Below are 71,239 nucleotides of genomic sequence, written 5' to 3'. Positions count from 1 at the left end.
TTATTATTGTATTGTACTCAATTGTATCAAAGTATATTTAATATATTATTTTCTTGAATATGGGATAGCTTTAACAGAAAAAATAAATAAATATGCCAATAAAAATATTTCTTTATTGTGACCATAACTTCAATCAATGTTCATTCTTGGCAAACCAAAACACGTCTCACTTAAACATGCAGATCCCTAATATACAGTAAAAATAGACAACCAACGAGATATTAAAGTATGTATATGTATTTAGGTATAATTAAAAACGCAATGCAGGGTAGTAAGGTTAGTTCATTTTCACATTAAGAGTACATTATGTTGGCCCTTTGTTTTACAGTTTGTAAAATCAGTAAAAAAAAAAATTAATTTAAATGCTGTACTCTTGTAATAATTGTATATTTCTCTTCAGTGGCAACAATGGCTATATTTGTTAAGATCATATGAAGAAATGGGTAAGTGGCTTCTGGTTTAGTACCAGGCACTTTGAAATATTAGTTACATAGTTATAGTTTTTTATGGTAATCTTTTTTAAGGGGGATTTCTATTTCAACCGTTAGCTAAAAATATAACTTGCTCACTGAGGCCAAAGTTTCATGGCTTAGTTCTGGTATAGCTCATGGAAATGGGGTATAAGTCAAGTAGACACATGTTTTGTCTACTGCCTTCTTCAGTGTAAAGATTAAACTGTATGGGTTGGTATTGTTACCATACAGTATATCATCACTACAGTCTTATTACATTCAGCCAAAAGCAATACAAAACAAACATGTTAGAAGTAAGAGATGGGTTTTTATTTGTTTTTTCTTCTTTGAAAATTGCATAAATACATTACTTGGATGAGGATAGAATTTGTGTTCCTACCTGAACAGATCACGCCAACATCCACATAGTGACACCAAAATCGGTATGTATCCCATCCATTCGATTCACAGTCCCACAGGGCAGACTCTGAGCCATTGCAGGAAACAGAATCCAGCCAGATGCGCCCGGAGCCTTGTCCAAAGTGATCAGTCTGTGGTGCTGACTGAGCGTATCCACAGCCTAGCTGTCTACACACAACATCAGCATCTTCTAGATCCCAGTTATCATCACACACTGTTCCCCACTCTCCAGCGTGATAAACCTCCACTCTCCCTTCACAGCGATTACTTCCACCCACCAGCCTCAAGGCATTGTCACCTTCAAAAGTCAAATTAAAGAAGGAAGTTATAAGGGCACTTTATAAGTCATTGTTCTCAAACCCCCAAAATTAAGGGAATTATTGCCGGTAATATGAAAAGCCTGCATGATGCAGAGCTTTCTGGACAGGACAATCCAGGGAAATGCATGTATGACAAATGGCACCACATTGCACACCTTGAGGGAATGTTATTAAGGCTAACGTCTAAAGTCTTTATATATCAAGTCCCACATATTTCATCATGGCTGTTAACAAAGAGCACACACCTCCTGGCTACGTGATGACGCACTTCCTTTGCAGCCAGTTTGGCTCTGTAAGGTTGTGTGATCGGGCGGCTGGTGTTTGGAGCAGAAAGGCGTCAGGAGACAAGGTTAAAGTACAAACCTGAGAAGTTTATTAAAGTGCTGAGTGCCACACAAACGTTGCTTTTTGTCCAGAACAGCTTTCAAATAAATAAATTAATACAACAGTGCAGAGGAAAAACTAAAAACATTAAACCAAACAAACACCAGATTTAAAATAAAGGACCAGGATACTCAACTATCCTATACTTTCATTCCTAAAGCATTTGCAGGAACACTGCTAGCTGCTGTTGCCTTCTAGCGAGCCACCCTCTTTTGTACATAGAGGCTGGCTATATCACCATAACCTTGGACTGGTCCATTATAAAATTGCTTTCTTAATGCTCAAGGGCAGCAGTGAGGAGTAGTGGTTAGGGCTCTGGACTCTTGACCAGAGGGTAGTGGGTTCAATCCCAGGTGGGGGACACTGCTGCTGTATCCTTGAGCAAGGTACTTTACCTAGATTGCTCCAGTAAAAACTCAACTGTATGAATGGGTAATTGTATGTAAAAATAATGTGTAAAAAATAATGTAATTGTATGTAAAAATAACGTGATATCTTGTAACAATTGTAAGTCGCCCTGGATAAGGGCATCTGCTAAGAAATAAATAATAATGCTTAAACTTCCTACAGTTATCTAGCAGCATTAATATTACAATAGTTAACATTTTTCCCCAATTACATAACCCTCTCTACACAATTAGTTATTCGTTTAGAGCTATATTCATCTCCCCCCATTCACTAACATTGGGCGCGTGCCCGTGTATTTGAGTGCGGCCGTCAGTCATGCCCACGCGCACCCCCGCTCTGGATTCGAACCAAATGTTAAGTATTTTAAAATTAAATTAATTATGTTAAAACAGCATTTCAATGCAAGCAGTACTGGGCATTATTTTACACAATATGTCCACCTGTTATGCAAAATAGTTTCCAGCATGTCATGCCAGTTATGTTGGGGCAGAAGACTACTTCTATTGGTCTTCAGCAGCAGGGCTAACCCTTGCATGCTGAGCATACTTTTTCTAAATAAGTTTTAATGATATGATGAAAAACAGAACTAAGACACGAATTGGAAACCAGAGGATAATATTGTTTTGAAACCCTTCTACAGTACCTTTTATGTAATCTACAGTATTTTGTATAACTACAGTATTCTTTACAGTACAACTTCTGTAACTCAATCTGTCATAGCTTAAAGTGTTACTCAACAGGCTGTAGGGCTTTAAACACAATGCATTACTTTCCCTAACTTCCTGTTTTATTGTATGTATTTCTGCAATATCTTTTTCAACATAATCGTGATTGGTTTGATATTTTTATTTTATTTTATTGTCTTTGCTGATAAATCAGTTTTGACTAGTTATTTTCGTTATGCATCGGCACTTCCCATCAAAATGTCTTCTGAATTCACAACATCGCCTAGTTGAATTCAACCTGTTCAATCAGAACATTTCAGTGCTGGTGTGAGCAGGTAGGATCCTGGCAAACATAATGAACAGATGAATTAATCAAAATGCTGAACTGGGAGGAGTCAGAAACCAATGAAATGTTCTGATTGAACAGGTTTAATTCAACCAGGCGATGTTGTGAATTCAGAAGACATTTTAATGGGAAGACCCAATGCCTAACCGATGTGAAATGAAAATAGCAAGGATATATTAATAAAAATATCAAAACAGTCACAATTATGTTGGAGGATATTGCAGGGATACCTACAGAAAAGCAGAAATGTAGGGGAAGTAATGAGTTGTGTTTTAAATTTCTTGTTATGTCAAAGTCCCTTCACAATTCCCTATGTATTACTGCCGCCATAAGAGATTGTAAGCATGTGGTAATGCCCCTGAGCTCCCATACCTCACTGTAAACAAAACAGTTAAACAGATAGGTCTTACTAAACACAAACAACTTCATTGAAAAAAGAAAGAAAACTAGTTCTTTGAGTAGCTTAAATACAACACTTGGATGTGGAAGGAATGTGCGTCTCCTACCTGAACAGATGACTCCAGCTTCCTCGAGATGACCGCACCTGCTCACACCCCATCCCCTTGATGTGCAGTTCCACAGGGCAGCCTCAGAGCCATTGCAGTGAACATCATCCAGCCATACACGTCCAGATCCTTCTCCAAAGTGAGCACTGCGCGGTGCTGACTGAGCAGACCCACAGCTTAGCTGTCGACATACAACTTCAGCATCTGCTAGATTCCAGCCATAATCACAAACTTTCCCCCACTCTCCATTATGATAAACTTCTACTCTCCCAGCACAGCGACTGCCTCCATGCGCCAGCCTCACAGCATCATTGCCTTCCAGAGAGGAAAGGGAGTCAGAGTAGTAAAGAAGCATGTTATAAAGGGAACGTTATCTAATCAAAATGTGAAACGCATTGTTTTCAAACATTCTTGGGGTGATTAATGAGTTTTGTTGGTGTGAATATTCACATAGGCAGTATAAAGTCAGTATGTATGTCAGGAAAAGATACATCAAGTTCCTTTCCAACCAATTCTGAGGCCATGTTGGGCAGTGTGGCAGGTCTAAGGCCCTGCGCATAGAACTTGTAAATAATGTATTTTGTATGTTTTTCTTTTCTTTAAAGAGTGTGTTTAATATGGCAGGGCTGGGGTTAGAATCCCCTCCCTGCTAAAACATGTGTGAAATGTGGTCATGATGATCAATTACACCTGGCCACAAGCTATGAAACAGGTTCATTTAGGGAGTAGTAGGTTGTGTTCCCTGTCTCTGCACCAAGATAGCCTTTTCAGGAGTGCTGGTTTGGATATTGATTGATTTATTGATTTATTGAGTTATTGATTTATTGATTTATTTGAACTGCAATCTCCTGTCTCCTGCCTCTGCTATTACAGTTGCTTGCCTTGAACACAACGCTACTCTACCACAGGCAGAAAGGTGGGATTTGACCTGCAGCTGACCATGTCTTTGAAGTATTTAATATATAGATCAGTCATCAACTGAGCTTGTAGGTCACTCGCTCTTCTTGCAGAAGTGATACCAATCAGACAATTGGACAATTGGAGCCATTGGAACCATTGACAATGGTTCCAATGGCACTTCTGATAACTTTCTGAGGACCAATTGGTCAGCTAAGGGGCCTCGGATAAAGACCTTGATGCAGTAGATTTTTTTTTTTTAAATAAACCAAAATACAGAAAAACGGTCAGGGGATCTCTCTATCTGACCTTCCCTATGTAAAGTGTGGGTGACGGGCATGGTCCAGGTGTACCAGTGACCAAGATCTCCTGAGCTACCGAGGAATCCAGAAGAATCATGCGTGTACATTATGGACTGGTAACCCTTACAGAACGAAAATATATTTTAATATATTGTGAAATATAATGTAATATATTGATTAATATATTTCAATATATTGAAAATTACAAAATGTATTATATAATATATGCCACAATATATAAATTATACTCTAATTATAGTTTTTTTGACATGTGAATACTTTTAAAGTAGTTAGTAGTTATACAAATGCAAAAAAAAATACATAAACATTCAAGAATATTAATCTTAAGACTAAAATGACAATATATTGTATGTCAATATATTTACAAAATATATTTTCCTTCCATAAGGGAAGAGCCAGCAGTTGCAAATACACTTGCAAATAACTGCTATATTAGCTGATACCACAAGAGGGAGCAGAGACCTTGCAAAAAAAAAGATGATTGTTATGAATTATGTTTAAATGAAAGAGACGGAAGTGCAAAAACAAGAATATGTAGAAAAATATGTAGAAATGGATTGTTAAATTGCGGATACTAATACGTGGAAAAAAACTTTTTTTTTCCAGGAAATGTAGAATGCATAACTTTTATAAATATACAAATTATACTAATAATTGCAGAGCTCAAAGTTACACCCACCTCCCTGGTAAATGTCTATCAGTTTGATCTTGGCCACGAATATTTCTGCAGTATGATTATTTCCCTGCTGCATCAATTGCTAGTATACTACATTCAAATGAGTGGCAGACTTTTACTTACCAGATGCAGTGCCAGTCCATATGGATGCTTCTGTGATCACTGCAACAAAAGGAAAATAATAAAGTTAAGTCTGTTTAACACCTTTGAGTGGTGGCATCGTCATTTTACTATTTAATGTGTCAATGACAAGAAGTCTCCTCAAATGAATATAGTAGCAGAGTGCAGCCTTTGAAAACACAAGATGTTACAGGAACTCCAGAGGGAACGCAGCCCCTGATCCGATAATGAAAACTGTTGACAGTAAGTGTAACACATATACATTTATTTTAAAAACTATGTAGAAATTATATTCCTTTAAATTTGTTAAAGTGCTCGGTACCGAATACTGTAGGTGTGAACTGTTTTTCTTTACAAATCTGTCAAGCATTTGTGAAAAAATCCTCTGAAGAACGCCTTCCCTTTAGAACTTCAATAAATACCCTGAATGGACATAAGATAGTTGTCCAGTAGCACAACACCACTATTCAATATTTTATTAGGCTTGCATTAACATGAGCACTGTTTTTTTTTTAAACTAATAACCAAGACAAAGATTTTCAGAGAATTTCAGAGACATCTGTTTGGATTAACCAGTCTTATTGGGAAGTAACTATAATGCATGTAATAGATAACTTTTAAAGTTCAACTTTTCATACTACTGTGTTTCTTTTATCTTCTTATTTCTGGGCAGCTATTCAAGTGATTATTAGCAGGTTTGTTTTCTAAATGTGACACCCCTATTTTGTGACTTCATTAACTCATGAAATACTCAGAAATGTTACATCTTTACAACGTCTTCTTAGATCAATAGCCAGTGAAGCGGATTTAGAGTTTATAGTTTTCACCCTTCCTTTTAAATTGTATTTATATGAGAAAAAGAAAAGTGAATGTATTAGGTTCATATCGTGGGTTATTCTCATAGTTAGTGTCATGCTGAAAATGAAGACATTTCATTCAGATTTATAAATGCAACAAGCGAATATCGGCGGTATAGGGCTAAAACCCCCAGAATGCGTAAATTAGCAGCTGTAAAATCTGATTTTAGCAGCCGCTAAAAATGCGGCGTATGTAAAGAATGGTGTTCACCTGCCGTTCTGCACAATCATGAATCCATTCAAATGATATTAAAATGCAGTCACATGAAGAAAAGAGCATGGAATTGGCGGGATCTGGATACTTTGAAAAATGTATTAAACTTGTTCTAATTCTGGATATATATATATATATATATATATATATATATATATATATATATATATATATATATATATATATATATATAGATATATATATATAGATATATATATATATATATATATATATATATTTATATAGATATATATATAGATATATAGATAGATATATACACACACACAAGTACAAGCAGATTATAACAAGTTTAACACATTTTTCAATCTGAAAAAAAGCAAATTATATAGAAAAATAAAAATGAGGTATAGTAAAACAATTAGGGGTGTACATTAAATATCTTATAACATCTTAGTGTAATCAGACTTTTTCGGGGGGGGGAGTTGTTTTAAAGAATCAAAATAAAATATAATTCTTCTAAGAAGACTTTGAACTTAGGAATGGAATTTGAAGATTTTGATTTGTGCAAATGGAATTTGGCAAGCAATGAAAAAAGATTTACAATGAATTCAAAATCCTTGTTAGACTTATCTTCATAATAGCAAATTATATCTTTAGCTGTTAAAGTCATGTGAAAACCTGTTTTATCATAGATATGTTTACAAATATCATTCCAGAAAGAAGTATAGAAGGCACATGAATAAAATACATGTAAGAGTGCTTCCGAGTCATGATTGCAAACATGGGCGTCCACAGAATTATGCTGGGGGGGCAAACTAGTCGGGGTAACTTGGTTTTGTATCTCATAATAATTATTACACTTCTAAGCCTCATTTACTACTTAAGCCAGCATAGGCCTGCATGGCAGCAGAGATCCTCATCATTTTCAGGTTGCGTTTTCACTTGTCTATCTTTATTTAATTCAAGAACACAGACAGTATACTGCAGCACAGTAAGGGAATTTAAGAATACATGGAACAAATCTGTCATAAAGTAGTGTGCTTTATCAACATACTTGAAAGAATTATAAATATTCTTTGCAATGAAAAACAACCACAACCAAGTAGAGCAGGAGGTGTAAACTACAATACAAAACATGCCACCTGCTGACATATTGCAGTAATGAAGTGCATGTTAAACACACTGCTCCAACCTAACTGAAATATTTAAAACAAACAAAAACTTTAACAGCATGATACTCTGATAGTCATCACGCATAGGTTTGTGTGGCTCCAGAGCCGGAGCACTGACTGACACACCTAACTAGAGGTAAAGTATTGCAATCTTGAATTTATTCTTTGAACAAGAACTGGAGTCTGCGAGATACTTGGCCAAAACAGTTGACTACTCGCTTTATAAATGTATCCTTGGGGTTGACCTTCTCTCGATGGACACTTATTAGACACAAGCCAGACAAGCGATCGTCACTCATTGTGGAGCGTAACCATGTCTTTACCCTGCGCAGGGTGCTGAAGGACCACTTGTCGTAACTCTTATTAATGCATGATGTCATAATAGTTTTTGTAAATGCACTTTAGCTGGAGCAATCTGATTTTCAAGAAAAAACACCAGCAATATTCATAAAAATCCTAGTTTCTTGTATAACTTTTTTTTTAAATCATGTACTATCTGCTGTCAAATTTAAAAGATTAATTTAATTATTTCACATCAAGAATAAAATCTGTGCTTTATAAACTAGGAAATGTAAGATGTTTCTACACCAAACTTCCTAAAAAGCTGTGTGCTGTGAACTCTTGAGAGCGTGCAATGTTTAAGACCTCCAAGAACTACAGATCTGAGAGTAGCCTGACGTTCCACCATTTTACATTTGCAGAAATTAGCTATAAATACAGTGTTTTTTAAAACACCAAATATTAATATTTTTGTATTACCAGTAAAAGCACCATCTTTGGGCCATCTCCTTTCTACCCTAAAAAAATAATGCTAAAACTCCCAACTTTCTCAGCGCTAGGCCTCTTAAAAAAATCTAAATTAAAAAAAAAATGAACTCAAACTGCACATCTGACTGAAATAAATTCGGCCACGTCAAGAGACATTTACCCTACAAGACCATCCATGCAAAATTGCACACCAGTCCATTTAACTGGGTCGAAATTATACGCTTCTTTAGTGTGACATCACATCTGTGGTGATTGTTCCTAGGTGGTTCCAAGCACAAACAAGTCTATAGTAAAAGTAATTAGGGTGTTTTAAAACATCTGTAAAATTGTATAATAAGCCTTGTCATCTCTCAGCCATATCTATAAAAAAAAATTACAATTCAAGGATGGAAATAAGATGCCCATTTCATAACAATTTGAGCCATTCCAGATTGGTGACCTTAATCATTCAGACACAATTAGGCAGGTTACTAATTAATGTATCTATTATTATTCTATTATAAATTTTACAAAGGTTTTCCACTCAAAACACGTTAATATTACTTTCACTCAGGGGCAACTGAAATACCTGTCCTAACCCAGTTTTCCAGGAATATTTTTAACATGATCTTAAACTAGGGTGACCACCCAGACCTAATTGGGCAGGACAGTCCCGAAACGTAAAGATCAAGTCCCGGGCTGTGTCCCAAATCTCACCCTACGCACTATTTAGTGCACTACTTTGTCCGTCGGCCATCTTGTTTAGTGTCCCAATGCTTAGGGAACACCCGAAGTGCACTTCGATGCACCCTAAAATACCCTCTTCGGCAAGTGTACAAGCGATGTACACTATGACATACAATGAACCCAGAATGCACTGCTTTGTTCTCATTTCCGTTAGAAAAAGATTTTAGGATGCCATTAGTATTTCTTTAAGAAACGGAGACTGTATTTTTTGTTTGAAAATGTGACATTTGTCATCTTATCGAAGTGTACATTTACCTTTCTTTTTAAATAACGTTACATATTCAGTAAAAACGATCGCACCTTTTGGATATGCTGTTTTATTCATTATTATAAATCAAAAATAAGTATTTTAAAAACATTATTTTGTCAGTATAATTTAGATTTAAAGTTAAAATCATCACAACATTTACCTTCTTTCAAAAATGTTGTTCATGTCACTGTGGCGTAACATGATATTTATAGATAAGGTTTTGTATTATTACAAATAACTTTATCCTTCGTTTAAGTGTGTCCAGAAGTGAATACTTTTGCCATGCGCCCCACACCCTAAATTGCTGCAGAAGGGAACTACACTATGTAGGGCATGGTGGATAGGACGTAGGTAGCGATTTGAGACACAGCCCCGGTCCTGGGCTTAATGCCTCCATGACGGCATTTTTTCTCAAATTCCTAGACACAGTGCTATCTTACAGTTTAGCGCCAAAGTCAAACCATTTGCATGGGGTGAAAATACGCCATATTATTGCTGTGTTTACAATGGGAAACTGCTGTTCAGCGTATTTGTGCAATAAAATGCTAAAACAATGTGAAGCAGTTGTTTGTACTAACCACAATTTGATGAAGGGAAACAAGCCTTCATTTCACCGTTTTCCAAAGGACAAACTTCGAAAGAAAAAGTGAATAAATGCCTTAAAGAAAATCAGGAGATACTGGTCCAAATGGCAGCCATTTGCAGAATCCAGGATTTTTTTTTATAAAAATAATAATTTATATAAACCTAGGATACATACCTATTGGCACTGTAATCTATTACCTAGGAAACACAGGATGACTCATTCTTTTGCTAGTATGAACTAGACTAGGTATTATTAAGTAGGCCTTTCAGGACAAGTTTACATAAATTTGCCATTAATAGGTATATGCATCTGTGTGGCAAAGTGCCCCGCCCCTGTGTGCATTTGTGTGTTCTGTGTTGTATGTATGCGTGCGTATGTTAATGTTGGTGTATAGATTGGTACACGGGATATAAACGGGTCTGTGTTTCACGTGTATTTAGAAAGTGTAGATTTGTATTTAGGCACGAGGAGAGCACAAATCACTTCACGTGCTGGTTAAATGTAATATGTGAGCACGGGGTTGCACGGAATTAATTCACGTGCTGGGATTCAAGTGAATAATTAATTAGTAATTGAATCCCAGCACAACAGTATATATAGATGCACATTTTCACTCAGTCGGGGTTAGGTGTTCGGTGAGTGGAGAACGGGAGAGAGAGAAGGAGAAAGTAAAAGAAAGCAAAAGCGTAATAATAAGTGTTTGTTCTCACCGTGTTTGTTTGTCTCCGTGCACCGTTTGTTTAGTGTTAGTCCGTTTTGTCTGTCTCTTTATTTTGGCTATAGTGCCGAGTCCTGTGTTTTGTTGTTGCAAACCTTTTATTTTCTGTTTATTAAATGCTGAACGCGATCACGCGTTCAGCCTCACCAAAACCCCATCTCTCTGTCGTTTGTGTTCCTGTTTCTGGTCTGACGCCACCCACTCCGGCCGTCTTTGTGACACGTGGTGTCAGAAGTGGGATAGCCGCGCCTCCAAGCGTCAGACCAGGAGGGGTTTTGTTTAAAAAAAATATATATATATATATATATATATATAATGGCAGAAGACGCCACAAAATGGCGGGACTGGTTCCTGGAGAATGCTGGGCTGGAGGCCCAGGCTCTGCCCATAGTCGTTCGGGCCCTGTGGATGATGGACAGTGAGAGATGGGAGGCCTATCAGCAGGAACACACCCCAAACACCTTGGAAGAAGGTGTGGAGTTTCTCCTCAGCTACCTGGAGGCAACGATAAACGGAACAGCAGCCCAGGTAGCAGGACCACCAGCAGAGGAGTACCTGCTGTCCCCATCTCCACCAGCAGAGGGTGAATGCCTGCTGGTTTTGCCTCCACAGCCCAAGCGGGAGGCAGAGACAGATAAAGAGGTGAAGGACAGGGAGGAGGAGTGCCGCCTAAGGGCCAGGCATCCACGGCGATGTAACAAGCCATCGCCGGGGTGCCTCCTCTGCGACCAGGATCACCTGTTCGCCCACTGTCCCTTCCGCAGTTATGGGGAGGAGCCTGAGCGTCCACAGCCCAAGCGGGAGGAGCCTGAGCGTCCACAGCCCAAGCGGGAGGAGCCTGAGCGTCCACAGCCCAAGCGGGAGGAGCCTGAGCGTCCACAGCCCAAGCGGGAGGAGCCTGAGCGTCCACAGCCCAAGCGGGAGGAGCCTGAGCGTCCACAGCCCAAGCGGGAGGAGCCTGAGCGTCCACAGCCCAAATGGGAGGAGCCTGAGCGTCCACAGCCCAAATGGGAGGAGCCTGAGCGTCCACAGCCCGAATGGGAGGAGCCTGAGCGTCCTACGCCTGAGTGGGAGGAGCCCGAACGTCCTACGCCTGAGTGGGAGGAGCCCGAACGTCCTACGCCTGAGTGGGAGGAGCCCGAACGTCCTACGCCTGAGTGGGAGGAGCCCGAACGTCCTACGCCTGAGTGGGAGGAGCCCGAACGTCCTACGCCTGAGTGGGGGGAGCCCGAACGTCCACAGCCCAAAAGGGAGGAGTCGGTGCGTCCACAGCCCAAAAGGGAGGAGTCGGTGCGTCCACAGCCCAAAAGGGAGGAGTCGGTGCGTCCACAGCCCAAAAAGAGGGAAGTCGGGGCTTCCACAGCCGTAGGACCCAAGCTGCCAGCAGAGGGAGAATGCCTGCTGGTCCCACCTCCACCAGCAGAGGGTGAATACCTGCTGGTGCCGTCCCAAGAGCCAGAAGGGGAGGAGTTACAGGCTCAACCCCCTGAAAATTTTTGGGGGGGAGAAGGGCAGGATGCTGGTGTCCCCCAGCAGCCTCTAGCTATGCTGTTGAAGGCAGCACGGCGCGCACATGCCCAGCCGCCACAGCAGAGGGAGCCAGCACCGCCACAGCCTCCCTCTGAGTGGCCAGCATCAGCCCCATCGCCTCTACCTCCGCCACCTCCACCAGCAGAGGGTGAATACCTGCTGGTTCCACCTCCACCAGCAGAGGGTGAATACCTGCTGGTTCCACCACCGCCAGGAGCAGAGGAGCTGGAGCTGCCTCTGCCTCCACCACCGCCAGGAGCAGAGGAGCTGGAGCTGCCTCTGCCTCCACCACCGCCAGGAGCAGAGGAGCTGGAGCTGCCTCTGCCTCCGCCACCGCCCGGAGCAGAGGAGCAGGAGCTGCCTCTGCTGCCCGTACCTCCGCAGGGAGTACGGTGGCCGGAGCCCCAGAAAGGGGAGCTGCCGGCCACGAAGAAGGGGGAGGAGGTCTGGAGACCACCAACCCCAGCAGCAGTTTCGCTGCCGGAGATCGTGGGGGAGGTCAGGAGACCTGCTCCCACTGCAGCAGTTTCGCTGCCGGAGATCGTGGGGGAGGTCTGGAGACCTGCTCCCACTGCAGCAGTTTCGCTGCCGGAGATCGTGGGGAAGGTCCGGAGACCTGCTCCCACTGCAGCTTCTTCGCTGCCGGCAGTACTGTGGTCGGAGCCCCACCAAAGGGAGCTACCGGCTACAAAGACAGGGGGAGAGGTCAGGAGACCACTTTCCCCCGCAGCAGTTTCGCTGCAGGAGCAAACCAACAGGCTGTCAGCCGTGCCACTACCGGCAGGGGTGCTGACAGCATGGCCAGCCATGGGCCCACTGAAGCCTCCCTTCCCAGCCCGAGACTTTGGCCTGGACTGCTGGGTATTTAAGGGGGGAGGTGGCCGTTGAGGCCATGTGTGCTGCGCACAAGGGGGGGTATATGTGGCAAAGTGCCCCGCCCCTGTGTGCATTTGTGTGTTCTGTGTTGTATGTATGCGTGCGTATGTTAATGTTGGTGTATAGATTGGTACACGGGATATAAACGGGTCTGTGTTTCACGTGTATTTAGAAAGTGTAGATTTGTATTTAGGCACGAGGAGAGCACAAATCACTTCACGTGCTGGTTAAATGTAATGTGTGGCACGGGGTTGCACGTAATTAATTCACGTGCTGGGATTCAAGTGAATAATTAATTAGTAATTGAATCCCAGCACAACAGTATATATAGATGCACATTTTCACTCAGTCGGGGTTAGGTGTTCGGTGAGTGGAGAACGGGAGAGAGAGAAGGAGAAAGTAAAAGAAAGCAAAAGCGTAATAATAAGTGTTTGTTCTCACCGTGTTTGTTTGTCTCCGTGCACCGTTTGTTTAGTGTTAGTCCGTTTTGTCTGTCTCTTTATTTTGGCTATAGTGCCGAGTCCTGTGTTTTGTTGTTGCAAACCTTTTATTTTCTGTTTATTAAATGCTGAACGCGATCACGCGTTCAGCCTCACCAAAACCCCATCTCTCTGTCGTTTGTGTTCCTGTTTCTGGTCTGACGCCACCCACTCCGGCCGTCTTTGTGACAATCTGTAACAGGGGGAGACCTGTACTGACTCTTCTGATGTGTTCCTAGTGCTGCAGGAAGAGGGCAGCAGTCCGTCAATATTCGCCTGTCAGTCATGGCAGTGACATGGAGAGGTGGGAGAGTGGGTGTGCGGGCTTTCCTTCTCTCTGAGTGGCTGAGAGGCGGGTCCTGGGGGGATTGCTGGCCCTATAAAATAACATTCTGCTGTTCCCTCAGGTCTGCCCTTTTGAGAGAAAGAAAAGAAGGACGTGCGGACGCTGTGGTCCGGGTCCAAGACACGGCCGGGGAGAAAACCCCCCAACAGAAACAAAAGACACAAAGAAAGAAAACAGGGTTAGCGGGGAAAACCGTGGGCAGACTCCATCAGTATTTGTTTTAGTAGCCTGAGGGAGCGGCGAGAGTAGGACGGAGACCCGGACCGTGCGGGTAGCGACGGTCGGGGTGAAGCTGCCGAGAGCAGCACCTTTAATTTGTAGTTTTTGATTACTGTGTTTTATTTTCCTGGTTCTTTTTCCCTTTTGCTTATTTTTTGTTTGAGCACCAGCGAGTGCACCTATAACCTGCTACGGTACCACCCCTGGTATCTCTGTGGCTCTGTCTATCATTGTTGATAGGCAGACCACAGACAACAGCGCCCTCTGCGGGCCAAGATGTGGAACTGCCCCACTGAATAAAACTGGGCACCTGTGCGGTGCTGTCAAAATTATCTGTGTCTCCCGTGTGTCAGTGAATTACCCACCACCCTTCCACAGCATCTGATGCACATTTAAACAAAAACAAGCAGTAATCTAACTAATTATCCCTTTACATCTTTACACCCAGGCACTGCCAAGAAAAGGCCGTCCCTCAAAACTCAGCACTCAAACAAGAAGGAGACTTATGAGAGAAGCCACAGAGAGGCCAACAATCACTTTGAAGGAGCTACAGAGTTCAGTGGCTGGGAGTGGAGTAATGGTGCACCAGTCAACCATATCAAGAGCTCTGCATAACACTGGCCTGTATGGGAGGGTGGCAAGAAAGAAGCCGTTACTCAAAAAGTACCATCTGAAAGCACGTCTGGAGTTTGCCAGAAAGCATGAGAGTGACCCAGCTGCGATGTGGGAAAAGGTTTTGTGGTCAGATGAGGCCAAGATAGAGCTTTTTGGCCAAAACTCAAAGCGCTATGTGTGGCGCAAACCTAACACTGCCCATGCCTCAAGACACACCATCCCTACAGTGAAGTATGGTGGTGGCAGCATCATGCTGTGGGGATGCTTCTCATCAGCAGGGACTGGGCATCCTGATAAAATTGAAGGAAGAATGGATGGAGCAAAATACAGGGAAATACTGCAAGAGAACCTGATTCAGTCCGCTAAAAAACTGAAGCTTGGGAGGAAATTCATCTTTCAGCAGGACAATGATCCCAAGCACAAGGCCAAAGCAACATTGGAGTGGCTCAAGAACAAAAAGTTGAATGTCCTACAGTGGCACAGACAAAGTCCTGATCTCAATCCCATTGAGAATCTGTGGCACTAATTGAAAATTGCGGTCCACAAGCGTCGTCCAACCAACCTGAGCAACCTGGAGCAAATCTGCCAAGAAGAATAGGACAAAATCACTCCGACACTGTGTGCAAAGCTGGTACATACTTACCCCAAAATACTTAAAGCTGTTATTGCAGCGAAAGGTGGCTCTACCAAATATTAATGTGTGGGGGTTGAATACTTATGCAAGCAAGATATTTCAGTTTTTTATTTTTCTTAAAAATATTTCCCAACATAAAACCAATGTCACCTTACAATAATTGATTTTGAGTTTCAGTGTTTTAAAATAAAATATCAAACAGAACGAAATTTCAATGTACCATTTGTAATTCAGTAATATGAGAGAATTGGTCAGGGGTCTGAATACTTTTGCAAGGCACTGTATATATATATATATATATATATATATATATGGGGGGGGGTCGTTCTTTTGCAACATGACGTAGGTTCTCCACGTAATTGTACATTATGTCATAACGAGAAAAAAAATTCCTGCCGCTAGAATAAGCGTATTGTTATGAATTAGCAGTACATCAGCAGAACTCCCATAGGCTACAATGTAAGAACACGCAGCACATAGGAATATCCCCTAGAAAAAGTGTCCTGCGGGCAACAGATGATTCTTTATGGTTAGGTTTAAGGTTAGGTATTAGGCTTGAGGTTAGGTTTTAGGGCAGGGGTTGCTTAAGGTTAGGGTCAGGGTGGGTTGATTTCGTTGAGTTGCTGAGCTCTGGAAGTGAAAGGTGGGAGTGCTTGGCAAATGCCCTAGAATCATCTGATGCCCTCAGTACACTTTCTAGCAGATATTCCTTTACGCTGTGTAAGAACACCCCCTATTTTCACCCCAGCCGCTAGTTGGCTAAGTGGAAGTAACGCAGCACCAACTATGCGAATAGCATATCTGTTTCTAGCACACAATACAGCCCCTGATGCACTATTTTACAATGCCTTTGATCGCTCGCCAGTTGAAACAATAAAAAAAAATGTATGTATACCCCAGCATAAGAAATTGCAGGTGTCCTATTTTTGTATTTTGAAAAGGTGGTCACGCTAACTTAAACGGTAACCATTTTATGGGGCACTACACCGTTAAAAATAAAAACACATTTCAACTTTCTAGGGGGCGCAAGATCTTTATTTGAGTTGTGTAATTTTTTGAAGCACAAAGTGTCAATCATTCCCCTCAGCCCCGCCCACTTCCATTGAGGAAATCGGGGCTTGCTTTTGCTGTCTGCCGACACGTTCAGCCAATCACAGCTAACTTTACTTGGAACCCAAAACTGACACTCAACAGATGAGTTCTGGATGGGGGCACCAAGCTTTACAGAAGGAACAGGCTGAAGTTAGTTATTTATTCCCGATTTGAGGCTGAAGTTAGTTCGCACAGTTATGTATTGGATATTAGCTCACATTCTAAGGGGGAAATCACATAGATGGTCTTTGAGACTGTTTTTGAACTTCCCTGGTGTCAGAGTGTTTCCCTTCCTGCTTCTGACCTGATGTCACCGCACAGCCACCCTGTCACATTGGCAAATACAGTCAGGTTTTCTACTCTAAGCGTGCCATTATTTGACATTGCCATGCTCTAATATAGTAAACAAAACTGTTATGCTTTATTTAAACCATATAATTTTCAATCTGTCTGTTTTGAGAAAAAATAAAGATTACAAAATATATTTATGTAAGATAGGAAAGTTACCGGGACATGCATTTTGGTTTATTACATTTCTATAACAAATATAGGTCGGTATGTAGTTAAAACTGAATCAGATAAATAGAAAATTACGCTCAGCACTGTCTAAAAAATACAAAGTTTTTATTGGTATTTTAGTCCCAGTGGCAAAGAATTCCTGGCTACGCCAGTGATGTATGCACAACAAATATCTGCAAAAAATTGCAGACTAATTGAATTACACTGCAAACAGTTAGTTTGATAAAAACTTAAATCCAATATATCGTAAAAAAATAAAATAAAATAATATATATATAATTTATTTTTGCGGTTTGCTGTCTGTATAATTCAGTATTGATGTTTTGTATTTACATAATGCTTTTTTTTGGCTAACCTTGTTGCATCAGGGGCCCAAAATCACCTCTTAAATCCCCCATGGAAAACACTAGCTGCGCCCCTGCTAGGCAGGGGGTGTTCATTAACTTTCAATAGGTGACCAGAAGTACCAGCATAAGTTCGTTTTCACCTGGATAGATATCCTTGAGCAACCTACTCATCAGGTGTGGCCACCACCAATATCTATATATCTATATATAGGTTCCATGTTCATTGCACCTCTTGAACCCCCCTTATTTGCGCCCCTGCTGCCAAGGGTACTAGCCAATGAGATGCCAGGAAATAAAAAGCCAATTTTTGAACTATGTTTAATCACTGTTCCAAATAAATTTTTAGGACCTAATGGTAGCTTCAATACTGACATTTACACAAATACACGAACATGCACTCCATATGCTTTAATGAGCAAGACATCACACCAGTAGAATGGTACCCCAAAATGTTCTCCTTTTTCTAGGAAAGCCCAACTTGGTATCCTTGAATATATAATTGTCTCCTCTTTAAAAATATGCTAAGGATTTTAAAGAGCAATCCATTTCACAAGTTAAATATGATTCATGTACTAAAAATGCTGAACGACTGGGTGGGGCAGTTTGTTCTCTATTTTACCCAAAAAATAATTTTCCTGAGTGGTGAGTGCCAATACTGGTACAATATTCAATGTAGTTTTTCCTTGGCAGTTCTTTGCCAGAAACCTGTTTTTGAGGCCAAGAGGAAGAGAAAATGTCACACTCAGTCACTCCGCATTGGTAGTAAGTGGATCATATTTGGGGGACCACAGCATTTGTGGGAGAGACTGTTCATTAAAATCTCTTGCATATTTTTGAAGAGGAGATGATTATCTATTCAGAGATAGCAGAGTATTTAGTAATTAAGGGTCTGAGCGTGAAGAAATGTTCACACCTAGTCTTGGTGTCAATTATTTGTTGCCTCTATAGTTTGTGTTGGTACTGTATGTAACTGAAGGTCTCCTACGCACTCTCCAGTTATTTGTGTCTCCGTTTTGTACATTACTGTTGAATTTTCACTTTTCAGATAAATAGGTGTGTAACAGGGCGAGGAGCCCTGTACAGTTATTTGTTTATTTATTTTTTAGAACGGTGTCTCCCCCTCCGCCCCGGTGTTACTTTGTATTTGTGTTTTATGATTTATTATTGTATTTATATATGACGCGTGTTTTGTTATTGTTTTGTTTTTATTTAAAATGTGTTCTGGCAGAGGCAAGGTTGAGTACTCGTCCTCTGCCAGGAATAATTAAAAACCTTGTGCAGAAGGTGGCCATCTCCCAAGTTTAATTAGTGGTGTAATTGTTGCTAATCGGGAGATGGTCACCTGCATAAAAGCCTTCAGCTCTCTGTGCTCAAGGTGGGTTGTACAGAGGAGCGTACGGCAGAGCGAGAGGAGAGAAATTTATTTTAAAAAATCATATAGGTTCAGTGAAGGCGATCGCCCAGCCTGAACTGTATTGTTTATTTTGTTTTTGTGATTTTGTTTTTTTGTTAAACCTTTTATTTTATTTTATTTTTGTCATTTAAAAAAATAAAATAAAAGATTTAACAAAAAAACACTTGCTCACAGAGCAAAATAAAAGGTTTAAACAAAAGCAAAATCACGAACACAAAATAAACAATACAGTTCAGGCTGGGCGATCGCCTTCACTGAACCTATGTGCTTTTTTAAAATAAATTTCTCTCCTCTCGCTCTCCCGTACGCTCCTCTGTACAACCCACCTTGAGCACAGAGAGCTGAAGGCTTTTATGCAGGTGACCATCTCCCGATTAGCAACAATTACACCACTAATTAAACTTGGGAGATGGCCACCTTCTGCACAAGGTTTTTAATTATTCCTGGCAGAGGACGAGTACTCAGCCTTGCCTCTGCCAGAACACATTTTAAATAAAAACAAAACAATAACAAAACACGCGTCATATATAAATACAATAATAAATCATAAAACACAAATACAAAGTAACACCGGGGCGGAGGGGGAGACCCCGTTCTAAAAATAAATAAACAAATAACTGTACAGGGCTCCTCGCCCTGTTACAAGGTGTTTAAGACTGGAGTTAACGCTTTGAAAATATGACCCATAAGAACATAATACTTAATTCAGTTTGATTGAAAATATCCTTTGAAACTGTTACACCTAGAAACCCCAAACATCAAATTATCTTTTGCACATTTTGACCAGATAATGGTCAAATAAAGGTGTAACAAATGTATTGGAGTTTTTCCCAATTTTATGAAGTTTCTTTATAGTAGGTACTGTATTAAAAATGCGGTGTTGTCATCTCCCTCCCCCCTCCAATTAGTGATTTTTCAGTTTTAGTACATTAACAATTAGCTAAAAACAACACATTTCCAAGGTAATCTGTAAATATGTGTATTAATATTAGATGTAGAAATGGATTTAGAACTGTATACATTGTATATTTTTGGTAAAATGCAACCTATGTTTTTTTTTTGTAGAAAAGAACAACTGTCTATTAAACATAGTTTTAAAAACAGTAGATAAGTTGAATTTAAATGATAAATATTAACATTTTGCAATGTACTGTGTATTACAAATATATGTTTGGTATTCATATTAAAAATAAATCAAGTCATTGTGGTTATCTAAACAATTTAATTTGTGTTTTTTTTGTTTTGTTGTGTTTTTTTTTTTTAAATAAGATACAAAACAATCTTTGATTACAAAATAAAAAAGCAACAAACACAGAAATCGCTAATATGTAGCACCACATAGCTCCTTATTTTGCACCACAGCCTATAATTTAAGTGTCCTAGTATTGTACTAATATAGGAAAATACTCAAAATTCACAGTGCTAAATTGGATTTAACATATATGGAGGAACCTGGAGCAACTATACTTACTCAAAAGAAAAGTCAAGAACTGTCTCTGATCCATTTTAATGAATGGACTACAATGTCCAAACTGTCCGTTCTGGATTGCCCTCGTTTTGAAGTAGGTGTCTCAGCTGTGTCTTGCTTTCAGAGACACCTTAACCATCGATTTTATAACCTTGTACATAAGAACTGCCCATAAGCATCAGCAGCAACCACTCCCATGAGGTACAAAACCACAAAACACCAGGATTCGCTGCCTGACTAAGTAAGTGTAAAATTTCTGCAATAGACACACTATATAAATTGGTTGTCAATAGTAATATACACTTTTATTGGTTAAGATTATTTTAAACTGTAACAACTTGTGTTCGTTTTGGTGATTCTGTCTATCTTATCCCCCTTTTTTAAATAATAGCACAATATTTGCAAGCTTCCAGTTTTCAGGGACCTCATCTGTTTCTATTGAACTATTCCTGATAGTAGCCAGTGGTCTACATATTTCTACCCTTGTTTCCTTAAGCACACTTGGATAAGTCCTGGCGATTTGTTATTTTTACCTCTACTTCACTGATGCTGAAATCTTTAAGACCTGTGGGTGCACAAACTGGCTGCACTGGCAGCATATTATTTGTATCCTCTGTGGTGAAAACATTATAAAATATATTTCTTTAATACATCAGTTATTTCGCAGTCCTCATAAACCTTGTTATCATATTCATATGCATCCCTTTCTACCTTGACCTCCTCTTCCACAATTATTTTATTTTTATAATATTGGAAGACATTTTTAGGATTATGTTTAGCATCACTGGCAATATTTCTTTCTAGATCTCTTTTAGCCTTCCTAACATCCATTTTTACACCCAACATACTATATTCTTCTATCTTTTTTTCTTCCATCTTTCCTGCAAGTCAGTACAGCCGTCTTTGTTTTCCAAGTTTATTTTTTTTATTGATTTGTTTAACCATCTTGGTGACTGCTTGTTAAACCTGCTCTTTTTCATTTGAGGTATGTACTTGTCCTGCATTTCTGGCATTAAAATTTTATATATATTTAGGGCTTCTGATTTTCGTTTTTAACCGATAAAACCTAATAAAACGCCCCCTATACAAAAAAAATTAAATCGGTGGCTAGCCAATAAACGTCGGAAAAATTGTGGAAATGGTTAATCAATTCACATTGACTTTACCCTTTTCACATTAAAAAATAAAACTTACTACAAAAATAATAATAAATACATTTCCCGGTGCTGCTGGGCAATGTCCCGCCTTCCTGACTTGTATCTATCATTGATTAGTTCTCAATACTTAAAAAAAAAAGTACTCAAATTTGGTTTAGGTTTTTCAATGTTACTAATGGCTACCGCTAAATATGCAATGTTTTATAAATACAAACATGCATCTGGTTCAATTACCATTTTAGCTGGTATTAAATTTGCAGATTTGCTATCTTGGCACATTCACAAACAGTCCCGCATAAAAGATTAATTCTCAAACTGAATGCAGTAGAGATTCAAGGAAATGCATGCACATGGATTAGGGAGTGGTTAACATGTAGAAAACAGAACATACTGATTAGAGGCGAAACCTCAAAATGGAGGTAACCAGTGGAGTACCACAGGGATCAGTGTTAGGTCCTCTGCTATTCCTAATCTACATTAATGATTTAGATTCTGGTATAGTAAGCAAACTTGTTAAATTTGCAGACGACACAAAAATGGGAGGAGTGGCAAACACTGTTGCAGCAGCAAAGGTCATTCAAAATGATCTAGACAGCATTCAGAACTGGGCAGACACATGGAAAATGACGTTTAATTGAAAAAAGTGTAAGGTACTGCATGCAGGCAATAAAAATGGGCATTATAAATATCATATGGGAGATACTGAAATTGAAGAAGGAGTCTATGAAAAAGATCTAGGAGTTATGTTGACTCAGAAATGTCTTCATCTAGACAATGTGGGGAAGCTATAAAAAAGGCCAACAAGATGCTCAGATATATTGTGAGAAGTGTTGAATTTAAATCAAGGGAAGTAATGTTAAAACTTTACAATGCATTAGTAAGACCTCACCTAGAATATTGTGTTCAGTTCTGGTCACCTTGTTACAAAAAGGATATTGCTGCTGTAGAAAGAGTGCAAAGAAGAGCGACCAGAATTATCCCGGGTTTAAAAGCCATGTCGTATGCAGACAGGCTCAAAGAATTGAATCTATTCAGTCTTGAACAAAGAAGACTACGCGGTGATCTGATTCAAGCATTCAAAATCCTAAAAGGTATTGACAATGTCGACCCAGGGGACTTTTTCAACCTGAAAAAAGAAACAAGGACCAGGGGTCACAAATGGGGAATAGATAAAGGGGCATTCAGAACAGAAGATAGTAGGCACTTTTTTACACAGAGTATTGTGAGGGTCTGGAACCAACTCCCCAGTAATGTTGTTGAAGCTGACACCCTGGGATCCTTCAAGAAGCTGCTTGATGAGATTCTAGGATCAATAAGCTGCCGAATGGCCTCCTCTCGTTTGTAAACTTTATGTTCTTATATTAATTCTCAGCTGGCTGACTTCATCTTTCAAAATACTGCTTGTCTCAACTAATCGTCAGTAACTAGAATCTGTATATTTCCTGTAAAATCAGATTCACCGAGTGACAGCTAAACGGTTAAGCTAAGCCAAGGAGACTTCTGTTCAGTTTTCAAGTTGCCTAAAATTACAGGTAGATGGGTGCTGTTTGCAATTATTGTACTTTAAAATGTTATAAATTATGTTTCTGTGATTTCATATTAGTTCAGTAAAATAATACATGTAGCATAATGCATTCTGTTAACGGTAAAGGCATATTTTATGTAAGGACTGGGAATCACCAACCTGCTTAATTGTGTTAAACTGTATTACAGTATACTGCAGTTTTGATAGACCAAGGCTGACTGAGAATTATGTCCAGGTTTGGTCTGTGGAAAAAATGGCAGCCCTACCCTGAGTACTACTTCCTAAACATGAACACGTTACAATATACTAAATTAACAGATCAAGCTTATTTTGAGTTTACAAAATTAGATGAAAACATTCAATACAATCGGGATAATACATAATCATTATTTACAAAATATTGTTCGCGTTACTTGTTATAAAAACTGTAACTTTACTGCTATACTACTTGCAGCTTTGCATACTACTTTGTGGTGTGAAAGCTACCGTGCCTGCACTGCAACCTGCATTAGAAGCATGTCTTGGGTTCGATTCCCACCCAGGGTTTATATTGCAAACTTTAAAAAAAATGTAGTTGATATGAATGACACTTTCATTGAACATACATACTTTTGCACACATAACTTTAACATGCATATATATTGTTGATAGTTTCTATTGTATGTATTTGTGGTATACTGTTGATGAAATAATATGAAATCATGATCGAATTTGGATATGTCAATTACATTATGCTGAATCAATTATATATATATATATATATATATATATATATATATATATATATATATATATATATATATATATATACATACACATACAGTATATAATTTATGTGGCAGATTGCTGCTGAACATACGTAGCACCCGGGAGGGGCACTCGTTCTTTCAGGGTGGGATCAGCCAGGCAGAACACCAGAAGGAAAATATAAACTAGACCACACTACTATGTCGGGCAGTGAACATCGTTTTATTAAATACAGGTGGTAACTATACTTAACAAACAGGGCAGATCTCGAATACACAGTCACGGCATGCGGTTTGCACTGTCCGTTAATTAAAACAATAACTAAACACAGAATTACAATTTGAAACTAAAGGGCAGTGCGGCTCAATACCTGCACAGAGACGGGGCTCAAAAAAAAAAAAACAGCAAGCTGGGGGTGTGGCACCAGGAGAAGCCTCAGCGCTCAGAGAGGGAGTGGGATGAGGTCATCCAGGTGGTCGTCGAGTCGCTGCCGGAGAGACCGTACCCCGTGCCGCCATAGTGGGAGCATCCTATGCTGCCAGCACCAGATCCCCAGAGAGAGAGCCCAGCATCGCAAGAGTGTCCAGCGTTACCGCCTGAGAAAGAGAACCCCGCGCTGCAGCAGCCGCCGCCAAGAGAAAGCGCGCCACACTGCCACCAGTGAGACTGCACAGCGACGTCAGCGAAAGAGTACCTCCCGCCACCCGGAAGAGACTGTCCTGCGCTACCAGACAGAGAGAGCCCCGCGCCACCAGAGCGCCCCACACCACCAGAGCCCCAGAGAGGGTGCCCACCATTGCCAGAGCCCCACAGAGAGAGAGCCCCGCACCGCCAGAGCCCTAGAGAGGGCACCCAGCATTGCCAGAGCCCCAGAGAGAGAGTGCCCCACGCCATGGCTGCAGCAGCTAGCCCTCGCTAAGCCAGGTTCCGAGGTTGCTGTTGGGACTGTGCTAGCTAGCCTCTGCCCCGCTGTGTCCCAGGAAGCCTGGACCCAGGAGGGACTGGCATCCAGGACTGGCACGGGGGTCTGGGATTGGTGGCTGCCGTAGAGCCCCGTGATGTGGCCAAGCCCCTGAAGTGGTCGTCACGTTGTGTTGCCCTCAAACGTGCCACCAGGACCCGTCCGTTGCTGTCCTCTGCCCCGACAAACACACAGGCTGCCACACCGAGACCAGGTCAGTGCTTCCCGGAGCGTTTGAGTGGGGGTCAGTGTAGGGACGGGACAATTTGGTACTGGACGCTGGGGGGGGGGGGGGGGGGGGGTTGCGGGAAAGTTAGTGTCAGTGTATTGCTGTGAGTAGAAGCGTGTTTTGTGTCTAGGCAGTGCTGGCGCGCTGCCTGGGGTGTCACGTGCAGAGTGCAGCTGTATGTAGATGGGGTCTGTGTTGGCTAGCCACTGTGATTTGTACTTGGTTCCGCCAACCAGCTGTTTGCGTGGGACCGAGGGTCTGAGCGATTGGACCATGTGTATGTAATTGTACCCCTGTGTGTGTGAGCTAATAGAGCTCAGGGGGGGGAATCACTATTTAGGATTTAGGGTCGTTTTGTGGTTTTCATGTAGCTGTGTGTCCTGGAGCTGTCTATCTGCGCTAAACCATTTAATAAGAGAGTGTTCATTTGCCTGCTTAGTCACTTTGCAGATGCTTATAGCCAATGCGACTTACAGAGACTAGGGAGTGAACTATGCATCAACAATTGCTGCTGCAGAGTCACTTACAGTAGGACTTTGGTTTTACGTCTCATCCAAAGGACGGAGCACAAGGAGGTTAAGTGACTTGCTCACAGTCACACGCAGTGACAGTGGCTGAGCCAGGATTTGAACCAGGAACCTCTTGGTATCAAGCCCTTTTCTTTAACCACTGGACCACCGAACCTCCTAGTAGCTCACCACTTCTGACCTCCTCTCACATATGTTATTTATCCCTACATGGACAATCACTCTTGGTTCTGTGCCTGCCCCGTTTGTGACCAGATCTACTCTGTCGATCACGTGTTCAACTCTGCCACCATGGAGACAGATGTTGCTGAAATCTGTTCTACCCTATTCCCTCTACTGTCACCCACCTCACTCTGTATCTGGTGGGGCCATATGCAACTCACCAGGGATTTTACAAACTGCTCTAACTCCTTGAATGCCCTCTGCTAGTCTAGCTGCTCTGTCAGACTAGCTATCGCCCTTACAGAAATGAAATATATTACAATATATTAGAAAAATATGTGGCATATCATTCAATATAATGTAAATGTGACAGGATGGCGCAAGTGATGAGGCCCAGAGACAGATTGCAGTTCAAACAAAACACTTTTATTAAACAGAAAACACAAAATAAACAGGCACGAGGGCCAAACAAAAAGGTTCTTAAACACAAACAATAAACACAAAGTAAAAACTTACAGAAATAAGGTTTCCAGGCTGAGCTTTGCCTTCACTGGATTGCAAAATTAACAAAAACCCCAGCACACAAAGATAAAACCCACTCTTGCTTCCTCAGCTACCTCTCCCTACTGAGGGGCTGAGGCCTCCTTTTATGTCAGGTGGCTGGGCACTAATTGATTGTTAATTACTCCCAACTGACACAATAAACCTGGGCAGGGAGGAGAATTTAACCCCATCCCTGCCAATAAGTACATTTTTCCTAAATGATGTCTGAAATATAATTAAGAATATATTTCCATTAATATATTTTACCAAATATATTTTCAATTTTTATAAGATATATTGCATTTAATATTGCATTGTAGTGAAATGTCAGGGTGTCAAACTCCGTTCTTGGAGGGCTATATTGTCTTCCAGCTATTGTTCCACCATTCACTTATTTAGCCTAATTATGTGACTGGACAAAGTTAATACATTACCTCAAAATGTTTCATAGGTAACTATCTTAAATCCTGTTTATTTTAAATTAACTGAATGCCTTAATGTTTAAATACATCCAATTAGGCCTTTAGAACAATGAACTGTGAGCTTTATTCAGAATGAAAACTATATAAACTATAAGCATGTTTGTTCAGTTAGTTTTTGTATTGTTTGCCAACTATTACTGTATCTAACTGTTATTGTCAGTGACAGTATGTAAACAAACACTGAATAGAATGCACTCAATCTTTGGGTTACATATGGAGTTTTAAACACTTACATAAATGTAACATAAACAAAACAATTGACAGTATAGTTTGTATTTTATTATATTCTGCAAATATACCACTTACATACACTTTTCTGTTTATATTGTATAAATAGTTCTTTGCACACATTTCTATATAACATCTATGTGAAAAATGTCCTTTAGACTTCAAAGTCTGGAGAGTGCTGGAGAGTGCCCTTGCTGTGACTACATCCCTGCTTAGAATACAACCTGTTCAGAACATGCATCCACAGGTAGAACATCTGGTGTGTACACTCTTGATACATTTCCATTGTTTCATCATTACACACTATGACTCGGTGCAGCTTTAGCTGATCCATTACATTTTTATAGCTGATATATATTCATCATTTTCTGTGTGCCTGTGTGGCGGAGTGTCCCGCCCCTATATATATTTGTGCACTGTTTTATTATTATTTGTATTATTGTTTGCGGCGCGGATAAAAACGCTGCGTATTGTTTTTGTATTTTTAAAAACCCTGTGAGGATGTGTGACTGATCAGCTAGTGATTTATTTAGCTGGCAGACACTCACGCATCCTTATTAAACTCAGACGGTGACCATCTCCCGAGTTAATTCATTGATTAATTGTTGCTAATCGGGAGATGGTCACTGTATATACACCTGCAGCTCTCTACCCTCAGGGGAGAGCGAGCAGAAAAAGAGAACAATTGCTATATATAAAGTATACTTGTTTCGTTATTGTTTATTTGTTTGCTTACATTTGGTATCCAGTGTAAAAAACTGGGTTCCATTGTGGACACATTCTGCTTTTGTATTTGAGTCCTTCAATGGATTTATATTGAAAATGTTTCATGGTACACAGGCTGTCCCAGTTCAAATAATGAATCTGTTCCCGTTACACAGTGCCCTGACAGGTCGAGAGGGAGATCTAACACCAAGCACCATTCGATCTCTGTCACAGTGTCATATTTTCTCTCTTGTAAACCTGCAATTTAGTTTCTCACTCATACCTTCAGTTTCTAACATGTCTTTAAGCTGAGGGGCTATTGGTAAGTAAATGAAGTTCCCCTTCATTACATTTTCTTGTTCTGTCCACTCATGTCCACAAATTCCGCATTCACCTCCAGCATCTTTGCTATCTAAGTAATTATTGCAGGTTTCACAATAAAAATGAAACTCAATGCCTTCCTTCACAGTTTCTAATGCTCTCAGAAAAAGATACTTAGAGGATAGTACTGCTTGTACAGGGCAGTGCAGCAGTGTGGAGTAGTGGTTAGGGCTCTGGACTCTTGACCGTAGGGTCGTGGGTTCAATCCCTGGTTGGGGACACTGTTGCTGTACCCTTGAGCAAGGTACTTTACCTAGATTGCTCCAGTAAAAACCCAACTGTATAAATGGGCAATTGTATGTAAAAAATAATGTGTTAAAAAATAATGTAATTGTATGTAAAAATAATGTGATATCTTGTAACAATTGTAAGTCGCCCTGGATAAGGGTGTCTGCTAAGAAATAAATAATAATAATAAAAAATAATGTACATTAATTAGAGAAAGCAAATCACATAAAGCAGCTCCAGTTAATTTATGTTTCAAAACATGTTATTTGGCTTCCATCAAACAATTCTTTATCACTATTAGGGATTTCTGTTTCACTGGTAGATTCCACATTGCTATCATTCAGCCCATATTCCTCATTACAAGTGGTATTATCCACTATAATACATCCACCACATTCACTGCTGCTGTCCTGTAAAGTAACCTCTTTGTCACTATTATGACACAAAACATTAGAACAGCCCATGTCTTCTGCATTTCCGAAACCAACAGATTAACTTTTGTGAAAATAAAAAAACCTACCTGTGTGTTTTCCTGTCTCAGTTTAGTCTCTATGCGTCTGAAAATATATATTTAAAATGAAGTAAAGATTAGTTTTAAACAGTCATGTGAAATTACAGCATGTGTATATGCATTTATTTCTATGAAGTAAAAATTAATAATAATAATAATAATAATAATAATAATAATATTTTGCTTGCAAGATTCTTTTTTCTTACTCAAAGGAATCATTATGCACTAGGTTAGTCATGTTAGCAAGCTTACTTGGCACGGGTTTTTTTTTTTTTTTCATTATTCATGATTTCTCTTTGGTGGGTAAACTACAACAGGTGTGAAAACAAAAAGAAGAAACTTACTTTTTTTCACTCAATCTCTCTACACCTTTTATATATTTTTTACATTTTTTAAATAAAATAAGATCATGCTTTCAATATAATAAACAAACCTCCATGATCTTCATGTTCTGTCTGGTATTTCTTTGGAAGCTCCAACGGAAACGTATGTCCTCCTTCTTTTTCTGCTATGAAAAGTTTCATAATACAACTTTAAACACATTGTTAAAAGTACGTAAATGTCAAGTTAAGATGCATATACGAATACACAAGCTGGATTCAAGATTTCGACCCGTCTAATTTTACGAAGGTGTATTTAACTGAATGGTGTGAACCTGGGAAAAAGAAACTGGACGAAGGATGGCCCCTGTATAAAGCTAAAATTCGACAGGCATCAGGTAAGAAGTGATTATTAATAATAATATTAATAATAATAATAATAATAATAATAATAATAATAATAATAATAATAAGCATTAGCGATTTATATTTTTATTTGTAAGTCAAAAATAAGAAATGCAGCTTTAAGTTGTTGCTAAAATGGCGTCCCTGAAAGCACTAGAAAAAAAGTTAATTAAAATGTGATTTTTTTGTACGCCATATTTTTTGGATGTAAAAGGTCACATCTGTCAAAAGTTAACAAATTTAACGTGAATATGTGGAAAAAGGAAAATAACTGCGAAGTCTAGAAATAAAAATGAGTAGGACAGAGTCACCACGTGCCACAAAAAAGAAGCTCAAACAGTGGAAGTGGCTTGAATCCAGTTCAGAGGACTCTAATGACAAACTCTGAGGAAAGGTAAAATTACTTTCACATTACATACTTTAAGTTAAAACGTTGTTGTATGATAATACATTTTTGAGTAATTTGGGCTATCTTTAGATGAATTATTAATGAAAGACTGTAGACTGGATAAAAATCTGCATTGTTCAATGATTTATCATTAGTTTCTTAAGATTTAATTACTGTTATTACAGAAAACCAAAGACAAATTTGTTGAAGAAACTAATAGAAAAGAGGCACAACAAATAATTTCAATAAAAAGGACGGTCCAAAACAAATCAGTGGAGAAGAGAGTCCAGTGTGAGGAAGAATCCAATGATGGCTTCTCTTTCAGTACTGAAATGGTGAACTATAATACATTGTTTTATTAAAGTTTAAATGTTGTAAGAATGATAATAGTGTATTCAAGTAATGTGGGTTATGTTTAGATGAAATGTAAATGACCAGACACAAACTGTAATTATATTTATGTAGTTGTGTACAATAACCTATCCTTTTTTCTGATATTTAAATATTTGTGTTACAGAAAACCAAATAAAAATTTGGAGAAGCTAAACACAAACTGACAAATAGCTCCAACAAAAAGGAAGGCCCAATACAAATTGGTACATAGACAGCAAAGTATTAATACATAATATTGATGTTATAAATATAATTATTAATAGTAAATATCAATGTTTGATTAATTTGTCATTTTAAATGAACAGTTAATAAAAGTGTTGACAACAAACAGCCATTAGTGTTAGACAGACTTGTACAACTTTTTTGTTAGTTCCAGTGATAGGATTTCTTAATTCATTTTTTTTTTTTTTTTATTGATGACGTTTGTTCTAGAAGTCCAAAGAAAAACAGCTGGAAGAAGATGAAAGAAATATTAGACAAAAAGCGTAAACTGTATTCAGTAATTTTAGTACATAATAAATCTACAGAAAAATAGCCTCGCCCTTATCTGCCTGCAAGCAGAGCGGTGCTAGGTATGGAATGTTATTTTTGGCAGTCAAAGCAAGATTTACTTGTCGTCCGCAGTTTTGAATCCAAGGCCTTTCTACAATAAGAAAACTTGGCAGTCGAAGCGAGCATTTAATAAAATAGATATGCTGCTCAGAGAGAATGTATTGTAGACCCAGGTTAATATAATCACACAGAAAGATGATGTTATATGTAAAACAACATCACTTTTACTACACATATAAACTTTTTAGAAAAAGGAGAAGTTGGAAAAAGAGAGCTATGAAATCATGTTCCAATATTTTTTGGCAAGAAGTCCAACCAGTTTTAAAATAGGAGTTTCCCGGATCCTTCTAGAACGGTGGTCCTCAATGTGGCAGCTGTTATTAAATTATGGGTCATGAACACATTTCTGGAGGGTCATAGCGTGGGAAAATAAATAAGCTTTCAACGCGTTTTCCAACAAAAGCATCACAGCAGTCTCTTGACAGTGCTGCTCACTTATGCTCTGCTTGTACGTACTCTACATTTTTTTTCCCAAAGGGCCTCTGCGATATGATCAACCAATTGAATATCTGCATTTTCTCTGCGGTAGCCCAATCATAAGTTAGCTGGGTGAGACATAAACTGTGTCTGTTTCAGATGCAGGTACTGACCATAAGTTTAACCAATAGGAAAGTGAAAGATCTGACAGCTGTCCAATCATTCGTGAGCAGAGGCGGGGTGTTAATATGCCGGGTAAGGATTGAATTTGGCTGACTGTTATTGAAGAAAATTATACATTTCAGTATTTAGAATTTAATTTTCTATATATATATTTTTTAATTTCACCAGACAAGGGAAACATCATAGTAGATTTAGTTACAAATCCACTTTCTCTGAATAATTGTACTGGAGATGAGCGATCTTTAAAACGGAGTAGTGTTGACAAATTTGGCAAATTGAAACAAAGCGAGATGCTATTTAAAAATATTTGAATTGCGTATTTTATATAAATTATTTAAAGAATAAGCGCAGCATGCACAATTACTGCCTGAGACTTGGCCTTATCAGAGTGAGCCAAGAATAACTCCCACTAAAACTATATATATATATAATTGTAACAGGGATCTTGCTTGTGGGTGCGTGCATTCGCTGCTTAGTGACATGCAGGAGACCAAGACAGGTTGAAGTTGACACGCCCCGCAAGCGTGCAGGATTTATTTACACACACACACACACACAGAACAGCTCATGTGACACTACCAACCATGGTAGCTCACCGAGTACATATGGCCAGCGTACGAAAAAACCCAAAATAAAACCCAATACAAAAAACTATAAAATAAAAGGTGCCGTAAAAACGGCGTGCGCTACTCCCTAATGCATGGAGATCCCGCTTGCTCACCTCGCTATACTTTAAGGGGATCTACCATCCCTGAACTAATCTTTATCAACACAAACCCCGACTCCGGCCGTCGGCGGTTTTGGCAGCTTCTTTTGGCTCCGATCCCGGTTCACCATCACGGCGATCGGAGGGTTTCAGCAACTTATTTCTCTCACTATGCTCGGGTAGCGTGGACGATCTTCAGCCCGTTGTCCGTGGCTTTGCAGCAGCCCCGAGGTGAACAAACAGGACCTCTTTATACCTGACGCCGTGCTGGAACACACCTACCCGCTGATCATCCACAGCTGGCAATCACACACAGCAGGCAGGCGATCCCAGGAGCGTCAGGTACTGCAATAAATTAATGACAACAATTACACACATTTACACAATACTATTTACAATGTATACATGTGCAGGGCTCCTGCCCTGCTACAATAATGTTATACTCTCTGTGATTTGAATTTGTATGTGTAACAGGGGAGGTCTGTGCTGACTGTCTGGCGCATGCGGGGTACTGCAGGAAGGGGGCAGCAGCCTCGTAGATCCACCTTTTAAGTTTTACCTTTTTGCAGACACACTTTGCTGGTCCTTTTACAAACTGTATCCAACACTAATGATAGACACAGTTACTTTACAGAAATAATGATTTAAAAACCAAAAAAACTTCTATCCCTGAAGGATCACACTAAATACAGCCCTCTCTCTAACTCTAGCACATGCACAATGGTGCACAAGACAGTTGATTTAAGTACCAAGAAACAAAAGAAATTCAGTTTATTAAGAAAAAGAAAAATCTTATTTATATCACTATCAGTATTCATTCATATGTCTGACATTTGTATTTGCAGTACAAAGGAAATGTTTTTCTGGGAAAAGCTGCCTCAAATGCACAATGGGACAATATTGCTCCTGTAAGTAAGTAGTTCTCCTTTTGTCTCTTCCCACAGGCAGTGTGTTTAACAAAGAAGTAAAACTGCAATTGGGAAAAAAAAAAAAAGTTTGTTTTATCAACTGTGGTATTGTTGTTCCTGAAATCTGGTTCACTTTTGTGACTCATTGCTTGGGGTGTGGCAGCCTGTTTGGAAGGATTGATAAACAACCTATAGCTTAAAACCTTTTCAAATTTAAACCAAAAACAGAGCAAGAATCCATTTTCTAAATGTATTTTGAAAACCCAATTTCTTTTAAAGTATGTTGTAAAAAGAAAAGACACTAGACTCTTACCCAAAGAGACAGCTGCTGTATTTTTTTGTTTTCAGATACATTTTCACAGCATGTTTAATATTTATGATATTTTTATATTCAGTGGTTTATTTTATTACATAATACCACTATCTGTGACTGTTGAAATGATGCTGGATACAAATACAATATAAATATAATCAAGATTGTACTATTTATTTGTTCAGAAAAGGCTGTTGGCAAAAGATGCCTCTACATTTTTAATTTCATGAACTGTCCTGTCTGGCTACTGGCTTGCTGGCATGAGGGTGACTTTTGTGCCCACAGGGTCAGAATAGACTTTTTTTTTGGCAAAACAGATTCACTATTCAGAGGAATACAGCTGTCATCACAGAGTCCACACAGAGAGCAATTCAGTGCTTGGCAGACAGGGGGTAGCCATGTGCAGGGAGGCGCCGACCTCGCCACCGGCAATCTGGCCAATTTCTTTGCTTCTGGGTGGCCCGCCGGCCCGGCAACTAGCAGCCTAGATTGGAGTCTGCGAGGATGTAGCTCCATGCACTGAAGGCATTTTCTTTTAATGCTATGCCTTCGGACCATTTTGTTCAATTTTAATAGCATACATTCTACACAGTATAACATAAGCTGAACTCAGAAATATCATTCCCGTGTGTAACATACAAAATGCAGAGGCGCTGTGTTGCATTTATGGATGAACTGAAAAAACATGAACTTACCTTTATCATAATAGGGACAAATAATGATAATAAACACTGCAATACAATGTAGAAAAGTATTCCCTATCGTCTTGGTTTCATTGTGGTAAATAAAAGTAAATTAAAGTAAGGGGATAATGGCAATTGAACCATATTGACTTACAGGAAATGTTTTTTTTGTTTTTTTTTAAACCGGAAAGAAACTTACTTACAAGTCATTATCATAAACCTTTGTAAACTACTGATCTGAAAAAAATAATTAATAAATAGGTTTTGCAGTGTACATTATTACGCATGGTAGAAATCCATGTGCTTGAAAGGGTAGTGTTAGTTGTTCGTTGTTTTTTTCCCGCCGATGTGACGTAACCACGCAAATCACCTAATCATGTTAATGTTTGGATCCAAACACTTCCTAATTTGGGATGTCTGTAGTTGCTGTAGCAAAAAGGGCACTGCGGCCATAATTGCCGTGAATAGACATACATTTTGATGGGCATTTGCGGCAATTGAGAAGGGCACCCACAGCAATTGCCACATGGCCAGCGTTAATTTTGAACCCTGGAGGTGGTATCAATTAAGCAAAGCGGTGGTTCTGGCAGGGAACTCACTTTAACTTTAGATCAAATCACATAAAAATCAAGAATATTTTAGGAGCTTCCAATACCAGATCAAATCGTCAATACATCCAATGATCGATCAGCAAAGGAAAATATTTATATGCTACCTCAATCCATTACGTCCCCGCTGTGTGCCAGAGTTCGTCTGTGCGTCAGAGTTCGTCTGTGCGTCAGAGTTTGCTCTCGTTCAGCTGTTTCAGTGAGTCTATATCCACCATTATCATTACTCCTTCGAACCATCATGGATTTAGATATCGGCTCTAATCGCTTCAAAAAACACCTCCATCTACACCCTCACAGAACCAGCCATCTGCATCTCCTGATCCGTCATGGATGTCGCCCCGTCTACACCCTCACAACATCACTTCCTGCCCCTTCTACCGGGTTGTACTTCATCCCTCCTGCTGCTGCAGTTTTTACCTGTGTAAGGAGTCAAATCATTTCAGGAATTCCATTGCCTATGTCTGGATGCCAGCCCGGCGGGTCTAGCTTGCCCCAAGTTTAACACCTTGATCCTACACTAAACCCTACACTTTCTAAATCATTCAGCAAAATGATTTATGAGGCCTGCCTTGGACTCACTGAAGCAGCTGAACGAGAACAAACTCTACGCACAGAAGAACATTGCACTTGTTTCACGATAACTGTATTTGCACCACGAGCACTACAGCACTCACTGTGGACTTGTGATCGTGTTTGTGTTACGTGTGGGTGTTTAAAATATCGGGACTATTATTTCAAGACCAACCCGTGGATTAAACGGAGCAATACATAACGCTGTATTGTCTGTTATCATTATGGTTTACTGTTGTCATCAGACTTGGGATTACAAAATAAAACATCATTTCACCAGTACTTTGTTGTTTGTCATTGTCTTGAGCACTGCATCACCTCTACACCTGCGCACAGCAACCCACTTTGCCACAGTGAGTAACAACCGTACCATTGCCTCTCCTTCAATCCTCAGACCACTAAGGTGGCAGCCATGCTTTAGGATCATGCACAGTTTCCAGGGCCAGTGTTCACTCAGGGATCAACAATCGGCCTTGTTCTGCTCATTCGGTCCAGGGGGCAGCGCCGGCTGCTTGGGTGGATTGTATAAGCATGCAGTAAAATATAATCTTTTCTTTGGTATTGCATTTTTTAAAAATAGCTTAGTTATTTTGGGGAGTGGCATCTACCTGCCACTCAGTATGGCTACTAAAGGTGAGTTAATCTTATCTTATTGCAGTCAAGTGGTTTTGCGGTTAAAATGGCTTTGTCTTTCTGGGGAGGCCAGCTATCCTGTCCTCCTGGCTCCCTGCCCATGGCTTCTCTGCGGCCAGCCTCTCCACTTATCTGCAAGCTAATTTATGGGCAGGGATACTTTGAAAGATGAGGCCAAAGACCAAAGAATGTAATGTAAAATACAGTATGTATAATGTAGTAGTGTTGTCTAGTCTGTGTTTTAATTTAATAAATAATCTATCGCAGGAGTTCCTGACTAAACTATTAGTACCTTGTTTACTGTAAGGTGTTTTATTATGTGCCCTTTTCTATGTGCTCCCTCTATATTGGGGGAGGTGTCACTTATTTTGCCAATTATTTTTATTATTTTCTCCCAATTTAGAATGACCAATTATTTTTTTTAAGCTCAGCTCACCGCTACCACCCCTGCGCTGACTCGGGAGGGCGAAGACAAACACACGCTGTCCTCCGAAGCATGTGCCGTCAGCCGACCGCTTTTTTTCACACTGCGGACTCACCATGCAGCCACCCAAGAGCTACAGCGTCGGAGGACAACGCAGCTCTCGGGCAGCTTACAGGCAAGCCCGCAGGCGCCCGGCCAGACTACAGGGGTCGCTGGTGCGTGGTGAGCCGAGGACACCCTGGCCGACCTAACCCTCTCTCCCCCCCCACCCCAGGCGATGCTCGGCCAATTGTGCGCCGCCTCCTGGGAGCTCCCATCCACGGTCGGCTGTGGATTAGCCTGGACTCGAACCGGCGACGTCAAGGCTATAGGGCGCATCCTGCACTCCACGTGGAGCGCCTTTACTGGATGCGCCACTTGGGAGCCCCTCACCTGGCAATTGTTTTAAATGTATTTTCTATAGGGACAGTTAAACACATTGGATAATGGTCAGATACATAAACAGTTTCAATGTTAGAGATGCACCTTACTGAAACAAGTAACCCTAAAGACACAAGTACTACTGTTATCAGGAAAGAGCTCCAAGCACAAATGCGGAGTCCTCAGAGGCTCACCTGCTAAAAAGCTGTTTGGCGAGTCATGCAAGTGTTATCCAATCCATCTGAGCCAAGTTGCTGCTGTTTAAACACTGTATAATTGTTCTGGGAAAACACCATATAAATGTGTTTTGTTATTGATAGATTCACCACAAAGCCATTATTGTTGAGAAGTAGTTCTGCTTTGCCTCTTAACAATATGGCAAAAAGGGTACTTGGCAGCACAAATAGATCAATTGTCCCTCCCAGGAAAACCCCATGTTAAAGTGTGTGTGGGTGAGGGGTGGGGGGGTATACATAGCCATGTGCTGCTACCTGTAATTTTCCTTTTCATTGTTAACATCCTGACAACTTTTTACACTTAAAACTTTAAAGTCTGTTTCAAAGCTCTTCAAAATAGCTGGGGTTTGAGATCGGTCCTCTAAATCACTGCAGGAAGAGCGATAAAAATAAAAAAGTGCTCTGGCTTTTCTGTTCCGAATCACATCATCGATTGTTATCGCTGTGTTACCTATTTGACAATGTGGGCTATAATCCTGACACTATCAGTGCACTAGAGCGGACATTTTGAGCAGACATTTTTAGAGCGAACAAGATAATTGCTTCTTTACACCCAGGAACTTGAGAGAGAGTGGATGTCAGCGAGCTACCGGCCTCTGGAGGACAAAGGCCAGCCCTGCACGTTTCTGCTTGAGCTCTCCAGACGCCTGGTCAGTAGAGCCTGCTGTAGCATGAAGATAAACAGACCCTGCTGGTTTTACCTCCTTAACCCGCGGGAGCTCCCTCTGCAACGGAGGCTGTGTGGTCCAGTGGTTAAAGAAAAGTCCTTGTAACCAGGAGGTCCCTGGTTCAAATCCCACGTCAGCCACTGACTCATTGTGTGTCCCTGAGCAAGTCACTTAACCTCCTTGTGCTCTGTCTTTTGGATGGGGCGTAATTGTAAGTGACTCTGCAGCTGATGCACACCCTAGTCTCTGTAAGTCGCCTTGGATAAAGGTGTCTGATAAATAAACAAATAAATAATAATTGCAGCAAATACCTGCGCACCCCTGACTCCATGACCCCCCCAGCACACCACAAGGACGTGCCTTTAACAGGTGAGCCACTTGGGACCCTAAGGAATGACATGTTTTCAACATACCTTCAAAATCTATTTTGACGACACAGGATATTATTTGTGGCAGCACCTGTTAACAGTAGAATCTGTGACTGACCTGGAAGAAATGAATGTGTGTTTTGAGTTATATTGGCAGTGAATTCTACCAAACTAGCCCTTGAATGCAGACTATTTGACCCTGCTGAAGTTTTTCATCAACCTGTTCAAACCTGGACAAAATCATTAACAAACTCACATCAAAATAGTGTCATCTTGACTACAGTGTCCAAAAGGCTTTGCAGTTTTTAAAAGAGAATTCCAGTCTGACAGGTGCACTGATGGAAAACTGGATGCACCTGTCTATAGATATATGTGGTCAGGCTGAACAACTGGGTAATTGACAGCCAATTAAATTTGGCCTGGCCGAATATACAGTGGCTCTCAAAAGTATTCACCCACCTTGGACTTTTCCACATTTTATTGTGTTACAACATGGAATCAAAATGGATTTAATTAGGAGTTTTTGCCACTGATCAACACAAAAAAGTCCATAATGTCAAAGTGAAAAATAAAATCTACAAATTGTTCTAAATTAATTACAAATATAAAACAGAAAATAATTGATTGCATAAGTATTCACCCCTACGACACACCTAAATAAGCTCTGGTGCAACCAATTGCCTTTAGAAGTCACATAATTAGTTGAATGGAGTCCACCTGTGTGCAATTAAGGTGTTTCAAATGATTTCAGGTTGAATACACCTGCCTGGGAGGTCCCACAGTTGGTTCGAACATTTCCTAACAATGAAGACGATGGAACATTCAAAGCAAATCCAGAATAAGGTTCTTCAAAAGCACCAATCAGGGGTAGGATATAAGAACATTTCCAATGCATTGAATATCCCTCGGAGCACAGTAAAGTCCATTATTAAGAAATGGAGAATAACTGTGAATCTGTTTAGAACAGGCCGTTCTCAAAAACTGAGTATCCGGGCGAGAAGGGCACTAGTCAGTGAGGCCACAAAGAGGCCTATGGCATCTCTAAATGAGTTACAGTCTTCCACGGCTGAGCTGGGAGACACTGTGCATACGGCAACTATAGCCCAGGTGCTTCACAAAACTGGCCTTTATGGGAGAGTGGCAAAAAAGAAAGCCATTGTTGAAAAAAACTCACATCAAATCTGAGCTAGAGTTTGCCAGAAGGCATGTGGGAGACTCTGAGACCAAGTGGAAGAAGATTCTATGGTCTGATGAGACCAAAATAGAGCTTTTTGGCCTCAACGCTAAGCGCTATGTTTGGCGCAAGCCTAACACCGCACATCATCCTGAGAACACCATCCCTACTGTGAAGCATGGTGGTGGCAGCATCATGCTATGGGGATGCTTCTCTGCATCAGGGCCTGGAAAGCTAGTGAAGATAGAGGGCAAAATGGATGCAGCAAAGTACAGAGAAATCCTGGAAGAAAACCTGCTGATGTCTGCAAGAGACCTGGGACTTGGGAGAAGATTCATCTTCCAGCAGGACATTGACCCCAAACATACAGCCAAAGCCACACTGGAGTGGCTTAAAAACAAAAAGGTCAATATCCTGGAGTGGCCCAGTCAAAGCCCGGACCTCAATCCAATTGAGAATATGTGGAAAGAGTTGAAAATTGCTGTTCACCAAAGGTCCCCATCCAACTTGTCAGAGCTTGAGCAATTTTGCAAAGAAGAATGGGCACAAATTGCAGTGTCCAGATGTGCAAAGCTGGTAGAGACTTATCCAAATAGACTCATGGCTGTAATTGCTGCCAAAGGTGCCTCTACCAAATATTGACTCAAGGGGGTGAATACTTATGCAATCAATTATTTTCTGTTTTGTATTTGTAATTAATTTAGAACATTTTGTAGATTTTATTTTTCACTTTGACATTATGGACTTTTTTGTGTTGATCAGTGGCAAAAACTCCTAATTAAATCCATTTTGATTCCATGTTGTAACACAATAAAATGTGGAAAAGTCCAAGGGGGGTGAATACTTTTGAGAGCCACTGTATAAACCCTGTCAGACACATTCAAATGCTCAGTGCCTAGCAGCACACTAATATGGGCTCCCTGCAAAGAATTATTGGGAAACAGGTAGTTAGGTATTATTATTATTAACCTGTCAAAACCCCAGCCCCTCACAGCCAATTTCCGCCTGGGGGGCTGTGCCCTTAAATAAATCACAATATCTTCCAAAGTATAGACAGCACAGGCATGGGCATCAAGACTAAAACCTCAGGTGTGATAAAAGTCTTACTCAGTACCACACTGGAAGGAGATATCCAGAAAAAATACAAAAAAAAAAAAAAACGCTTTTCATTTTTTTATGTTCTATAGTCATTTTTTCAACTTGTAGCATATGAAAAGAGCCAGATTTTTTTCCAGTGCTTCACCAACATGTCTAATATACTGGGTAAAAATTTGGAACTGTTTGAACAAAGGGATCAAATTCTACAGGAGTTTTTACAAAGCTAAGCCCAAGGGTCCCCAAACCTCTCCAAAAATAAACATTGTGTAAATCTTTATGTCAGTTGATATACTAAGTTCTAAAAGGGATGTTATCTTCTGGCACCTCACAGGCTAGCCATTGCCACATGCATTTGCCTTTGAAAGGTTTTTTTTTTTTTTTTTCCCTTATCTCATTCAAGAGGTGGGCGTGTTTGTTTGCACATCGATTACTCTGTGATGGATTGGGTTACAAACAAAGTAAAGGTATGAATGGAAAGCTTGTGACCTCCCCTACAACGTGATCAGGGAGACTTTACTGTCATCAAGGTTGTAAGACCAGAGCAGCAAAACGCAAGCTAGTCGATTGCTTTTGTTTTGAATGCAAGGGGGTACTAGACACATTGTGAATGGGATATCTCAGCGGTGAAATGACGGATTCGAAAAATTCCTTCGCTGTTTGACGGTAGGAAAACAACGATTTTGATATCGAGTCAGCTTTTTTTCTCTTTTGCTTTTGTAATAATATTAAAAATGAGTTATGAAATATAATATTTACGTGCAGTTCCGTGTTCCGCCCGCGGGACTAGAGGGCATAAGAGGTTTTTAAACAACATTGCATAAGAAATAGTTTATGTGCCAGTTGCAGGACCCACATTAGGTGGGTAACACACTGGCCTTTACTTGCCACATTTTATTTATTTATTGCTTTTGCTTTTAATAAATACGCACTGCTTGAACCACACCTTTTGTTTTCTGTAATTTTACATTGCAGACCTGTTACATACAGCAATTGGGTATATACTGCAACATTTGTGCTAATTTACTGTGAGAAACTTGTTACATCTTTTAGTTTTACCTGTGTATTGTAGATTTGGACCTTATCAAGAAAAGGGAGATTTATTTACATGCAGCAGCTGGTTGGTTATTGACCAAGGAAGTGCAACACTATCACGGCTTGCAATCTATTCATTGCATCACAGCCTGATTTTATCAGACTCTAAAGTTTCTCTCTAAAGTTTCTACTGACGTCCAGAATCTAAGAATGAATCCTGACCCTGATAACTACAATATACTGCAAATGTACATTTCTACAATTGCTTTACAACTAGAAGTAGCCCTGGGAGTTCTGGTCCTTGTCGTTCAGTTTAATCTATTGCAATTCGCTTTAACTGAACGTTTACTGTATAGAGATTTAATTTCAGTTTTAAATAAAATAATTTCTACTTAGTAACTACCAATACATGAAACAAATGTGAACAGGTAGTAGTTTAAAAATCTTGTGCAGGAAAACCTTTTTAAAATTGATTTGGTATGTCTTAGATCCACTGGGGGGCAGTGTTACAGGGGGATGGGTTAATCTATATAATGATTATATTCAAAAGAACGATTGTGAGAGCAGCATCACACGTTTTAATACATGTTTAAAAAATAAACAGGGAAGCTGCAATCATTGTTCTTTCGGACTGAAAGAAAACTAATCACTTTCCCAAGCACGCTTTCTCGGTGCTGAAAGAATAACTCCCAAAACAGAATCAAAGAGTACAGTGCAGTATCACAGTACATACCGTCAGTGTGTAACATAGACCAAGCCGGCAGATACTAAACAACTACCTGTGTAATGCAGGAAAGCTTTACTTTAATAGACACATACAGCAGTATATCAACCCTAAATCGATCAAGCAACAGTTTGCACCTCCTTACCTTGCATTCACATAATTTCAATATCAAAGACACTGCTTATACAGTAGTAGGATAGGCTACGGAGTACTGTATTGGTGATTCTTGTCTGCGTTTTGAATGTAAAATGTACAAAAGGTGCTCCTTTCTTATTCCACTGCCTGTTCAGCCCGTTTTATGTAATTAATTACCCCCCAGGTTTGTCAAGCTATAAAAAACAGGGAATATTAATATTATTAATTATTGTTGTTATAACAGATGCCCTTACCCAGTGCGACTTACAGTTCTTACAAAAAAACATTACAAAAATCAGATCAGTCCAGACACGGAGCAATAGCGGTTTGATAAACGGGATTACGGAATAGTGAGAAAAAAAACAAATGGTACTGTAACAGAAAACAAGAAAGTCAAAAAATGTAAATGAATTAGAATAGGTAACATGTACTCATATTTGTGTGACACCTGTCAAGATTATGGAGACAGAAGAAGTAGAGAAGTCATAAACTCACTTTCCAGCAAACAGCACAGTATAGATACATGTTTGAATTCTATAGAATCCGTGATGGCCCTTTAAATATTTAGCTTATTAGCCATGCCAATGCCTGTGATAATGATAAACATTAGATTCAAATGTGAGCATGTGCGCAACTTTCATATGCTTAAGCACAAAAATATTTGAATTGCCCTGTAGGCCAAATTTGATTGAAAATGCCTAAGTTTTGCGATAAGCGTGACAGGCTTGCAATGCGCAGAAAGTTTCCATTACATTGTTGTGTAGTATTCCAATTCTGTGCGTTCACTCGTAGCTCTTGTGTATTTCCAAGCCACAAACACATTTGCGAATTGAGCAAAAAACTGCTATTTTCCAACTTCGCGCAACTCTTTTTTGCGAGGGGATTGCGCATCGCTTTGAATATCTGGGCACAGAAGTGTTAATATTCAGATGAGCCATTGCAGTGGCCTTGTGCAACCGTCTTCAAAACTCTGTTTAAGCCAATTTGCTAAGACATCTCACAAGAGCACAAGATCATAACAGGACCCACGTGTCCAGACGGCAGCAGCAGCAGCAGTGTGTAAAGAGACCACTCATTTCAAAATTTAAATCACCATTTCATTTCCAGTTCCTCAAGTCTCCATTTCTTTGCTTCTTGCTTTAAAGTTCTCAAAAGGCACATGCTATATTACTTTGTATGCATGTTTTCAGTCTTATTTGCAGTGAATACACATTTATTTTCTCAATGCATCGATTACTGCTGATTATTACCTGCCCGGTGTTTGAATAGGAAATTGGTTGCTGAAAGGTAATGCATTAATATTTTGGGTACTCCTCCAAAATAAACACCAAAAAAAGCCCTAAAACTTACCATAAAAGTAGTGCCACCAGTGACAAGTAAAAAACTGCAACAATACTGTTATTGAGCATTTATACTGTAAAAACAATCAAATGCAATGGGTTTACATTTACATTGGTAAAAACAACAGAAAAACCTACACATACAATACAAGAAAAACAAAGTTATCAATGGATAATAAATAAATACATTAGATTAGGGGGCGAGAGACTTAGTGTGTGACCAATAACCTGAACTAGCCAGACCTAGCAGTGCAGTAGTGATAGTGTTGAGTACACAGTATCAGAGTAGTGTTCCCCGACATGTAATAAAACAGGTAAGAAAAATATAACTATAATCTATTTAAAATTAGGAGTAAACTTTAAAAGGAGTCCCTTTTACCACAGTATTATCACAGCCCCCCCACACACACACACGAGAGAGAGTTCGAGCTATATAGAGATAGATAGATATTTAACACTTCATTCAAAACTTATGGAATGGTCACATAGCAGCTTACAAAGGCAACCTTACAAATCAAGCTGCAGTCACGACTTCTGATCCAGTACAGTAGACGTTGAGAGGGGTTTTAATACAGCTGATCAAATACATGAATTGCACAGGAGTTATAACGTGTGGGACAAGACAGCAAAGGTATTAGTCACAGAGAAAAGCAATTCAGTAGGCTGAGTTTACAATGAAAATGCATCACAATGCTGCACCTTGCACACACAGGACTGTGCTTCCCCAATTTACTTACAGTTGTATTAGCACCTGTGCTGTCTTAGTCCACAGGTTAGTCGTGTCGAGGACAGATCACATGCCGACAGATAAACCTTGCATACCTTTATTGTGCTGCAATCCAAGCCTTATCAATCATACAGTCTACTGTCAGACTTCTATTCTATGACAGTAAATGAAGCAGGAAAACCTTTGTGCCGACGAGGGCACTAGTTGTCTTATTGGCAAGAGAGACACGAGTTGTCTTACTGGTAATATTTTGGCATCAATAATTGTTTAATTGATATCCCTTTACCCAGTTCAGTGCCATGACTATAATAACAAATATGAAAATGACAAGAGATCAGTGTTATTCCAGAACTTCATAGCCATTGTTTTACACAGCTTTTCTTTTTATGTATTCAATATGTGTTTGTCCCGGAAACTGCCAATGGTGAATACACACACACACACAACAACTCCTATTGCATATCTGACTGGATATTAACAAGGAGCTTCAGTAAATGCACATCTGCATATCAATTAATTAATCATGTATTTCTACCATGCTAAATGTAGCATTACCATAAAGATTCACATGCCCAATGCCAATGAGAGAAGAAGAATAATTGAAGCAAATGGAAATCACATTGAACATGACGTGATGATGGGACACAGCTCCCCCTGTGGGCCATGTGGCAGTTTTACTTGCCAAAGATTGAGTGGTAAGAATATCAGACGTGTGTGTTATTCATGGAGGAATAACCAATAGCAGCTCAAAGGTTTCCCATAGAATAGTAAAGCAATTTGTTTGCCATGTTTCAAGTACAATGCTTCTGAAGAATCTGAGTGAAACAAACAGCTTCAGTTGGTGCTGTTTTATTCCCAGAGTCCAGGTTTAAATCCATTTGAAATCCATTCTCACCGAGCCCCATTCTGCTTCCTCTACTCCAATGATGAGTTTATGTGGGTCTTTTAATCTTAGTTGTGACCCAGTAGCTTCATTCTAGAAGGGTTTGGATTAAAAAAAAAAAAACACACAACTGGAAACACCTGCCCAAGTGTTCTTTACAACAGCAACTCATTTGTTACACATGCATTCTGGAATACAGAGCAGCTGAACCTCCTTGTTGCCGTCACAATAGCACGACAGGGTTTAGAAGGTGCTTCCCAAATTCCTTACAATTTACAAGGAACAGTCTGAGAAGTTAGGAGTCTTTCTATAGCCATTCTGAATACCCCTCCCCCATTAAAACATCCCAGAAGGACTAAGAGGCTGGTAATCATGGAGGAATGGTCATGCATCCCTCCTGACCTTTTTAAACACCTGCAGCCATGGCCATGTTGAATCAGTGACACCCAGGCTGCCTGTGGGGACCCTACATCCTACTGTTTATTAAAGATTTTAAAATCTATATGTACATTATTAAGAATGGGGCTATTTTACGTGTTTTCTGTAATATTTATCATGATATGTTTAGACTCATTAGTTGCAAATGTAATTCTAGTTGCTTTATATATATATATATATATATATATATATATATATATATATATATATATATATATATATATATATATATATATATATAAAAATTTCCTTTTTGCAACCATGCAGTGATTCTGGATCATTTTTCTCCAGCTCTGCTTTGACCTGGCTTTGAGCTTGTCTGGAAAATCCATCGTGCCTGGACTGAACACCCTTCCTTATGCCATTCAAATCGTCTGACATTGAGACAACTCTGCCAGCCCTGCTCGCTGTCTAATGTGTGTGCTTTACGGGTATGTAAACAAACTGGACAACAAACAGGGTCTGGCTACTGACAATGCACGCAGGAGAGAACATTATAAAAGAATGTATTACCAGTCACTCGTAGAATGAAACGGAATACGATTGTGGGTTAGCTTAAAATACAGGGACTCAGTTCTGGCTGCCCACGGTGGTCCTATACTCTATTGACAGACATTTCTAATTTTACATCCAACTCCTGTAGGAAGTTATATATCACATGGATAGCAAACCTATTTGTGTCTTCTTTTGATTTTCACGGTCAGTATTCTTGTCCACAAGCCCTGCAAAGGGGGTACGGTACCATCCTCAATATGAAGCAGTGAGAAGGTCCGGTTCTCGAGCACTGTGAGCTACAGTCGCCCCGCCTTGGCATCGCCGATCGCCCCCCACACGTCAAATACAAACTCGTCGGGGAACGCGAAGTCTCCCAGCGTCTCGTCAAGAGCCTCTGCGAAGTCGTCCGGGTTCTTCTTGTCTTTCCCCAGCTCCACCATTGTGGCCGCTGTCAGGACACAGAAACATCACCAGAGCTAGAAATAACCAAACTAAAGAAACCAAGTCAATCAGATGTTTCGGCTAGTGTCTTCTTTACTGTACTTGGTGGTATTTTTATATCAGTTTGGATGACTAAGGCTGAGGGGATAGGACTGTCATTCCCAAACAACTTAGACAAACTTTTGCACCCTTTAATTAACACTAAAACGTTTATCTCTGCTTTACAAAAAATGGTGCCAACAGTACATTGGTGTAAAGTTCTTGATACCGCTACAGGACTGTGAATGTATTTCTTGAGAGAGACTGTGTGTGTTCTCACCCAGCTCACTGTCCCGGATGCCCATGTAGCTCTCCAGCAGGTCATCCACCTTCTCGATTGCTTTCTCTTCAAAGGCTGAGGGCTGAAACACAAATACAAACACTCATCACTAAACCAACAGGACCCCTGAAGACCTTTTTTGTGGCCAACAGCCGTCTTAAAGTACAATTTGCTTCCGGGCGTACAATTTACATATAAATAAATTACCTTTACCATTCTGTTAGCATTTTTCTATGATGGCGATACATATTAGGTAAGATTTACTGGAATAATTTGCTTCGCTCCGTGTGCTTTAAGCATTGGTGTCCTTGCAAAGTCATTACTTGCGAGATAACGCACTGCAGTGCCAATTCAGAGTCCTGAGCCCAAGGCACGGGCATTTAATGAAAGCCAAGGTCAATTATCTACTTCAGGGATAGAAATAAGACTCCTACTGTATTGCTGTTTCTCCCATTCCAGGTTTTATTACCTATCGGTGTATAGGTAACAAGCTCAGGTGTGTCTTATTAAACTCATAGTAAAACCAGGAATGGATCAAACTGCCATACAATGGCAACCTTATTCCCATCCCTGTACACGTAATGCTGCACTGGACATGACTGCTATTAGGAGTCAAATTAATTATACTTATACTTGCATGCGAAATATTACAGTTGGAAGTAAAGCAGCGTCTTGTTTATCCTGAGCCAGAACCCTGCGATTACAGTAACGCTCACCACTTCCTCCACTGTGGCCGGACCCTTAGCCCGGAGACGCAGTGTTCCTCGGCCAGTCCCCAGTGGTGTGGCCGAGCCGGACCTCGCCCCTCCAGACCGCTGACCAATCATGTCTGAAAAACAGGGGGCGCCGTTCATTCAAGACCAGTCTCGTTATATTTCCCTTTCACAATCCCCATTACTAATTAAAAACAAATAAATATCACATTCATTTTACAATATACGTTCCAAAAAAATGGTAGATACTTTATCAATTATTCGGCACTGCACCATAAAACATTCACCATTCAAAAGGTAGTCAAGATCCTGTTAAATGTTTAGGGTAAGCTTTGCATTTTTTTTCTTGCTGTCTCCTTATGTTAGTATGACAGTCATTGTGGATGGTTCTCGTTGCAATTTCTCAAACAATCAGCTGTGTTTAGGAGCTGTCACCAGGGTTCAGAAGCTGCTCTTCAGTCCTAGTTGCCTGCCATTATTTGTATGACAGATCAGCCAAAGTGCCTTTATACAAGCAAGCCCCAGCGCCCAGTGCCCTTTAGTGATCTGCCACTTTGAATTTCCTTTTGTTTTGCTGGCAGGACAGTGCTGTGCTGTAGTGCTGGGAATTACTAATGTCAACTTCGGCTGATCTAGCCTACTTTACATATTGTCAATGGCAGGCAACTGGAACTGAAGAGCAGCTCCTGAACTCAAAGCACCTCAACACAGAGTTATAGAAGGAAAAGATATTTATTTGAGAATCAACGATAAGCCCTCAGAATAATTGCAAGCATGATAAAAAGGTAAGGGGGCAGTGAATCAAACTAAGTAAGTAGAAACTACTTAATAATAAGGCTAAAGGCAGTGAAAATACTGTACTCTCAAATTGAGGTTGGCTATTATAGGTGGAAAGACTGTTAGGGTTAATGCACACTTCAATTACGTCTCCCCGCCTCAAGCCACTCACCGAAGGCTTTCATTGGCTCCACCAGTTTCAGACAGAAGTCCCGCCCCTTTGGTAGCTCCTTGAGCATCTTGGCGACCTCATAGTGTCGGCAGCCAATCAGGCCCTGGCCGTTAATGGATTCGATCATGTCGCCCACGTTGATCACCTGGATTCTGTCAATGATGCTCCCTTCTTTAATTCTCTGAAATAAATAAAGTGTACAGTTTAAATATCCTGGCATCAGGCACAACAGAACTCAGCCAGCGCAGCAGCAGCAAGGATTGTAACCTTTACTATTACATGCAAAGCTGTTTTGTGGGACTTCACGATTCACGATCAATTTGATGGAATATGAACTCTGTGCAAAATAAATCTTAAAATAATTTGCAAAAGTGAAACCTAGTCAATATTTTTGCGCAGCACAAAAAAAATAAAAATACAACGTTGTTTTCTTGTTTTGTAAGTTAGTACCTCAATGAAGGCACTAGCTGAAACATGCGTCTACTTTAGTTTCTTAATCTTTATTACTTCGAATAAGAATGCCCCTGCATCTTATTTTCAAGGGGCACAGAAGCACATATTCACGCCTGACCAGCGGGGTCTCTGAAATGGGGAGGGATCTCCTCCTTCCCTTCCCCAACCCAGCAGCAGTGAAAAGGCAGATCTCCCTGCGAGTCCCAGCTAGCATCGGAAGCTCTGTGTTAGACTCCCCTGCACTCCACAGGGCAGTGGGCTGGAAAACAGACTGAACAGTGCAGTACCTTGATGAAGGCATAGCCAGACCCGTTATCAGTGATGGTGAGCCCCAGGCCGTCCTCGTTCTTAAACACCTCCACTTCCTTGCGCTGGCCCTTGATGTGAGCAAAGATGAAATCCTCCAGACCTATCTGTCCCCCGAGCAGCTTCTCCATGTCAACCTTGTGAGTGTTGAGTGTGCAGAACATCACCTGAGCCAAGAGAGGAGGGAGGAAACTATCAATAAACACCATCTCATAGCTCACAGAACTGCATTGCGTAGATGCTCATATATTTCAACTTTCATCACAATTCGTCAAGCGGTTCTGTAGATTATGCTGCTAGGAGGTTTTGAAGCACTTGGACACACAGCTCTATAGATACTGTATATACAAAACTCTATAGCGTGATGTGCATTCTCCTTGCCCTGTAGATGATAATTCACATACTGCACAAGATGAAATCTCTACAAAAGGCGTATAATCGTATAAAAAGCCCTGTGTAACAGCCTGCTGAACAGCACTCACCTCTGCTGCTGGGATCTGAAAGGCCTCTCCTATTTTGCTGTAGAGCTCCCGGACGTTGCTGAACCCCTCAATCCGGCCTGTGGGGCTCCCGTGGGCCAGCTGGGTATGAAAGACAAGCCTGGGCCTCAAGCTGGAGGGAAATGGGGGGAGGCCTGGCTGGAGGCCTGGGCTTCCTTCAGCATTGCCCCCCAGGCCTGAGACACTCATCCCAGCTCGGACTGGCTCCCCTTCCTCATTCTCTACCAGAGGGGCTTTTTTCCTGCGCCCCAGACCAAGCGGCATCTCGACAGACGAGCCAAACGAACGACACGAGGTGGACGACTAAATTACACAAGGGGCGTCCAGGTTAAACTTGTCCACAGGTTAGTTTACTACTGTAAACGTTCAGCCATTTACCAAAGCGTTTGAAACTCAAGATATTAGACTATAAATTAACTTCGCACGTTACTCATTTGCTTTCTAGTAGCTTGGGTGTTTATTTTTGTGAAATTTTAGATTGTTTATTAAATACTGTTTCGCAATGAGCCCCTGTACTTTAACTTCTTTGTGAGTGTGTCACATACACCAAGTGTGTAAATATGAATGGTACGTTTTACTGAGGTGTTCAAATACTGAAGTGTGTCTGTCCTAGATATCACACAAACAAAAAGCCACTGGCGTTCATCCCAACCAGATACACTAGGGGGAGCCAAACTGTGCCCACTGGTGAATACCTGGAACGAAAACAAAACGATACATGCTATTAGTATCAAGGATATAATGATTAGTATATTACAGTAAACTCCAGAGTAGTGGGTTTGATTAACAGATGACTTTGGGGTTGTTTAAGTGTACGAGTAAGTAAGCCAGCTCCCAAGGGAGGGATCCAGTGGTTAGGACTTGAGGACAAGACTAAACTAGTAAGCCAGTTAGCACCAATTGCAACAAACCAAGAACTCCCAGACAGACAGTCTCCAAGTGCGGATTAAAAATGTTCCCAAATGCAACTAACTCCAGATGATGACTGCTGTCCCCTAGATGAACCTGATACACAGTACTAAATTAAACCATCAAACTCTAGACCAAGTAAAAGAGTTACCGTACTAACTCAAGTTAAAGCGAGAAACCTCATTCAAGGCACTTTTTCTGAAAAGAAACCATTAATAAAACCGATATCAAACACATAGACTACAGAACATTTTTTCTAAAACTTGGCAGAGTTTTCAATTTTTAATAAGGCATGAAATATATAATTAAATAAAACCTGATAATGATATGCTTGTATTAGTCACTCCAAGGTCGCTAAATTCAAATTATAGGAGGTGGATATTGTCTTTAGCCTACTGGATTGGATATTAAGCTGTCTCCTTTATAAGTGTGCGTCACTGTTCCCGTAATTTGAGAGGTGCAAAGATGTTAGGTGACTACGGTTAAGTTTTGTATGCTTTGATTTGGAAGCTTTCACCAGGGACATGATCCCTCAATCGCCTACAGTAAAGTGTAGAAAAATCTATAGAGAACTCAACCCAAATAATTTACTAAAAACATGACAGTATGTATTATTTACTGATGATTAGTGCACCGTACAAACGGTTGACGTTACCATTTGATCTGTTTAGAGGGTGCACGAAGCATCACTAAACAGTACTGCAAGGTCATTTGTATTATATTTGGGTTGTGCTCTTAATTATTATTTTGATAACCTGCCAGCATGCTCAATCTTCCACTATTGGACTGTTCTGTATTGAATAAATGTACAATCCTAATGAATGTAGATATGAGATGATTATGAAGATTTGGAATGATTCCATTGGAATTGTCACAGGGTATTTCCTCTTCACGTCGCGTGTCTCTCTGCACCTGTGAAGAATGGCCCAACAATGACCCAGGGAAGCAGTGTGGAGTAGTGGTGAGGGCGCTGGACTCTTGACCGGAGGGTCGTGGGTTCAATCCCAGGTGGGGGACACTGCTGCTGTACCCTTGAGCAAGGTACTTTACCTAGATTACTCTAGTAAAAACCCAACTGTATAAATGGGGAATTGTATGTAAAAATAATGTGATATCTTGTAACAATTGTAAGTCGCCCTGGATAAGGGCGTCTGCTAAGAAATAAATAATAATAATAATAATAATAATAATAATAATAATAATAATAATAATAATGCGACACTACTATTTGCATTTAATAATAGCCAATATGCTGACTAAACTGCAGTGAATCTTTACCTGGCGTTCCTGCGACAGATTCTTGTGTATCAACCTCAATGCTATCACTATCAAGCAAATTGGGCACAAACTATGTAATTAGGCTGTACATCATGGGGCAAACGATGGTCAGACGCTCCGCTCAATTGCTGCTGTTGGCATTGCTCGACAAAATAAAGTTTCTGCTCTGTCGCGTAATTCTGTGCACGACCGCCAGCCATGACTTCTTTGGTATGAATACAAATATTACACCTTTATATACAGTGCCTATAGAAAGTCTGCACCCCCTTTCAAAATTTTCACCTTTTGTTGCCTTATAGCCTGGAATTAAAATGCATTAAAATAGTTTTTTTTTCATTTATCTACACATCCTAACCCACAACCTCCAAGTGAAAAAACTATTCTAGAAATTTGTAGAAAATTAATTAAAAATAAAAACTGAAATAGCTTGGTTGGATAAGTGTCCACCCCCCTTGTAATAGCAATCCTAAATTAGCTCAGGTGTAACCAATCGCCTTCAAAATCACACACCAAGTTAAGCGGCCTCCACCTGTGTGAAATTGTAGTGATTCACAAGATTTCAGGATAAACTGAGCAGTTCCTGTAGTTTCCCTCTGCTGGGTAGTGAATTTCAAAGCAAAAACTCAACCATGAGCACCAAGGCGCTTGCAAAAGAACTCCAGGACAACGTTGTTGAAAGGCACAGATCAGGGGATGGGTATAAAAAAATAATATCAAAGGCCTTGGAGCACGGTCAAGACGATTATTAAGAAGTGGAAGGTGTATGACACCACCAAGACCCTGCCTAGATCATGCCATCCCTCCAAACTGGATGACCGAACAAGAAGGAGACTCATCAGAGAGGCTACCAAGAGGCCAATGGCAACTTTGCAAGACCTACAGGCTTTTATGACCAAGACTGGTCAAAGTGTACTTGTGACAACAATGTCCCAAGCACTCCACAAATCTGGCCTCTATGGAAGGGTGGCAAGAAGGAAGCCATTGCTCAAGAAAGCCCACTTTGAAGAATGCAAAAAAACACTCAGGAGATTCTGTAGCCATGTGGCAAAAAAAGTTGGAAATTTTTGGCCTAAATGCAAAGCGTTATGTTTGGAGCAAACACAACAGAGCGCATCACCCAAAGAACACCATCCTTACTGTGAAGCATGGTGGTGGCGACATCATGTTATGGGTATATTTCTCATCGGCAGGGACTGGGGCACTGGTCAGGATAGAAGGGAAAATGAATGGAGCAAAGTACAGAGAAGTCCTTGAGGAAAACCTGCTGCCCTCTCCAAGAAAACTGAAACTGGGACGTAAGTTCACCTTTCAGCATGACAACGACCCAAAGCTACACTGGAGTGGCTAAGAAACAAAAAGGTAAATGTGCTTGAGTGGTCCAGTCAGAGCCCCGACCTAAAACCAATCGAAAATCTGTGGCATGACTTGAAGATTGCTGTCCATCAATGCTCCCCAAAGAACTTGAACAGTTTTGTAAAGAAGAATGGTCAAATATTGCCAAATCTAGGTGTGCAAAGTTGGTAGAGACCTATCCCAACAGACTCACAGCTGTAATTGCTGCCAAAGGTGCTTCCACCAAGTATTAACTCAGGGGGTGGAGACTTATCCAATTATGATCTTTCAGTTTTGAATTTTTAATATATAATTTCTCAATAAAACCTTTTTTCCCCTTAACAGTGTTAACTGTGTAGATAAGTGGAAAAAAGGCACTGTACTTGATGACTATTTCATATCTGATTACATTTACATCTTTGATAAATTCTTGCTGTTATTAATGGACTTTGTTTGTAAATGTGGATAAATACGTTTTGTATATACCACGCAAAACTATTAGGCTAAATAAAATTTATTATTAGCTTGTTTTACCAATATATGTTTTTATTATTATTTATTTTTTTGCAGAAAATGTGAATGCTTAATCACATTATAAATCCTTTGAACTATAACGAACTGGAATCAATTGGTTTTTGTGCGAGCTCCGCACTTGAGGTTTGGAGATAGTCTTGATCCTCTGCTGTGCACTAAACCAGCTGATCCCCAACTCGTTTGTTTGTTGCAATTGGAACTAACTTAATCCGCAGCTGGGGATGATCCTCAGGAAAGTACCGTACTAGCTAGTCCGCAACTTAGTACACTTGATGCGTACTAACTCTGAATGTTCGTTGCAATTGACCCAACCAGTCTTAAAGTGTTTTCACCATCATTTCAAAAAGTCTATTTTGTTCACATTGGTGAAATGAAAACAAAGTGTGCAATCTTTCCAATGTGTCTAGTAAATTGTTTCACTTAAAAATGTTGTCAGGATCTTTATTAAAAGCTACATTATATGTGGTAAAAATCGAAAACACGTCGTATTATTAATAACATGTTTTTCATATTATTATTTAATAACAGTTTAACTTCAGGCTACGTAGTTCACATTTAATCGCTGGCTACTTTATATTATAGGTTTTCTTCGTACATGTACTTGCAATATATTTGCAAATATTAGCGAAAGAGAAATCCATACAATGCATGCATTATTCTGTATATGGATTATGACATAAGCAGAAATAATGTATTTATTGTGCGATTTATTTTTATGTGCAATTATAATGTGTTTAAAATACAATAACAGTTTCTAATGACAGATTATCTATTATTTAATAATAGGTTTAATTCCCAGTTTACAAAGATGTGGCAAACTCTCACCAGAGAATTTCTCAGCTAGTTAAGCATGGAATTAAACCACACCTTCTGTAAATAGATCTTTCCCATACCCACCCTGATACCTGTTTTTATTGTATATATTGTTTTGTGTTGTATATTTTGAATTGTGTACATGTATTGTGTATATTGTTTTGTTTTCAATAAAAGTGTATTTTTTAAATAGCTTTGTTATTGAGAAATGTATATAGGACATGAGTATTACTATATGGTATGCAATGAATGCTGTATGATATCTTTATAGTATATTCATGACGTCTTTATATTTATCAGATCTGGTGTAAAACATAAGGAGCTAGGAGCAAGTTCTCACACGGAGCTTTACATAATAATCTACAAGTAAAAAAGTATAACCTGTGATAAGATGTTTTATCTTTCCTAAAATACAACGACTGGTGAGTGGGGACTTACTGTAGAAGTGAGGACCAGAGACTTGCACAGGGGACTGCATTAAACTGGAGCGCTGTCTGAATTATTAGTGCAGTATTTAGTGCTGTGTGAGTACATCCACCATGTCAACCAGGATTACAGATGTTCACATAAATAATTTAACTGCACTTTAGGACGGTATGTATAGGAAGCCAATCGTTTTGTGTGTTTCTCAAATTATATACACACCTTAAAAAACCATATTCCACTAAAAACATGTACGTTTTCTATATTAAAACAGGTTTAGCTATCCCACGTAGACTTCATTAAAACGTCAAACTGTATTCTCTACATGAAGAAAAGTGTTTGTACCCACTTTCCCACTCAATTTATTGAAAAGGTTCAAAGTCACTGAGCCATTTACAGTGAAAATAATATAACTTTGTTAAAGTGAGCCTACATAAACACGTATTTGCTTACCCCACAGAATATGACATGTCCACTAATGACATTTTTGAAAGGAAATACACATTTGGGAAGTAGTGATTTTAACTGGGGGCAGCAGTGTGGAGTAGTGGTTAGGGCTCTGGACTCTTGACCGGAGGGTCGTGGGTTCAAATCCCGGTGGGGACACTGCTGCTGTACCCTTGAGCAAGGTACTTTACCTAGATTGCTCCAGTAAAAATGGGTAATTGTATGTAAAAATAATGTGATATCTTGTAACAATTGTAAGTCGCCCTGGATAAGGGCGTCAGCTAAGAAATAAATAATAATAATAATAATAATAATAATAATAATAATAATAATAATAACAATAATAACTGTGCATAGACAAATTATACAGACAAAATAATGTTTAAAATATTTATGTTAAAAAAAACTAATACAGCAAGCAATTTCCTGAAGATAAAATGTATTTATAATAAAAATTAAAACGTAAATATACATTACGATGTCACCTTTTTATACAAAAGAAATACAATACACTGCAATACACTTCGATAAAGACGACAACATATTTAAACAAAAATTACTGTCTGCAGTGCAATACCTGTTTTCGTTTCTCAAAAAAATGCAAATGGCGTCCTGTAAATTCTCCACAGAGAACCTTGCCTTTAAGTTCTAATATTCGCGCCTACGTAGAAAGGCTCAAAAAGGCAAACGCTAACTTATTTCCCAGCTAACTTATTTCCTGTGACACCTGTCCAGCCTACAAACAGGATCAGTCTTTTTTATATTATTATTTTTATTTTGAAATGATAAAGACAGGGCAGGTCTGTGTCAGTTTCATGAAGACCCTTTGAAAGAACAGGCTGGTGCCAGTGTCACTCAGTGACTGCAGGCTGTGCTGAGGGTTAACAGGACACTGGGTTTATCACAGGGAAATCTGCATTGAGCTGGATATACCAGTTTGGACTCCCCATACATACATAGTACAGCTAGTAGGACATCAATTCCACTGTGAGATCCGCAGCTCATTATCTGAAGAGGGATGACTATCTACACCAAATTATTTAGTTTACAAGCTGGGTAAAACTGGCAACAAATATCCCAGCCCCAGCACCACAAACCAGGCAGGGGTGACTGAATACTTTTTTGGGTCAGTGTACAGAAAGAAAAACAGGAAAGGAGTTTTCAAGGGAGCTTGGCAGGGGTTCAAGCTGGCAGCCTCTGCCAGGAAGTTAGAGCCTGCATGTCATTGAGCAGCTCCCCGTGTGTCCTTGAGGCATTTAAACAGGGAGAGAACAGCGTGTTCTTTTCATTTTCAATCAGCAAACTCTTTTTCATTACTGGTGTCGTTTCTTTAAAAATCATTTTAAAAGCAAGACACTGTGAATAAGTGGATTTATGGAAATGGGCATGACATAGCTGCAGCCACCACTTAATTATCTGGTTCAACATGTTTTGAAGGAACTTGAATGACACATTTGTCATCACGACCCTCTGCCTACCACTCAGCACGTGTGTGAAATATTAACACATGGCTGAACATCCCAAGAGACACCTTCCAGCCCCTTGTGGAGTCTGTGCTACACAGTATCAGGGTTGTGATCTGGGCAAATGGTGGTCTGAAGAACAGGTCCTACTGAAATAAAGTGGCCAAGTAAGCCTCTATGAATACACAGGCACCCCCCTGTATACATAGGGACAGTACCCCAGAACATTAGGTCAAGTGTGTGTTTCTCACAGCTTAACGGCTCTTGTACAATTCCTATTTTGTGAAGAAAGTTTGATTGTTTGGAAAATGTAACATTTTCCATTGCCCTGGGTGAAATGAAAGCATTCAGGAGAACTCAAACCTCTCCCTAAACCACAGAGCCATGCCTGGGCAGACCGGTTTCAAAGCTGTCTCACAATCATGGTCCATTTGAATTGCTCTGTGGCTGCTAATCTTCAGTTTACACCTGATGACTCAACAAAATAAATGCAAAACAATTTATGTAAATGTTTCAAAGAGCACTCTAGTAATACAGGAAAGAGAACTCCCCTCAACACTGCAGAGCGCTCTAGCAGTATAGGAAAGGGAACTCCCCTCAGCACTGCAGAGCGCTCTAGCAGTATAGGAAAGAGAACTCCCCTCAACACTGCAGAGTACTCTAGTAGTATAGGAAAGAGAACTCCACTCAACACTGCAGAATGTTCTAGTAGTATAGGAATGAGAACTCCACTCTCAACACTGCAGAGCACTCTAGTAGTATAGGAAAGAGAACTCCACTCAACACTGCAGAGCGCTCTAGCAGTATAGGAAAGAGAACTCCTCTCAACACTGCAGAGCGCTCTAGCAGTATAGGAAAGAGAACTCCTCTCAACACTGCAGAGCGCTCTAGCAGTATAGGAAAGAGAACTCCTCTCAACACTGCAGAGCGCTCTAGCAGTATAGGAAAGAGAACTCCTCTCAACACTGCAGAGCGCTCTAGCAGTATAGGAAAGAGAACTCCTCTCAACACTGCAGAGCGCTCTAGCAGTATAGGAAAGAGAACTCCTCTCAACACTGCAGAGCGCTCTAGCAGTATAGGAAAGAGAACTCCACTCAACACTGCAGAGCGCTCTAGCAGTATAGGAAAGAGAACTCCACTCAACACTGCAGAGCGCTCTAGCAGTATAGGAAAGAGAACTCCACTCAACACTGCAGAGCGCTCTAGCAGTATAGGAAAGAGAACTCCACTCAACACTGCAGAGTGCTCTAGCAGTATAGGAAAGAGAACTCCTCTCAACACTGCAGAGTGCTCAAGTAGTATAGGAAAGAGAACTCCTCTCAACACTGCAGAGTGCTCTAGCAGTATAGGAAAGAGAACTCCACTCAACACTGCAGAGTGCTCTAGTAGTATAGGAAAGAGAACTCCTCTCAACACTGCAGAGCGCTCTAGCAGTATAGGAAAGAGAACTCCTCTCAACGCTGCAGAGCGCTCTAGCAGTATAGGAAAGAGAACTCCTCTCAACACTGCAGAGCGCTCTAGCAGTATAGGAAAGAGAACTCCTCTCAACACTGCAGAGCGCTCTAGCAGTATAGGAAAGAGAACTCCACTCAACACTGCAGAGCGCTCTAGCAGTATAGGAAAGAGAACTCCTCTCAACACTGCAGAGCGCTCTAGCAGTATAGGAAAGAGAACTCCCCTCAACACTGCAGAGCGCTCTAGTAGTATAGGAAAGAGAACTCCACTCTCAACACTGCAGAGTGCTCTAGTAGTATAGGAAAGAGAACTCCACTCTCAACACTGCAGAGTGCTCTAGTAGTATAGGAAAGAGAACTCCACTCGCTCTAGTAGTGCAATCCGTCTATGTAACTATAAGACTTAATATCTCCAAGTTGTTTGAACACAATGAAATATAAATAATACCAGTCACACCCAGTCAGAGTACATTGGTAGCAAATGAATCAGCATTTCTGGGAAGGATAGCCTGCCAAGAAAATGTTCTGCATACGCTATGGAGACCATTACCTATTCAGGGATGGGGACTGAAGGAGTAAAACAGGCAACAGTTGCCCCAGCCGATGTCACATTTGTTGGAGGAATTGAGGTCGCTGTAAATTAAAATGTCACAATATAAACGAAAACCTGTTCAGACAGATTTAAGGAGAAGCCAACTGGGGTGTTTTTTTTTTTTTTTTTTTTTTAAACTCCGGCAGCTGGTACTTCCAAATAAAGAGCTGTGTATCAAGTTCTAGGGCAGCGTTGTAAAGAAATTTTTACTGCACATTGTACACACAAAAACTGTATTCTCAAGCACTATTACTCAGGGTCGCAACTGAGTCAAGAAACCAGAAGCATCTCAATAGTCACCTCTGAATACAGTACAACAGCAGCGCAGTGTGTGACCTGACTGTTTTTGTGGCCAGTACAAATTCTTCTGCCAGTAAAAAACACAGACTGCTCCGATAGTTTAACATCACGACTGAGGAAAGACAAATATGTATATTTTATTAACATTAAGAAAGGTAAACGGGTATTTATACAATCTACCTTAGTGTCAGTAACAATCAAACATGTAGATAACGACGCGGTATATACCTCCGGTATACTGAAGTGGTGGTCTGTACACCGTAGACAGGTGTGGAGGTGCCCCAGGTAATTGTGTACAGTAGTGATAGTCAGGCGGTTTTTAGTTAGAGCTTCGACAGCACTAAGTCAATGGAAATGTACTGAAGTCGACGGACAAAGTGCTAAAACACTCACATATAAAACAGCTCGGATATCACAATTGCAGTTAGATCTGCTGCGGTTGTGCTTCTGTTTACACAGTATTAAACATGTCTGCAGCACACATTTGCAAATAGTGTCAAATATTTGCTCAAGACAAGCAGTAACACAGCACTGACTAAACACCACTTCCAGCCACACGGATATTCATTATATGATCTATAAATCAGGCAAAATAATACCAGCTAAATGTAACCAAGAAGTGTTTGTAGGCTTAAGTGTTTTGCCGTTATAAAGTAACACAGCTAAACAAACCGATTCGGAATAGTAAATTTCTGTTTACACGTCACAAGATAAAGTAACCGTACTTTTTAAATTGATACTGTCTAGCTAAATGCTGTAACGTGTATTATTAGGCGCTGTTAAGAAGTCACTTTCTACAGTAAAACAATGCCACCCTCCTATTAATAAATTAACTTACCAAACAATCCAGCGATCACAACCAAGCACTGCAAACTATACTTCATTCAGCTCCCAGTGTAGCCCCCGGTCTTTCTGGTCGTGCTCTCCGGCTAAATTCCAGTTTGTTACAGAACCTGGGACCCACCAGTTCGGGCCGTGACTCCCAATTCAACACGAAGCGGAGATGAAATAAACCGACAGCGCTCTCAAATGACAAACAACAGGCTCCATCCGGCAGGTGGGACTACCACCCCTCTGAGCCAACCACAACATTCCGTTTGCAGCCAACAACCAATAGAAAACGAGGACGCGCAAATAGTTGCTGATTGAAAACTGTTGCGAACCAACCGCAATTACAAGATTTTCTGTCGGCGAATCACAAAGTGCAAATTCGGGTTAAAGGGTAACCAATTGTAGAAGCGTATCCAGGCAGACTTGTTGCCAATCCCTCCCGCGCTTCCATGAATGGAGCGCAGAGGTTTGTGTATATTTTCTATCCCCGTTTGCAAAAACCATATATAAATAAATGTATTGCAGTTAACTATCAAATTATTAATTCCACGGTCTCAAATGCGTCGTTTTAAAATCTACGTTTTAAACATAATATTAAAAGTGGTTGTAGCTGACAAACAGTTTCATAAATCTTACCTGTCGTGCATTTCCATTTTGCTGGATCGATCTCAGATGTGCAGTTTTAAAAGAAACACATTATTAACATGGTATCTGGTAGAACACATCTCTCTTTGCACATCTTGCTTTCCGATAGTCTTGCACTTCCTTGGTCATATCACCTGAGAGTGAAACTGCCCCACCCCTAAAGGGTTAGTAACCAACCAGCTGCTTCCCCTTATGATTGACATGCTTTACATGCATTAAGATGCTTAATCCAGAAGACACTGCTAAGGTGAAATGACCCAGGAATTATGACAGACTTCCTGGAAAGCACCGGAAACAAACTTCTACTGAGTGCAGTAACAGATGTTTTAAAATGAAAATACAATGCATGTGTTTCTTTCGAAACTGTACATGTGAGACCTATTTAGAGAATGGACGCTCACGCCAGGTAAAACTGTTTTATTAGATTCAACCATTTTAAACATTAAGACAAAACCTGGCAATATATAAAAATACACCAAAGAGACTTTTTGCTGGAGACAGTCAAATGCCATTCTGTTATTAATTCAATCCTGCGGAATTTCAATCATTCTTTACATCAATTGAATAAACCCTATTATGCTCTATGTGTACAGTATATTTGAAAATATCTTTTTTTTTTTTTTTAGCTAGTTTCAGTGTTTTGTTACACTTTGAGGGCAGCCTATATTATGAGTAGAGCGACTACAATAGTTGAATACAGAGCACCCAGGTGACCCACGTTACGCAGGTCAGACCCGCAAATTGACATTAAAACCTGCAGACCCGTGACAGTCATTGTACAGCCTGCAAAATCAAACTGATATGTAAGATCACTGTTTGGGTGATGTAAAAAACTGCATACCATTGTATGTACACTCCATTCATTGATGGGTTCTTAATCGTCCAGAATGTTCTCGAGGAAGGGGGGTACCCCGATCCCCCCACTCTGAAATGTATTTCATAATGTAGTGCTTTGATTTAAAACATTTTTTTTATTAATGTTCTAAAATGTAATTTACATGTTAACAGATTGCAACCGCAACTGCACTTCCGTCCGTGATTGGTCAGCTACCAGTTTCTGAGGTCGGCTATTTGGTGCTTCGCCTAGTCTACACAATATACAATAGAACATTTTTTTTATTTATTTTTTTATATAGCGCCTTTCATAACAGATTATCACAAAGCGCTGAATAAGGCAAATAAAAAAAGGAACGTTTTTAACCTACTTTTAAAAATCGAAAGCGGGTCGGACAGGCGAATACTCACAGGAAGCGAATTCCAGAGCCTGGGAGGTTGATTAGAAAATGCTCTTCCACCCAGAAGGGACAGAGTAGAGCTCAATTAGAGGAACGAAGAGATGACCTGGAGTGAACAGCTTCATCAGCTCACAATGCAATCAGGGCCAAGTTCCTTACAAGTCAGAAGTACAACTAAACTCAATTCTCTGCTTATGTAGGAAATAAAGTATTGTTATGTTGAGATGTGGTTCAAAAGTTCATGCACTTTGGGTCAGACCATAATAGCCTAACCATGAAGCTAGCTGAAACCAGTTAAGATAAAAACAATAAAAGAGGAACAGTGAATAATGATCACAATGAGTACATAGCAACAGAATTATCCAATTATAAGAGAACACTGTTTGGGCTAGTATAGACAGACAATCAATTTAGAACACACACATTAGGTTTATGACTGTGGAGTTGTTTTGTGGGTCTAAAATAAGGTTCCATGGACAGCCAACTCGAGTCGACTCGACTGAGTGCCCTCGAATTGGCCTGCATTCTCCCAGAACTCGTGTTGGTGAAAAAGGTGACGTTTCCATGCTCTTCCCAGTTACCCACGTGAATTGGGCAGGAGGAAATACTACCACTTTTCCCAAGAAATACTTGCGAGTTAAAGGTCAATATGTGAATTCGCTGCAGACGTTATTACAGTGAAATTGTCAACCTTTACAAAATAAATCCATCTCGATAGTCTTTCGTATTTGTTTCACGCAGTACATATGCCTCTGGCAGACTGTGCAGAACAGGGCGCGCGAGACATGGCAAATAATGAGTCACATGTCAAAGTGGATATGAGAATGGCAGTGATGAAGCCAATTAAAACATACAAATGAGACCAAACATTTCCATCAAAGGATTTACGAAAATCTGGAACTGATCTGTCACCCAAAGGCAATGTAAACTGCGCTTGTTACTGACAGGACTGTTCTGTTAAGCATTTTTTGTGTTACTTTATTTTACAAGGGTTTAATTAACAGCCAAAATAGTTGTTACAATGTCTGTCACAAAATGTTTGATTGTTACTGTCGATACGTTGTAGATACCATGACTGTTAGTTTCTGTGAGAAGTTAAAAGGAAAGTGTTCATGCTTCGGGACGTTGAAAGCGCAGCGACTAGCCTGACAATGCAACGCTGTTGTATGAAACATTATCTTTTCTTTCTTGCCAAAAGCTGCAATGCTACTGTGTTTTTAAATTGTTCTGCCTAAAAAAAAAGTCATAGCAACAGCCTCTCCCAAGTTATTGTGATCATTTGCATTTGTTGAAATTCAAAATTAATGATAACAGCTGCTGTGTATGTTCTGTTACAAAAGGCAAAAGAGAAAGGTACGTTTTACTGATAATCATGTTCAAGTGTTTAAGATGTGTTCTGGGAACTTGTTGGTAAAAGTGCTTACTTTATAAGATCTATCACGTCACAGCAAACTAAGCAAATAGCAAAATAACAGCCAGGGCCGGCGTCAGCACCATGGCAACCCGGGCAAGCGCCAGGGCCCCGACGCCAGAGTGGGGCCCACACACATACAGAGATAAAATTAGAAATACGAACGAGCCAGCTATCCTACACAAGCAGTCTTTACGACTAGAAACATTTTGTTTTGACTCAACTGAACTAAGCTGTATGCGTGCAGTGCAGTGAAACTTTGCCAGTTAAAGACACACTGTAATTGGCACCTTTATACTTTCCACCAATAAAGACTTTAATTTGACAAGCATTTTTGTCGAGCCTCACTATCAACGCCTATTATAATTATACAGGTTTAAACCATCAACAATTAAACCTGCTGAACCTTCAAATAATTGGAGGTCCATGCCCAGGACCCATAAAAACCTGTCACCAGCTCTGATAATAGCCAGTGCCATTTGAACTAATTAAAGAAGTTATTGAGTCGAAGAGGGGAATGAAAAGCTAAACTCGCACCACCGGTAGTTTTAATTCTCTTTCTGAGCTGGTACAACTGTAAAAGGATACTTGCTATTACTTATACTTATATATATATATATATATATATATATATATATATATATATATATATATATATATATATATATATATATATATATATATATTACTAAAAATCATCAAGGTAGTCATCACTCTTCCAGTAACAACTGCAAGCATTGAGCGTCTGTTTTACTATTTTAAGTTTCGTTAAAACCAGTTTACGAACTTCCATGACCAATCCTCGTCTGAGTGATCTGCTTGTAATGGCAACTGAAAAATCACTGGCAAAAAAAACTTGATTTTTATGTTATTATTATTATTATTTATTTCTTAGCAGACACCCTTATCCAGGGCAACTTACAGTTGTTACAAGATATCACATTATTTTTACATACGATTACCCATTTATACAGTTGGGTTTTTACTGGAGCAATCTAGGTAAAGTACCTTGCTCAAGGGTACAGCAGCAGTGTCCCCCACCTGGGATTGAACCCACGACCCTCCGGTCAAGAGTCCAGAGCCCCTAACCACTACTCCACACTGCTGCCCTGATGTCCTTGATATCTTTGTGAAAATGAAGCCTAGACGATATCCACCGCTGCACTCGGTTTGTGCAATGCCAGAAGTTTTTAATGTTTTTTAAAGTTTGTTGCAGAATTTTATTATTATGGAGAGGGGGCCACTAAATGCATTTTTTCTTGTTCACCACAATTACTACATAACTTATTCTCATGACTCCCAGCCCTTTATAAATGCTGATTTAATGCTGTGTGCCCTAACCTTAGTCTATTAATATTAGTTTCTTCCTCCCTGTTTTTCCCTTTCCCCATATGTTTATAGTTCCCTACTTTTGAGTGATTTTTATAATATAATCTTGTTTCCACTGTTTTCCCATTGTTCTTGCCATACATCCATGATGTTTGATTTAGCCACAGCGTTCACCTCTGCAGGACTCAAAGGTATTGTTATATCAATTTGTTCATTTAGAGTTGCTTTTTTTGCTTCAAAATCCACAATTTAATTTCCTAAGATACTCAAGTGACTTGGAATCCTTGCCATTCTTAGAGCCAGAATGTAATTTCTGGATCATTTTGTTTATAATATCTATCCAATTTCCTGTTCTTGATTCTAATGCCTGTATCGAGCTTAGAGAATCTGTAAAAATCACAACATCCTTTTCTTTACATTCCTCTATTTTGCCTATGGCCACAAGAATTGCCACACACTCTGCAGTAAATCCTGATACATGATCTGATAATCTTCCTCTTTTACATATTTCAAATTTGTATATATAGTAAGCACATTTCCCAGATTTAGGGTCTTTTCATCCATCTATATATATATGTAACATCTCTTCCTTATTTTTAACATATTCCTGTCCTTTTATTTTAGTTTCCATTGTATTTCCTTTCTTGCTAATTATCGTGGTTAACAGTTTACATATTTTTGGTTTCTTAAACATCCATTTTGGCATCAATATTTTATCTTGATTTCCCATTCTTTTGATTTCTTCAATCTTAATCTCCTTTGCCCAGTTTGTCATATGGAATGTGAATGTTCCACCAGCTTTTTCCCCCCATTTTCCCATTTTTATATTCATGATACCAATTTGTCCCAATACTCCCCCTCACTGGATGTTCCTCACTAAAAGACTGAATCTTATTCCAATACCTTATATTAAGTAATTTTCTCTTTAATCTTAGTGGCATCTCTCCTGTCATTACTTGCAAAGCCTCGATTGGGGTTGATCTCATTGTTCCTGTACATATTCTTAATGCCTGTGCCTGAATTGCTTCTAAACTCTTTAATTGACTCTTACTTGCTGCCTCTATAACTTGGCTTTCATAATCTATTACACTTTCGAACATAAGAAAGTTTACAAATGAGAGGAGGCCATTCGGCCCATCTTGCTCGTTTGGTTGTTAGTAGCTTATTGAGGTGTTGTGGGCTAGTCGACGAAACACAGAGGATGGAAGGTGCCCACTTGAAGACCCCAGAGATGTACCCTATTTAGCTCAATCCAGACGGTTGTCATGCTGATGCGCTGGGGAGACTGCACTGTGGTTGATCCCCGGAGCCAGCATCGCAGACGTTGTGTGTGCTGATGCACTAGGGAGGCAAATAAGGTGATCCCTGGAGCCAGCATTACACTTCAGCCATCAACACCAGGCAGAAGGCTATCTACATCGTCATATGGAAGGAAGCGCAAATGGATGGAGACACATATGGATCACATTAGTTTACTGTAAAGCTACGTCTTAGTTGGTGCTTATCTTGGCGAGAGCCGAGTTCAAATCAGCATGAAGTTTTAACATCTACTCTTGTGTAATGGAAATCATGAAGATCTGGATATGTCCAGTGACTGCTGTGAATAGTGCAGCTGGCAACAAGGAAAATACCTTGTGACAGCTTGGAGAGACAGCTGACAGGAGGAAAGAGACCCCATTGGGGCTGGCAAGGGTTAGCTACCCTTGTCGGTAGTATCCAGCTCTGTGTTTACAGGATGCTGGAGACACCCGCCCAAGGCTTCTAAGAAATTAAAAAGAAAAATACCCCTAGAGTCTGCCAGAGCAGGGGCGGAAGATGACTCAACGTTGGACAACACGGTTAACAACTTAGGAACGGAAACGGATATGAGTATGGAGAGTACTTCACAAAAGACTTGTTCAAGATCTGCAGTTAGCAAAGACATGGAACTCCAGGTTTGTGTCTGCTGCTGGAGCAAGGCGACAATGGTCAGGGGTTTGAAGATTCATCAAGGGAGAATGAAATGCTTGAGGGAGAAAGGACAAGGGCCTCGCATTGATCAGTACTTCTTACGAGGTCAGTCAAGTCAGTCGAATAAAATCCAGCGACAGGAAGCAAACCACAGTTCGCAGGATATCAGCACCCCTATCATAGACGTGAGGAGGACTTGCATGGATACAGTTAGTGATGAACCTAATGATCCTTGTGAACCCGGTCAGACAAATGAGCATAAGAGAGAAAAGAGCCTGGAGTTAAATGGCCAAGAGGTTGTAAGAAAACTGCGTGGGACACAGTAAACACAGATCTCTGCTTTGTGATGGAAAGGTAAAGTGGAACAGTTGAAAAGAAGCTGGATAAATTTGGGGATATCATCTCAGCATATGGAAGCGAGAGGTTTGGAGTTGAAAAAAGGAAGGAAGAAGTACAAACTATTCCTGGAAAGGCTAGACGGCAGCAGGAGATTGAACGCTTAGTTAGAGAAAGGAGACAGCTGAGGAAGCAATGGAGAAGAGCAGAACAAAGTCAGAAGGAGGGACTCAATCTTTTACAAAGGGTCTTAAAAGATAAGCTTGCAACATTGCACAGAGCTGAGTGCCTACGGAAACGCTACAAAAAGAAGGAGCGTGCGAGAACTAACTTTTATAAAGACCCATTCAAATTTGTAAAGAAGTTATTCACCAGTGAGAAGAATGGCACACTAAAAGCATCTAAGTTTGAGCTGGAGAGATATTTGGAGGAAACACATATAGATTTAAAAAGGCAGGAGCCTATCTCAATTCCTTCAGACATCCCACCTATCAATCCACCAGAATACCAAATGGAGGACTGTGCACCTAAGTGGAAAGAAGTAGAGCAAGCTGTGAAAAAAGCAAGGGCTTCATCATCTCCAGGGCCTAATTGAGTTCCGTACAGAGTGTACAAGAGTGCTTCAGGAGTTCTACGAATCCTGTGGAAATTGATGAAAGTGGCATGGGAAAACAAGTTGTACAAGAGCATGGTGCCAAGCAGGTGGAGTCTTTATACCTAAAGAAAAAGAGTCTACAAGCATCAGTCAGTTTCTCCACTGGCTTTTACCATGGCAATGGAAGTAATCATTAGGGCATCAAAATGGGTAGTAGGAGGAGAGCGCTTGGATTCTGGAATGCGACTACCACCATTTCGAGCATACATAGATGACATGACAACCATGACTACAACAGTAGCCTGCACTAATCGGTTATTGGGCAAATTAACCAATAACATTGAATGGGCACGAATGTAATTCAAGCCCACTAAATCACAGAGCATCTCTATAATTAAAGGTAAAGTAGTAGGTAAAATGTTCTACATTAATGGTGAGGAAATACCAACAGTGGCTGAGAAGCCAGTGAAAAGTCTTGGGAGATGTTTCGACAGGGATCTAAAAGACACAGTTCGGTAGAAGTTAGACAACAAGCAGTGGAAGGGTTGAAGAGCATAGACAACAGTGCTTTACCAGGCAAACTAAAACTCTGTGCTTTCAGTTTGGTCTACTGCCAAGGCTGCTGTGGCCACTGACTGTGTACGAGGTTTCTTTGACAACAGTATAGAAGCTGGAAGCTTTAATCAGTTCATACATCAGGAAATGGTTAGGAGTTCCACGCTGCCTCAGCAAAGTGGGACATTATGGTAAAGGAATACTGCAGCTACCAGTCTCTGCTCTAACCGAGGAGTTTAAGTGTGCCAAGGTCCGTCTGGAAATGACATTAGTAGAGTCACGCGACAAATGTGTAAGGGAGGCAGCACCTCTGTTGAAAACTGGAAGAAAGTGGGCGGCAAAGAAAGCTGTGGAAGATGCAAAGGCTGCCCTTCAAATTGGTGATATCATGGGGCAAGTTCAGCATGGAAGAGGGGGTCTTGGTTTCAGTTCAACTCCTCCTACATGGCACAAGGCAGCCCCAGCTCAAAGGAGGAAGCTGGTAGTCAACGAGGTGCAAAAGCAGGAGGAGAGGATGAGGTGTATAAAGGCCATTTCCCAGGCCAAGCAGGGAGAATGGATGAGATGGGAGAGTGTGGAACAACGCAAGATTGGCTGGCAAGACCTATGGTCAATGGAACAGAGCAGGATCAGTTTCCTCATCAGGTCAACATATGATGTTCTCCCATCACCACAGAACCTATGCCTCTGGGTAGGAGAGGATCCCTCATGTCCTTTGTGTTCATCACCTGCAACATTAAGGCACATTTTGACAAGATGTAAGGTGGCTCTTAGCCAAGGACTGTTTACTTGGCTCCATGACCAGGTGCTGTGATGTTTGGCCTTAGCATTGGAAGACAAGCGTAACATGACCAATAAGTTGCAACCAGTTCCATCAAAACATTACACACAAAAGACAACATTCCTCCGCCCAGGAGAGCAACCACCAAGAAAAGGTGTTAAAACCAAGCCTCGCCCAGGACAACTGGAAGCTGCTAGAGACTGGAAAATGCTGGCAGATGTTGGTCAACGGCTTATTTTTCCACCGGAGATTGCCACCACTAACCTTTGACCAGATATTATCTTGTGGTCTGGATCAGCACGCCTTGTTCACCTGGTAGAGTTAACAGTGCCATGGGAGGATGCTGTAGATGAGGCGTATGAGAGGAAGAAACTGCGGTATGCTCAACTAGCCACTGAAGCGGAACAGCGAGGATGGAGAGTCCGGGTTTACCCAGTGGAGGTGGGTTGTCGAGGATTTGTGGCACACTCTACAACCCAGTTTCTCAGAGACGTTGGATTCAGTGGCCAGGAGTTGCGTTGCACAGTGAAGAACTTATCTGAAGCAGCAGAGAGTAGCAGCAACTGGCTGTGGTTGAGACGGAAAGAGTCTGGTTGGGGAGCTCAAGCACAATAGAAAGAAAGCAATGCTGATGTACGGGTAAGTGAGCTGGGCTGAGTTGAGTGGGGGATGGAGTGGGGTGATGCTGGGACGCCAGAATCACCGTCGAGCCCTCTTGAGGTGTCGTGGGCTAGTCGACGAAAGGTTGGAAGGTGCCTACTTGAAGACCCCAGAGACGTACCCTACTTAGCTCAATCCAGACGGTTGACATGCTGATGCGCTGGGGAGACTGCACTGTGGTTGATCCCCGGAGCCAGCATCGCAGATGTTGTGTGTGCTGATGCACTAGGGAGGCAAATAAGCTGATCCCTGGAGCGAGCATTACACTTCAGCCATCAACACCAGGCAGAAGGATATCTACATCATCATATGGAAGGAAACGCAAATGGATGGAGACACAGATGGATCACATTTGTTTACTGTAAAGCTACGTCTTAGTTGGTGCTTATCTTGGCGAGAGCCGAGTTCAAATCAGCATGAAGTTTTAACATCTACTCTTGTGTAATGGAAATCATTCCAGAATCTCATCAAGCAGCTTCTTGAAGGATCCCAGGGTGTCAGCTTCAACAACATCACTGGGGAGTTGGTTCCAGACACCCACAATTCTCTGTGTAAAAAAGTGTCTCCTATTTTCTGTTCTGAATGCTCCTTTATCTAATCTCCACTTGTGACAGCTGGTCCTTGTTTCTTTTTTCAGGTCGAAAAAGTCCCTTAGTCAACTGAATAGATTCAATTCGTTTAGCCTGTCTGCATACGACATGCCTTTTAAACAAGGAATAATTCTGGTCACTCTTGTTTGCACTCTTTTTAGAGCAGCAATATCCTTTTTGTAGCGAGGTGACCAGAACTGAACACAGTATTCTAGAGGTCTTACTAATGCATTGTAAACTTTTAACATTACTTCCCTTGATTTAAATTCAACACTTTTCACTATATAACCGAGCATTTTATTAGCCTTTTTTATAGCTTCCCCACATGTCTAGATGAAGACATTTCTGAGTCAACATAAACTCCTTCTTCAATTTCAGTATCTCCCATATGGTATTTATAATGCACATTTCTATTGCCTGCGTGTAGTACCTTACACTTTTCTCTATTCAATGTCATTTGCCATGTGTCTGCCCAATTCTGAATGCTGTCTAGATCATTTTGAATGACCTTTGCTGCTAAATTTGTTAAATTTGTCGTTTGCAAATTTAACAAGTTTGCTTACTATACCAGAATCTAAATCATTAATGTAGATTAGAAATAGCAGAGGACCTAATACTGATCCCTGTGGTACACCACTGGTTACCTCGCTCCATTTCTAGGTTTCTCCTCTAATCAGTACTTTCTGTTTTCTACATGTTAACCACTCCCTAATCCATGTGCATGCGTTTCCTTGAATCCCAACTGCATTCAGTTTGAGAATTAATCTTTTATGTGGGACTTTGTCAAAAGCTTTCTGGAAATCTAAATAAATGTGTTTTTTTTAAGAGCTCCTAGTTCCTTTAACACCTCTGCCTCTGTTATGCTAAAGTTATTTAAAACTGGATAGGCACAGGACGACATGTGGGGCATGTTGTCCGTATCCTCCTTTGTAAAAACTTGCTATTTTTTTTCTCTTACTCTATGATTTTGCCATTTGTATCTCTTAGACATTTGACCTCCTCTTTGAATGTTGGAAAAACTTTTTGGAATTGGTTTTAGCCCCCTTAGCAATGTTCATTTCTCTCTCTCTCTCTCTCTCTCTTGGCCTTTTAACTTC

The 71,239-nt window shown here is 40.3% G+C and overlaps 1 protein-coding gene and 1 long non-coding RNA gene across 2 annotated transcripts; one reads left to right on the top strand and one right to left on the bottom strand.

Annotated features, from left to right (window-relative positions):
- Positions 1–43,511: 43,511 nt before the first annotated feature.
- LOC131706597 (PDZ domain-containing protein GIPC1-like) lies at positions 43,512–50,009 on the bottom strand. Its single transcript, XM_059007985.1, has 6 exons — positions 49,662–50,009; positions 49,161–49,346; positions 48,421–48,601; positions 47,475–47,587; positions 46,759–46,840; positions 43,512–46,446 (listed from the first exon to the last, which is right to left on the bottom strand). Exons 1-6 carry the CDS (start codon positions 49,941–49,943, stop codon positions 46,295–46,297), a joined length of 996 nt encoding a protein of 331 aa, XP_058863968.1. The 5' UTR covers positions 49,944–50,009; the 3' UTR covers positions 43,512–46,294.
- Positions 50,010–50,100: 91 nt separating this feature from the next.
- Positions 50,101–50,375, top strand: LOC131706598 (uncharacterized). The gene is made up of 2 exons (XR_009310667.1): positions 50,101–50,229; positions 50,262–50,375. It is a non-coding gene; the product is annotated as an uncharacterized LOC131706598 (long non-coding RNA).
- Positions 50,376–71,239: the final 20,864 nt, after the last annotated feature.

Source organism: Acipenser ruthenus, chromosome 36 (genome assembly GCF_902713425.1).
Source record: "Acipenser ruthenus chromosome 36, fAciRut3.2 maternal haplotype, whole genome shotgun sequence".
Lineage (NCBI taxonomy): Eukaryota > Metazoa > Chordata > Actinopteri > Acipenseriformes > Acipenseridae > Acipenser > Acipenser ruthenus.
Note: the sequence above shows the minus strand (reverse complement) of the source record. Positions and strands in the feature narration are given on the sequence as shown.

Coding starts and splice junctions, on each gene's coding strand:
- LOC131706597 (XM_059007985.1), bottom strand. CDS start 49,943: ATGCCGCTTGGTCTGGGGCGCAGGAAAAAAGCCCCTCTGGTAGAGAAT. Junction 48,602..49,160: donor CTGGCTATGCCTTCATCAAG/GTACTGCACTGT, acceptor TATTTATTTCAG/AGAATTAAAGAAGGGAGCAT. Junction 46,447..46,758: donor CATCCGGGACAGTGAGCTGG/GTGAGAACACAC, acceptor GTGTCCTGACAG/CGGCCACAATGGTGGAGCTG.